The 71,480-nt window shown below is 44.7% G+C and overlaps 3 protein-coding genes across 5 annotated transcripts in view; 2 read left to right on the forward strand and 1 right to left on the reverse strand.

The window, feature by feature from the left end:
• Positions 1-2,635, forward strand: part of LOC102829896 (chromosome unknown open reading frame, human C16orf45) — a 146,002-nt gene extending 143,367 nt beyond the window's left edge. Inside the window, exon 6 of the mRNA XM_006871958.1 lies at positions 2,161-2,635. Within this exon, the coding sequence (XP_006872020.1) occupies positions 2,161-2,273 (113 nt within the window). The 3' untranslated portion in view covers positions 2,274-2,635. The remainder of the gene's footprint in view (positions 1-2,160) is intronic.
• Positions 2,636-10,493: 7,858 nt separating this feature from the next.
• Positions 10,494-59,643, reverse strand: KIAA0430 (KIAA0430 ortholog). Of its 3 annotated transcripts, XM_006871959.1 has the most exons (27): positions 59,490-59,643; positions 50,746-50,942; positions 46,282-46,977; positions 45,459-45,633; positions 44,204-44,430; positions 40,986-41,103; positions 40,251-40,423; positions 37,274-37,702; positions 36,950-37,107; positions 36,701-36,859; positions 34,963-35,152; positions 33,825-34,003; positions 32,032-32,112; positions 28,277-28,513; positions 28,046-28,165; positions 26,454-26,629; positions 26,000-26,220; positions 24,901-25,043; positions 24,597-24,730; positions 22,725-22,927; positions 22,003-22,230; positions 19,262-19,492; positions 17,083-17,295; positions 16,006-16,066; positions 15,802-15,927; positions 12,331-12,501; positions 10,494-10,738 (listed from the first exon to the last, which is right to left on the reverse strand). In XM_006871959.1, exons 2-27 carry the CDS (start codon positions 50,887-50,889, stop codon positions 10,494-10,496), a joined length of 5,238 nt encoding a protein of 1,745 aa, XP_006872021.1. In that variant the 5' UTR covers positions 50,890-50,942; positions 59,490-59,643. The 3 variants fall into 3 exon arrangements, with proteins under 3 accessions (XP_006872021.1, XP_006872023.1, XP_006872022.1); XM_006871961.1 differs by lacking the exon at positions 59,490-59,643 and having other exon boundaries at positions 44,204-44,421; positions 50,746-50,889; XM_006871960.1 differs by lacking the exon at positions 59,490-59,643 and having other exon boundaries at positions 34,963-35,155; positions 37,274-37,699; positions 50,746-50,889.
• Positions 59,644-65,530: 5,887 nt separating this feature from the next.
• The window catches only part of NDE1 (nudE neurodevelopment protein 1), a 48,486-nt gene continuing 42,536 nt past the window's right edge, over positions 65,531-71,480 (forward strand). Inside the window, exon 1 of the mRNA XM_006871962.1 lies at positions 65,531-65,557. The gene's annotated coding sequence lies outside the window, so the exon portion shown is untranslated. The remainder of the gene's footprint in view (positions 65,558-71,480) is intronic.

Raw genomic sequence — 71,480 nt, forward strand, 5'->3', positions numbered from 1 at the left:
TGGAGGATCTGTGTCTTTTTGCCTAATGTAGAGATAATGGGCTGTGCTGTCAAAGAATGAGGCTTGTTTCTATAATGTATCCCTTCTGTATCAGTGAGGTGTCTTCTTTCCCTTTCAAGAAATGGAGGCCTAATACAAACTGACCCAAGTCAAAAAGGGGGTTTGTTGAAAGAACAGTAACACATGCCAGGTCCTCAGGGGCTGAACATTGTTAGACCGCCCTCACTCTCCTTCCACTTCTTATCTCTGGCTTTCTTTGCACATTAGCTTCATTTTCTCCTACTACACAATCCATCTTGAAGCCAGAACCAGAACTGGGCATCTCCAGGACAACAATGCAGCTTCTCTCTCCTGGTATCTAAATACATACATCTCCGAGAAAGGCCCTTATTACCTCTTAGGCCAATCATTGTTACTAAGAGAGTAGAGTATTATGATTGGGCAGGTCAGTGTCACATGACCACCCCTACAGCCACAGAGACACACTCTGTCTCCAGAAGAAGAGGAATTGGTCATCTTGCTGGGTCGACAAAAGCCAAAAGCTGCCACAATCTACTACAACCAGAAACTCAGTTTTCACGGACCACCCATTTAACGTCTCAGGAAAACATGGTTGTAGTACGTGGGTGGGGATGTGAAGAAAGAGAAAGGCTGTGGTCCCTTCTGTTGTTATTAAGTGCCATCAAGTCACTGCCAACCCATAGTGACCCTGTTCCAAGGAGCAGCTGGTGAGCTTGAACCTCCGATCTTGCACATCAAAGCGACTTTACAGTCCAGCTCATTAACCCACAGTGACACACCAGAACTCCCTTCTGCTGATCCCTAAAATCATAAGGCACATGATCTCTGCCTAAAGTCAGTCTCTTCTATGACAGAAAAATGCCTGCATTCCATGTAGGGCTGTGGAGAGGGAAAAAATAAATGATTCTGGCAAGAAATCAAAATGCCAAGCCCATACTTTGCGCCAGAGGCCAAGTGTGGTGGTCCAAATTTACACTACCATCCGGTGTTGGAATCCTAAATTGAAAATTTAATATTAATAACTAATCTAAAAACAGCAAAAGTTCTGGAACCCCAGAAGAAATAAATGCAAAACTGCTTGATCAAGACCCTTCTGAATCCCATGCTCATAGACTCCAACAGATAAGACAACCCCCTTGAAGATGAGCGCTTAATGAGAATTTTTAAACCACATGGAAATAAACGCTCATGAGACAAGTCAGTAGATGCAACAAAGAGAACATCTGCCATCCCAAGAACCAGAAAGAACAATTATTTAAGAGAGTCAATAAATCTTTTTAAAATGATTAAAGGAATAAAGATAAAAAGGAGGATGTTATGGAAAAAGAATAGGTAGATTTGCAAATAATAATGTTGTTGTTGTTGTTAAGTGCCATCGCGTCAGTACCGACTCATAGTGACCCTATGCACAGCAGAATGAAACACTGCCCAATAAGGATGTTGTTGTTGTTAAGTGCCATCGCGTCAGTACCGACTCATAGCGACCCTATGCACAGCAGAATGAAACACTGCCCAATAAGGATAGCCTTCTAAAAATACTCATGAATTGTCACTGAAGTAAAAATTCAATGGTTAGGTTGAAGCGCAGATTAAACAGAAGGACGCAGCTAAAGGAAAGATTCATAAACTGGAAGACAGATCAGAGGAAATCACCGACAATGCAGCACAGAGACAAAGAAATAGAAAATAGAAAAAAGAGGTTATGAGATATGGAGGCTAGAATGAGAAGGTTCAATATATGTAATTTGTTGTTAAAGTGTTGTCAAGTCAGTTCTGACTCATAGCGACCCTATATAGATAGGGTTTCTGAGGGGTGACTGGTGGGCTTGAATAGCTGACCTTGTGGTTACCAATCCAGTGTCTCTCCTCCAGCGCCACACCAGGGCCCCAGAGATCGGAATAGAAGGGCCGGAAGTTGTGGCTGGAAGCTGATGGCTGAAAGTCAGTAGGCCCAGAGGGAGGTGGTAAGAGTCAGCAGGACCATTGCAAACACCTGTCAGCTTCCATGGCCCCACCACCTGGCCTGTGGAGCTGAGCAAAGCCTTGACTAGAGGCTGGGTGGGGCTGGAGCTGCAGATGCTCAGTACCATCCTCACCTCATCTCCCCCTTTCTTCCTGTGTGTGTCTACCTTGCCACAGGCTCCCGGGCAGAGAAGAAAGCAGAGCCCCCACCTAGCAAGCCCACAGTGGCCAAGACGGGGTTGGCACTCATCAAGGATTGCTGTGGGACCACCCAGTGCAACATCATGTAGCTCCCACGGGGGGTGCCCCCGGGGCCACGGAGACCCCATCCCACCCTGTTGTCTTCATAGCCCCCATTTCACCGGGGCCCAAGAGCTCTCCAAGGCAGAAGGGGTTGAAGGCAAGCCCGTGACTGCCGCCAGGGGCCTGGGCTCGGCGGGCAGGCCCAGCCGCCCTGTACAGAGTAGCAATAGGGAGTCCTCACCGTCGCATGGCCCTCCCCAGAGCATGCTGAACCCAGGAGTCTGTCTTACCGTTTATCCAACCACCAGGAAAGGTCCTCCTTCGAAAAAGTATATCTCCACGTATCTAGCTGTACCCACCCTGCCGTGTGAATGGACTGGGAGAGGGGCGTGATCCCCCAGTGCGTACTGTCTCCATCCACCCTCCGCTCTGCTCCCGGACCCGCACAGCTCCATTCCGTCTGTTCCCGCCCTGGGGGCTGTGCCCTGGAGGGCTCCACAGAACCCACGCGCCTCTCAGGCGTCATAATAGGTGTGGCATTCTCGGGGACACGGAGGGCCCATCTGTAAAGATTGTGCGCTTATGTGCTGTCGTGGTTAGGTCCCCCACTTCCCTCCAGCCTGTGTCTGTGCACGGTTCATATTAGGGGTGTCCACTGTGCTCTTGGCTCTTCCTCCCCTGGTAGTATCCACCCCAGGAGTGGGGTGGGGGGACCGAGCGGGAACAGGGAGGCCGGTCTGGAGCAGATGCAGCGGCTCAGAAGAGGCTCCAACCTCCAAGGCAGGGCAGACAGGAAGGGACTCAGAGAGGAGGCTCCCTCCACCCACGAGGAGGCTCCGAGGGAGGGCCAGCAGGAAGTACCCTCACCAGCTTTGCACGTGGACCTGGAGTGGAGAGAGCAGGGACAGGCGGGAGAGGCGCCCTCACTCGGTGGCGTCCACTGTAAGCAACCTAACAGTTCCATCTGTGTCCGTCAACGTGCATTTGCTACCGCCAGCCAGGCACAGCCCGTGTGACCTCTCTGTACCTGTGTGTGTGTCGTGACCGGCCTCAGTAGTTAGCCTAACTCAAGATTTGCTGATGTGCAAAATCAGAGAAAATAAAAATGGAAACCGCGTACACATCATTTTTTAAACTTTTCACTTTTCTTCTCGACTGTAGAAGCAATCCATGTACATATAGACCATTAGGAAAGTTCAGAAAGTATGACGCTATAGAATTCCTCCAATTGGAGCCCACCTAGGACATTTTGGCCTATTTCGTTTTCCGTCTTTGTTTCTATGCGTTGTTTTTTTTGTTTGTTTGTTTTGTTTTGTTTTTTCATGATTGACCTCGTATTTTACCATTTGTAACCATTTTTATTCCCCCACTTAGAATTCAATCACTATCGTTCTACCACGTCACTAAACTTTCTTTGTAAACATTAAACACGCTTCATAAATATTTTCAGTGGCTTCTTATTAATCCATTCCGGTGGGTATATTATGACTGATTTCTCTAATCACTTCCTCACTATTGGACGTTTAGCTGCTTGTGGTTTTTCAGTCTTTTCAATAATATTGTTATTGCTATCCTCAGGAGACTTGGTAGTACAGTGGGTTTAGCGTTGGGCCGCTAACCAAATCGCAGTCCAGTGCTGATCCTACAGCGTCACACCAGGTATCCAGACGTAACGTTTGGGGGCCATTAGGGACTCCTGGGTTCGCCAACTGCAACCTCATGCTCTCAGAGAGATGTTGAGTTCACATTCCCAGCCTGTAATTGATGAGTGGTGACTCGGCCACCCCAGCAGCAGTGGAGCTCCCTATAAACCTTTCTTTTCACTAGCTGGGCAGCCCTGAGCCACAGAGTTCAACATCCCAGCTCATCTGCAGCCTGAGAAGCAGCATTTCCAGGGCCTCAGACACCGGCCACCACAGCACAGTCAGAGGGTGTGGTGGGGTGGAGTAAAGCACTCAGTACAGCTCTCCTGGGGTCCTATGTCAGTTCATTTCCCACTGGTTAATTCCTTCATCAATCTTACTAATCAGTGAGGTAATTGTCAGGTGCTAGGAAGCAGGTAAGAAGTCCTCATGTGGTACAATGGCTGTGCTCAACTGCTAACTGAAAGGTTGGTAGTTTGAACCTTCTAGCTGCTCTGTAAGGATGTCAGGCAGACCTGCACTGTCCGTCCCGTCGGGCCACTGAATTGGAAGGCCTCAGCAGCAACTAGTAGCAGGGAGCAGAGATGGATGGCTGCATCTCACTTACGATCCAGCGAAGGGACTGGGGGCATGAAGAGCAGAGGCCTCCTGGACCGTGTTCATGATTAGCAGAAAGGAAAGCAATCTAGAAAACGATTAAGGGCTTCCATTTGGAGTCAGACTGGGCTACAATCCCAGTTCCCGGTGTGAGCCTGGGCAGTTTTCTTCATGCCTCTACACCTCTGCGATCACCTGAGAAGATGATGTTGCTGTGTGCTGTAGATTCCAACTCACAGCAATCCTGTAAAAGTGAGCCGATCCCACTGCTCCACCAGGTTTCCTTAGAGAGAACAATACTCCATTGCCCTCAGTTCGATTCTGACTCACCAGACAGAGAACTATCCCCTAGGGTTTCTAAGGCAGTAAATCTATGGAGTCCTGGTGTGGTGCTGTGGGTTAATGCGCTGGACTGCAAGGTTGGAGGTTCCTCGGAAACCCTATACAGGGTCACTGTGAGTCAGAACTGACTCGACAGCATTTAATGACAATAAATCTATGGAAGCAGACTGCCACATCTTTCTCCCACAAAGCTGCTCATGGGTTAGAACTGCTAACCTTTCAGTTACCAGCCCAGTGCTTAACCCAAGGCACCACCAGGTCTCCTTTAGAACAAACAGTGGGATTCTAGAATAATACCTTTTGTAACCCCTCCTGAAGTTCTTGAGACCCTGGGGCTGGGGATGGAGATGAAGTGGAGAGAACTTGAACCTGAGGTTCTGCCCTCAGGAAGTTGATGGCGAGTAAGAGAGAGGCAGGAAGGGCATTGCAGTGTAAACAAAGCTGATGGATCCCACGGGTCAGCAGAAAACTTGCATTCTCATGGCTCCTCAAGATTTCTGCACATTCCCTGACCCCAAAGTGGGTGCCATCTAACCATGAATCCGTGCATCCTTGATGCCTCTCTTCGCTCCTCCATTCCATTCTCAGTCCCATAGGGAAGCTGGAGCCTGGTTGTACACTCTTCTCAGCAGTCAACCTGTACAGGGCCCGGAACACGCAGCTGACTTCACAGAAATGCTGTGGAGGGGGGGGGGGGGGGGTTACGTCCCAGATTCAGCCACAAGTCAAGCTAAGTGTTTTGTTTCCCACATCCCTCAGCACCCACTCCCACCCACCATGTTGCTCTTCCCCTGCCCTCTTGCAGTCCCCTTCACTATAAATGTCCTCCTCGCTCCAGGAAACCCAGTAAGTCAGCTCTCAGCCTTTATTCCCATATTCAGCACCAGGCTTTTAGCTGCTACCTCCTGTGCCCCTCTCCCTCCTCAAAATGCCAGAGACAGCAAAGGATGATGAAGTCTCTCTCTGCTGGTAAGAAATGAGTGGCTCCCTGCATCTCCTTCCTTAGGCAGAGAAGCTACGTCAGGTCTGGATTTTAATTAATCATAGCTTGTCCTTCCACCCCATTGGAATCATAGAGGCCCTGGGACAGGAAGGGGCCTGGAAAACATTCAGAAATACTTTTCTATGGAGCCGGGGGCAGCTAGCAGATGGGGTTGGGATGAAGGGGTAGGGGTAGGGGATGGCAGGGGCAACCTCTACATTAGGCCTGTGTGTCAGAAGTGGCTGAAACTGAAGCCAAACTGGAATAAATGAAGTAGGGCTTTTCCAGGCTCCTGGGCTGGGCTGTCCTGAGATGCAGGGATTCAGGTATCATCAGCTGGACTTGGGGATCTCATCGCCTCTAGGCCGTGTCTCCCTCGTTCAAGTCTCTGGTGGAGTCTCCTTGCGTGGTGGCTAACAGCCTGGGCTCAGCCCCAAGTACCTGCCAGGGTGCAACTGTGTAAATGACACCAGAAATGCAGCCTGGCCTGCCTAGGGGGTGTCACTGGGGGCGGCCAAGCTGGGGTCGTAAGGCCAAACACTGGATCCAGGGAAGAGTCGCGCACTTATGCCAGGCATGCTGGGCAAACAGTCTGTTGTCTTCAGACACAGCATTCCAGAGAAGGGCAGAGGCTTCCAGTGAGCTCAGGATGAAGCCAGAAGCTCAGATCCACCCCCTCATCAGTCCTCTGCTCCAGACTTGATTCAACCAGATGCTGTTTGCTCAGGTTCCAACAGTAACAAAGGCCCAGTGCCAACCACAACCTATGTGGTCTGGAGGGGAAGAATGCCCAGTGGATGCATTTCCCTGGCTCTGCAGAGTCCTGGTGTGGCGATGTGGGTTAATGCGCTGGACTGCAAAGTCGGCTTGAACTGCAAGGTCAGTGGTTCAAATTCACCAACTGCTCCTTGGAAACCCTTCACAGGGTCACTATGAGTGGTAACTGACTCAACAGCATTTAACAATGGTCCTGATGGGCACCATCAGAAGCCTGGCCTGCAGACAGCCAGTACGGATCCTACGTGATGATCCAGGCTCAAGTCTGATCTACAGAGCCTGACTTGGTCTCACAGGGAGGACCCAGGCGCCTGAGTGAAGCTTTGCAGGAAATGCCGGGGTTAAATAGCAGTGAGGAGCTGCACTGATCTCCCGGTTGATGGGGCAAGCAGTCAGTGACCTATTGGGCTGGGTAGAACTGCTCCTTAGGGTTCCTGAGAAGGGACATCAGTTTGAGAGCTGGCAGCCTCATCTTTCTCCTGGGGAGTGGCTGGTGGATTTCAACTGCTAACCTTGAGGCTAGCAGCCTAACATACCCTACTACCCACCAGTGCTCCTGGCTAGAAACCAGGGAAGCTGCTGGTAAAGGGAGATCTGGAACTGTGGGCAGTGCTGGACACTTATGTGGAATCAGGCAGCCTCTCAGGCTATGTTGTTGCTGTTCCAGGTCACTGGGTTGCTGCTGATTCATAGTGGCCCTGTAGAGTCTTTCTGAGGAGGGGCTGGAGGGGCTGAACTGCTGATCTTGTCATTACTCCAGTGCTTATCCTACAGCCCCACATAGGGAACTCCAAGCTATGGCAGATTGGAAACGCAGAGGTAAACCTGATGCCACAATTCCCATCCCAACCTAGTCCTACAAAGTCACTTGTACCCACTCTTAGGGGGACTCTATGTCAGATTTTCTGAAAGTATTACCACAGGTTTTGAAGTACTTTAAAATAAACATATTGAACATTCCGCTTCACTTTTGGTTGAGCCTGGGATGTAAACTCCCTTCCTCCACAGCAATTCTGTGAAGTCAGCTGCATGTTCCAGGCCTACGGAGAACGTTCACCCAAACATGTAAGTCTCTTCTAGTTCCTTTCAAGCTCCTGTAAGGGATGTGGTCAAGGGTGGCTTTGGGGAAAGGCTGCACAACTGAATTGCGAAGGTGGCTTTTCCAGAATGCAGCATTCATGGAGCATGCTTAGCAGTGGGTAGCAGGCAAAATGGGGGTCTTTCAGACAGGAAGAAGTCCTAGGAAGGGGGTTCCTGTGGTTCTGTATTTTCCAGCACACAGTTAAAAGCTGAAATTCAGGCTGCGAAACTCAGGTGGTCCTGACCACCAGGCTCCAGCTGCCTGTCCCAAGAGGATGCGGAATTTAAGGGCTCTGGAATGTCAGATCTATTTGCCCTCTCTATCTTTCCTTGACAGTAATTTCCAGAAGGGGTGAGGAGAAGGGTGTGCCCAAAATGAAAGGACGTAAAAGACGGATGTAGGTTGGTTTATACCCATAGACAAACAAAAGCACTCCTCTGGAAAACTCAAATTAGATGCTTGCTTGTAAAGTTTATTGACAACTGCTTGGTCCCAACACACAAAACAGCACTTGAACCACACAAAAAGTGTTCAAACAAAGTAGACAGTTAAGAAAAAACATCTCCTCCCCCAAGCCTAATACAAAACAAACAGTGCAAGGTAGGAAAGAGGGTTTGGGTGAGAACGGCTTCAAGAGAGTGAGGACAATGAAGCTCTTTTCTTTCTGGGCAGGAAGGTGTACCAGACATTTTTTTGCAGCAGACACATCTGATCTGGTACACCTTCCTTCCCACCTAGAAACGAAGAATGTCACTCTTTCTCACACATCATTTTGTCACATCATTTAATTAAGCCTCTGGATAAAAAACCAGCTAGTGATTGGCCTGGCCATTGTGGGTACATTATGAACACAGCGTGCTTCCGCTGTGCTCTGTTTTCAAACTCGATTGGTAGGTGCATGTGTGCCCCAGACTCGCGGGCGACTCGTGAGTGGCGTGACCACCTCTCACAGGGCAGCGCAGAACTTGAGGGTCTTCTTTGTCTGCAACCCAAAGAACCTGCTCTTTCAGACTGCTCCTAGTGACTCGCAACAAGGCCTCTTACGTGGGGAAAACCCACGTTCCTCTACATGCTAGCAGAACTCCAGGACCAGCGTGCAAACTCGTGCCTTATGACATCTCTCCGAATAAGGCAACTGATGTTCTCATCATCACCAGCTTTATCGCATGGTTTAAAAGTGTCTTTAGAAAAAAGAAAGAAACCCCACACATTTGCAGCAGACCTCCTGTAACACTATGTCTGTAGGGGAAATGCCTCCGGTAGGATTCGCAGAGAGCCTTACATGTCCCACCTTGAATGGGGCCAAGTGGTGAGCGCTGGGCATCACCGACTTCACAGATTTGTAGAACAAGAACCTAACTTGTAAAACTCTCTTGATAGCCCTTATTTTATGGCATTTATAAAAATGCTGGCTATGAAATCAGAGCCCATTTTCTGGCTTCCCAACAATTGCAAACTATAAACATTTCCCCAAAAAATATTGTCTAAATAGTGGGAGACTGTGCACACAGGTTCTTTCTGCTCCATGGGTGAATCTGCCTTTTGCCCAACAAATACAACCCATTGTAAATGTCGGGTTTCTCCAGGAGGCCTACAAGGCCACCTGTCACCGGCAACACCTCAGCCAATTCGGGAGCAAGGTCATCCCACAATGCAGTGCTCCCTTGGGGCCAGCGAAGCCATGAGGCACCGCCCAAAACTCAAATATGCTTCCAACAGGGAGAAGTGACGGAGTACAAACACACTATTAAAAGACACTGAGCCAACCACACACACACACACACACACACACACACACACATGCTCACACACAGAGCTTCCCAGCTACCAAAACCAGCTTTAAAATGACAAAAATAAGGTTAAGTCGATCAACCTTGGCCTTCGTCTGCATCGATAGGATTTCTGTCTCCTTCTAGTGGAAATAGTATTGCTACAGCACTCTGGACTCGCCTCCTCGCTCAGCTCGGCTTTGTCATTTATGCACTTGATGCATATGGTAGAAAATCATACTTTTCCCAATACTGCCTCTCGACACAAAATGATGCAGGTTGTCATTCAAATGCCGACTTCAAATTCATGACACCAAGACCATCTCCTTTTCCTTAACCGAATCCATCTCAACCTGGAACTTAACATAAAAGGGAAGCTTAAAACATCCTCAACTTTCTAGAAAGCTCCTCAACGGAACCCCAAAGTGGCAACATTTTAAAAAACACTATCATGAAGTCACATTTGTCAACTACAGACATAGTTAAAATAAAAAAAGGAGGCACGCTACAAGTCACGTGGAAGCCAGGAGCCTTTATCTTCCGACTTGAAAATATATCCTCAGCTCTTCACCTCCCCTTCTTTGATGTGTAAACACGCAGGGTCACGTAATAGGCTTTGATTCAAGGACACATCATGCATTTGATTAATACTGTCTGAAAACACCAGTAAGCAAAGACGCAGAGACTCTATTATGCTACATATCGGATTAGACCACGATTGTGGATTCATGGAAGTAAACCCAACTTCTTTCTAGCTGAGCTCTTACTACTTTCTTTTTGTGGAACACCACTGCATTTCATAATAATTCAGAAAAATTTGGTATGATATATTAAAGATTCTGCAACAAATGCTGGAAGTTTTTTCAAATCATTGGGGGTGAAAAAAAAAAAAAAATCAGCTCAAAGCTGTGTTCAATGTCGAAGAAACAAAAGCATTAAAGAATACACGTAAAGATGAAGAATGTGGCTTCCAGGGGGACTGCAGTAAGACAGAAAAGGACACGTTCTGGAACCCATTTTTGTGTGTAGAATCAGACAGTGTTTTTCCCATTCTAATTCTATATGCAACATGAGAGTCAGAGCTTGGTGACGGGCGCAAAGGAGAAGTTGGCGGCCAATTTTACTCTGGTTTTGGGTTGCTTTTTGGCTGGGCTTTCCACGGGGTCCCTGTTGAGCAGCAACTTGGGGGCTTCTGAGGAGGAGCACAGGGGCGTGGGGGCAGCTGCTGAGACACAAGTTGACCGGGAGTCAGAGGTCAGCTTCTTGTTCTTTATGGGGACTGAAACTTCCGAGTTCTCACCATGGTTTAAAATCATAATTTCTGTAAACACAGAACAGCAAACAAATCAGGCTCCAGGTCTTGTCTTCACAAAAATAACCCAAGAATCACACCGGTCACAGGTTACAATGAGTATCAGTTATGTGACTGAAAGTTTGCCACATCAGTATTTATAAAGCATAGTTCACCTGCTTCCCTGGATCTCAAAGTTCTAGAGATCTTCTGTTTAGGTTAGAAACCAGCGGGCAATGGTTTAAAAAAGGCCTCCCACTTAGTGGATTGTCTGCCTTTTTATTTCCTCTGTCAGGTGGCTAAGCACTCACAGACCACATATGTCATAAAGACTTCCTGATCAGAGGGACCGTGGTGCCAAGAATCTCCTAGCCCATTGTGGTTACAGAGGAACCATTTGTTCTCTGTGAGGACTGATCGCCAGGGAGTGGGGGAAACTGCTAGTCGGTATGGCCCTTGGGCGTCAGGAAGTTTAATAGAGCTATTTTCCCTGCAGTGTTTACAGATTGCAGCTTCTTTAGCTGAATCAAAAGTTCTGTTATTTGAGAAATACTTCTCTTCAAACGTAGACTTCCACAGAGTTATGGCCAGGGGTTCTCACTACAAAAGGCCCAAGAGATGAGACCACCAGGAGGCAGCAAGCCCCAGGGTCCTTCTCTCCTTCTCAGGCTGATATTCACCAAGGGAGAGGCAACCTCTCTGTGCACTCACGGTTACTCCATTATACGAAATGTCCAAAGCCAGAGTTCATCTCCCACTACGTCTAGGTACGCGTTCCAGAGAACCCGAGGCAAACCCACCCTTCACAGGAGCTCTGGTGACATCAGGAGGCAGTTAGGATCCTGCCCCACCTCCTATACTCCAGATCAACAACAGAGCCCTATGCTGCTCCAGAACACTGAGCCTTCAGCTCTCTCTATGGGATTCTGGAAAGCTTCAGCGGAGACGGGAAGAATGAGACCAGGGAAGGATGGCCACAGAGCAGGAGGTCAGGGACACAGCAGAGAGACAATCCTGGCTCTGTCACTTTCTTCCCCTTTTCAATCTACAGCTACAGCTCAGCCCGCTCGCCTGGAGAGCGGATGAAGTCCCCGACTTCAGAGCTGGACAAGGATTACATGAAGACAGTGTATCAGCCCGGAGCCCGGGGACAGCACAAAATGCGAGCCACCATAGTCGAGGTGGGTGCGCAGTGCGTTCTGCTTCTTCTGTTCCCAGAGATCACTGAGCTGCCACCACCAGGGGCTCAGTCACACATGCCTCCCTCCTTCCACTGTTCCCACCCTCACTAGCCCTACTATCCTCTGGGGGTATTCAACTGTAGACCCAGGCCAGGGGGAATATGCACAGGTGTGCCTGAGGGTCAGCTACTGTACCTTTTAAAAGGGTGGGGGGAGAGCAGGAGAACAAGGGGGGGTGGGCAATGAGCATACTCCCCAGACATGGCCAGCATCCCCCTGCCCAATGCTCACCAATTTTGCAGGAACCCAGGTAGTGGGAGAGGGTCCTGACCAGTAAGCACAGATCTTTTTATGTCTGAAAAGGTAGTTTCCCCATCCTCTGATCAAACACTGATGCTTACACCATAAAGAAAGATCTGACAATGACTCAGCATAGCCTACCAGAAGGACACTGAGGGTGCTCCTCAAACTGGATGAGATCGGCAGACTGGAGGACGACAGGGTCTGGTCTCAGCTGAGGGGATGGCAGGCAGGAAGGGACAGGCTCACACAGGAGGTCCACCGGAGAGCTGCTGCTCAGGTGTAGCAGCTCTTGCTCCGTCTGGCCGGGACCTGGGCACAGAAGGTAGCTCACACTCTGCTTGGCACAACACAGTTTCCCACAACGGACAACTGTGCGCTTACACCCGAGGTTTCCTGAGCCTTAATGTGAAAAAACGTCACAACGACCTTGAAAACGTTATGCTGAGTGAAATCAGTTAGTCATAGAAGAACAAACATGCTCTCACTTATATGAATCTCTAGAATAAGCAAATGCAGAGAGACCAAAATTCATGAGTAGCTAGCAGAGATGGGCAAAGAGATTAGTTAAAGGGGGCTCTGATTCTGTTAATGGTGACAGACAAATTTGGAAGCAGGCAGTGGCAATGGCTGCACACAAACACAATGTCCCTAAATTATTACATAAAAAATGTGGAATTGGCAAATGTCTCATTATATATGAGGGGGGGGCTTTGAAAAGTTCATGGAAAAAATACAAATTATCTTTTAATTCCATTTTTCCATGAATTTTTGTAAGTCCCCTTGTATGTTTTTACCACAATTGTAAAAATTGAGTCAGTAGTACTGAAGGTTTTTGGGGAAAAAATACACTAACAGCTAGACTTGGGTAATTCTTTGGAAAATAAGATGCCACAAGCCAGAATTTTCCAGTTTGTGATTCAGAAACAACGGAACCTTCGCGAGGCCCCAACTGAGAGAAAAAGGGTCCCACAGTAGGGAAAGAAGCATCCAGAAGAGGCAAAGAGGACTCCAAACAGCACAGCTCAGAACTGGAAGGTGTGGGTCCTGGCTCCATCACTTTGTAGTAGTGCACTCGTGGGCAGTATGTAGCCTCCAGGAATGCTAGTTCCTCACCTAGAGGCTCTGGTGAGGACTGAGGACTGAGGACTGAGGGCTACAGGAAATGACTCACACAGATGCTTTATGATGTGCAAAGGGCTGAAGACCTGAGCCTCAGCACAGTGAAATCGAGAAATCAACACTTGTCGAATTATACGACAATAAAACGCTCACACGAGAATAAACGCCTAAGTTCTTTGATAGAGTAAAAATAGCTGTAAAATTCAAGAAAGATGATTTGTCTCTAATAAAGAAAAAACTCTACATAAAATCTTAATGACTCGATGCCACTCTGTGGAACATTAACTTATTAAGTCTCTCAGAAGGACAAATACTGCACGATCCAACTTACATAGACTACCCAAAATAGGCAAATGCAGAGAAATCTTAAGTAGAGGATTACAGGGTCGGCAGAGAGGGGACTACAGAGTTGGTGCTTAAAGGGCAGTGATGACAAAGCTTTGGGAACAGCACTTAGTAGGTGTACGCCATGGTGTGTGCTTAATGTCATTGAATTGTATGCCTGAAAGTGATAAAAATGGAAAATTTAGTGCTAGGCATATTTTACCACAGTAAAACTTAAAAAAATTATATGTATGTGTGTATGTATGTGCATATATATATATATATATACACACACACACATATACAAGGAGGCTTCAAAAAGTTCATAGAAAATTCCATTATCTTTATATTCCATTTTTCCATTCTCTGAAGCCCCCTTGCATATGTATACATGCAAACACAAAGTTCACCTCATGTACTCTGGAGAGACCAGTCGCTGGAGAAGGACATCATGCTTGGTAAAGCAGAGGGTCAGTCATGGGCTCAAACATGGCAATGCCATGAGGAAGGTGCAAGACTGGGCAGTATTTTGTTCTGTTGTACATGGGGTCACTACAAGTGGGAACCAACTGAACTGCACTTAACAACAAAAACAACAGTAAAACCTGCAAAAGCCAAAATCTGTGTAAGGCAGAGAAGGAAAGTTCAAATATTTTCCACTAAAATTAACAATACAAGTGGCAAGACTGCAACCTGTCAGAGGTGGAAAACTTGCAAGATCTGGAAAAAACAAGGCGGTTGTGGTGCATTCAAGTTCTCACAGGTTCCACTATGCAGTTAAGTCAAAAAGTATTGCTACTAGGGTTCCAGGTCATATGAACACTGATTTAATTTAAATCTGCCATCAGTGGGGGTTGCAGACAAGTTCTCTCAGTAACAGCCTTACTTGTCTTAGTCTTGCTAAGGTGCTTCAAAACAAAAACCCAATCAAAACAGAGGCTTCCAGAAGGATCTGCTGGGCCAGCTCAACTCATTTCAACCTGAGCTGACCAGCAGGCTTGCGGGGTGATCCGCGGGGTCAGCTCAGGTTATGGTGACTGTTCTCTGGGATCCCTAAGGGGCCATCTTGAGAGATTTTTCTGGAAGGACACAGGATGATCACAAGGTCTTCTTAGGAAGAAGTATTACGGAGATGGAAAACTGCATTTACCGAGAGAAAGGCCAGGGAGTTTCTACCACAACAATGCTTCTGGCTCATTCTTTAAGGGTAACATGGGCTGTCCTAGGAGAATTGCTATCGGAAACCTTGTCCCTTTCATGCTTCTTTTTGTTCCCCAAACTCAATGAACATTGCAAAGGAACACGATTTGAGTCCCTCAGGACTGCTCAAACTACCATTTTGTTGTGGTGTCAGGAGAAGGGCACAGAATTCCTCAGGGAAGGGTGAAAGATGGAAACCGTGCCTTCAGTAGCGTATAGATCTAGATGAGGGGATGCCAACAAACACAGCTTCACATTTTGGTATTTCTGTTCAATAAAAGTTTCTAAAATTTGGTAGCAATACTTTTTTTCCCTTGGAAAAATAAGTTCTAATTTATATACTTAGCACAGCTGTATATGTAAACTTTATTTATCTAATCACCCTAAACAAAAGTCTTGTCGTTCACTTATTTCAGAACACAATTCCTTTCGGGACAGGTAGCAACGCTTTTAGACCTATGTTTATATATGTCTCAGGCCTTTCCCAGGGATGTCCCAAGGCAAGCTGACGTAGGTCCACGATTGGAGGGCCAACATCTGTTAAGGGTTTTTACTAGATGGCCATGACATTTTTTTTTCACGTAGCTATCACATGTAATTTCTTCTGCTACGAACCACATGGCCATGAAATGCTATCACATGTAATTTCTTCATTACTAACCATCAGGTCAGCAATTGGAGCCCATCAGTTGCTCCGCAGGAGAAAGATGAGGCTTTTTGCTCCAGTAATGATTTACAGCCTCAGAAACCCTGTATAGGGTTGCTATGAATCAGCATCTACTCAAAGGCACACCGCTACCGCCACCAACAACAACAACATAAAAGTGTTTGGAAAATGTATGAACACTTCACTTGAATTAATGAAAATGATCATTGCTGTCACATGCCCCTTCCCACAACCCTGTTCTCCAAGCCATTTCCCCTAAGATTCCGTAAGCTTTGCTTTATTTACTTCTCTTCTCTTACCACTGTTGCCCAATGCAAGGCTGAGTTCCGAGGCTGAGAGAGACTCGGGCACCTCCAGGGCACACTCATTCTCCAAGAGGTGGCGCTCCTGGTTGGCAGGGGAAAGCCCAAGGGAACTCAAACGACCTGGAGGACAGAGCACACTGTCAGAATCAGCAGTGAGAAGCATGGCTTTAAGAGGGGTGGGGATGGGTGTGTACTTACTTTTCATGTCATTTTTTAACACTACAATTCTCTTGTGACCATGTCCTTTGATCCAGACCACCTGCACACAAGACAACAACTAGTTACGAAACACAAAAGGTCCTTAAGATTCAGGAAGCAAGTGACCGCCTTCAAGCATACTAGAATTTAGAACTAATGCTGAGAAAAAGGAACAGAAAATGACAGAAACATGCCCTTTAAAAAAAGCTGTGCTGGCTCAAAACCAGGAGACTCCAGTTGAAAACGATTTTTTTCTGACTCAAAAGGCCATCTCCCAACATGACATAGGTCTCAGGTAAGGGCTCTGCCAGTTTTTCTACACACTAAACGGAGACAATGAAGAGATGCCAACCCACCTCCTCGGCTCCTATGCTCAACCCATTATCATGATGGTAAGGCCATCCTCCACTGTCTCCTCAGCCAAGTCGGATGGCAGCACAGGCCCTGGCTCCCAGCTCTCCTGACAGGTAACTCATCCATCCCACAGATCTCAGCTCCACGTGGGTCCCCACTACTTCCTTCAACTACTCTTTTCGCTCTGTCTTCATTCCTTCATAACTCTCGTTGGACTGCAATGACGGGGACCTACCTGTGTTCTCCCTGTGGACAGCAGCAGGCGGCGTGGTCTTCCTGTTCTTGCCACCTGCACATGTGGGCTCCCGCCTGGTTGCTAATGTCCAGACACTAGACCTGCCTCCTCAATGCAACCCTCTCCCCATCTGGACACCTCCCTGACCGCTCGGGGACTGCCCATGTCCTGGCCAACATCAGCCCACTGAGCACAGAAGGCTCCTTGCTGCCCACTGTAGCTGCACTCACTGCTCCCTAGCCTCTTTCTAACAGCAGAGCCTGTGATTTCATCACATGGCACAGAAGAGTTTCACAAAGGTTATCAGAAGGAAGGAGAAAAGTGAAAATCATTTGCTTTATGCCAACAATAGGTTCTGAAATACCAGACCAAAGCCTGCCACTTCAGGACTGCTCATTTAATTGATATTATTCCATGTACTCCTCTGGTTGACTGGGCCGGGGGCTCTTCAGGAAGATGCTCCCCTAGTAGCACACAGAAACACCCACCTGAGGGATTGCTCCCAAGAGCTCCTCCACATTACTGAAGCCATAGGACTTGGGCTGCAGTTCTTCTCCGACATACTTGATATAGGCCGTGGGAAACTCATGAAAGAAAATCTGCTGGTAGTGGTAAGTATGAAGTAGAGACCGCACGTTCTTTGCAAACAAATAAAGATTTGTAAGCTTCACACATTCCTCTGTCTTATCATTAGTGAAAACCTAGTTCAAAAGAAAAAAAAGCATGATAAGAAACTGTGGGTGATTTTCTGTTCCAAGTGAGAGTCCACAGAAGCCATCAGCCCTCATCTCCCAAACTGGTTTCCCACTGTAAGTGGTCCAACCAAAGCAGCAGGGTAATAACAATACCCTGCCATAGAAGCCGTCTCATTCGTAACATATAACAACAGCCAAGTCCACACCCTGGTATTCTCTGCTTTCAGCCAAGAGCCATAGGACGTCAGCAATGATATCCCTCATTCCACACTCTCTTCTGAATCCAGCTTTGACCTCTGGAGGTTCTCTGTCAATGTATGCTTGCAGCCGTTTCTGTATTACTCTTAGTAAAATTTTACTCGCGTGGAATACCAAAGACATTGTCTATTAATCTCCACATTCTACTGGTTCACCTCTCTTTGGAATGGGCACGAATACGGATCTCTTCCAATCAATCAGTTGGCCAGATAGTTGTCTGCAAAATTTCTTGGCATAAATGAGTGCCTCCAGTGCCGCCTCACTTTCTTGAAAGATTTCAATTTTTATTCCATCAATTCCTGGTGCCTTGTTCTTTGCCAACAACTTCAATGCACCTTGGACTTCTTCCTTCAGTCCAAGGCTGACAGCACAGATGACCAGAGAGATGTTTACCTGTGCTTTATTGACTACGCAAAGGCTTTCGATTGTGTGGATCATGACACGCTATGGACATTGTGAAGTATGAGTATTCCTGAACACTTAATTGTGCTCATGAGGAATCTGTACATGGACTAAGAGGCAGTTATCCGAACAGAACATGGGAATACTGAATGGTTTAAACTTAGGAAAGTTGTGCGACGGGTTTGTATTCTTTCACCACACATATTCAACCTGTATGCTGAGCAAATAATCTAAAAAACTAGCTTACATGAACAAAAACATGGCATCAGGATTAGAGGAAGACTCATTAACAACCTGCACCATGCAGATGATATACCCTTGCTTGCTGAAAGTGAAGAGGACTTAAAATACTTACTGATGAAGATAAAAGACCACAGTCTTCAGTATGGATTGCAACGCAATGTAAAGAAAACAAAAATCCTCACCACTGGACAAATAAACAACATTCTTATCAACAGAAAAAAGACTGAAGTTGTCAAGGACTTCTTCTTGGATCAACCATCAATATTCATGGAAGTAGCAGTCAAGAAATCAAATCTGCTGTAAATCTGCTGCACAGACCTCTTTAAAGTGTTGAAGACCAAAGATGTCAGCTTGAGGACTAAGGTGCTCCTGACCCAAGCCATGGTATTTTCAATAACCTCATATGGATGTGAAAGCTGGACAGTGAATAAGGAAAGCTGTACAAGAATTGATGCATTTGAGTTAAGATGTTGGAGGAGAATATTAAAAATACCATGAGCTGCCAAAAGAACCAACAGATCTGTGTTGGAAGAAGTGCAGCCAGAGTGCTCCTTGGAGCCCAGAACGACCAAACTTCGTCTCTCATAGTTCAGACGTATTGTCAGGAGGGACCAGTTGCTGGAGAAGGATATCATGGTTGGTAAGGTGGAGGGTCAGAGAAAAAGAGGAAGACCCCCAGCTAGATGGATTGGCAATGTGGCACCATCAGTGGGCTCAAGTGTGGCAACAATTGTGAGGTTGGCCCAGGATCAGGCAGTGTTTCATTCTGTTGTGCACAGGGTCGCTCGCTCTGAGTCAGTACCGACAGGATGGCACCTAAGAACAGTAAGTCCACCCTGGTGCAGGACAAAGAGCAACCCAGTATATCCGAGAGCAGAGCTTCAGCCATGGTTTTGTCACTCATCTGGGCGGGTTCCTTCACCTCCCTAGGCCTCATCTTATCCATCTTTAAAATGGTCAGCTGGCTTCAATGATCTCTAGGCGCCTTCTAGCTTCACACACTTAAATTTTAGAGACAGCCAAATCAGTGGTCTCCATTAAGGGGTTAGAGAACCACCTGAACGCATACCTCAACTAAGTACGGCAGACTCTTCAGAAGGTCTGTCAAGGTCATAAATCCGTATTCACACGAGTTGAGAGGTGTACTGTGGGTGAGTTCGTAATGTCGCTTGAGCTCATCAACAGAAATAAAGGTCGTTCCTTCCCAAGACATCAACAATACCAGCAATTGGGCAGTGAGAGACCGTAGAGACTTTCGGTTGATGAGTTGAATCTGTTTGCCAGATTCCATATCAGCAACCTGGGGAAGATAAGAATAAACTTTTCAGAACTCAAGAGAAATAGCCTAGTCATACCCAGCTCAGTTATTTCCATTTCGTTTAATGAGGCCAATAAAGGGGAAATCTCTGAAACCAAAGTAGAGTGAGTGGGCTGGTTTTTAGCCTCTTTGGGACATCAGGCCAATACTTCAGGTAAGACTGAAGCAGAAATTGTTCTTCCCTTCTCAGCCCAGAAACTTCCATCAACACATCCCTCTTCTTGGTTGGGGCAGTTAGCGGTGAGAGCTGTGGCTATCATTCTCTTTATTTCTTCTTCTTTCCTCTATCCCACTAAAGGAAGGAGACAGACCAGACAGTTGATCACCACTGGCCTAAGCTCAACGCAGAACTTCAGGGCTGCTGTGTTGAAGGGAGTGGGGGGTGTGCTGTAGGTGGGCACCTTCCATACCGCTCCTCAGTAGACCCACTTTGCCCAAAGTCCAAGCTGAAGTGATGGTGTTGAAGGCCTCCTTGGACTACAAGCAAGCTCTATTTTTCTAGTTCACCAGTACTGGCCAAAAATTGGGATTTTAAACTCTGACTACATGTTTACTCCTCGATTATCAGATTCTCCACGAGACTTGGGGGATTTACATGATTAAGTGCACTGAGAATGAAATCTTACAAAATAGTTGGTGTTGTTTTTTTAGTGAGGGGGCGGGTAAACCCAACAGCATGTGAAGAAACAGGCATCTAGTGACTACGGTGAACAGAGCAGTCACCCAGAGCCCGAGAGGCAGACACGGTCTGGATTTGAGTCTTTTCTGGCACTCAGCAGGTAGAGCTTCAGTACACATGTGGCTCAGCCACTGCAAAGTCATGTTGGTGTCTCTACTCAGCCTGCTGGGACCAAAGGTCTCGAGAACCCCAGGGAGGGCCTAGATAACCACTAACTGGATGCTTACTGGAGGACAAAGATGGGCAGTGCCTGAGGAGCTTACGTAAGTCCACGGCATCTTTATCTGGTTCTGAATTCCACCCAGAGCTGAGACGGAACTGTCGTGGAGGTAGATTCCCACACTACTTGCTCTCCTCTTCCTTCCCCCACCTTCTACTCATCAGGGTATAATTTGTGAAGATTCAGACTATGGGTTACTTCCTCAGAGGTGGGGCTTCATCAACCAACAGACACAAGTCCAAGGGAATGTGAGTCTCCCTTAGCTGCCTAAACCATCACTACTACTCTAGTCTTCTAAGAAACAAAATCAAAATCCTGCTCCTTTGATGCTACTTAGTGATATTTCTTGATTCTCAACCCTGGCTTTAACATTAAAGCCACCAGGGAAATGTTTAAAATTGCTGCTCAGAGAACTAGTGCAGACAGCAGTGAGTTCTGGGCATTACTAGTTCCCTGGAAGGTTCTGGAGAACAGCCACTAACTTCTTGGTCATTTAGCCTCACTCATCCATGTCTGGCCAATTGTCTCCACTAGGATAAGTCAAAGGTCAAGCTGGTCTGTGTATCTCACAAGCCCTCTCAGCGCATGCCACAATGCTGACCAGCTTCCCTCCCTGGTTTCTGGGACACTCTCCTGCCCCTCCTTATGTCTGGCAGTGCCTTCTGTCTCTGGTGACAGCGTCTCCTCCTATGACCAGGATATAACCAGGTGGCCTCCAGACATGACAGGGTGCCACCACTTGATGTGTGCCTGCCAGCTCTTGCTTGTTGTGGTGACATGTCCTGGTCCTATAGAGGTGGCTGGAGGGGAGCTCAAACTTGTCCAGCTCTTCAGTCCGTGAGGGGGAAAGGGAGGAGGCTCCCCTCTCTACTACAGCTTGCTCAGCATGAGGCCCAGTGCGCTCTCAATCTACACCTTCAGTCAGTCAGACTCCCCACCCCCCAATTCAGGGAGCAAGACAAAAGCTGCAGCTGCAGGCCAGCAGTGCTGAGAGTGAAGCAGCACATAGAAGGAGTGGCCTCAGCTGTTCAAAATAAGCTCACTGTGGCAAGGTTGCTAACAAACACACAAAAGCAAGACCCAAACTCGCAAATGCCAACCTTCTTAAGTCAGGCTCCCTTACCTGTTGTTAATAATGGCACGCTAGGCAAGTTGTGAAGCAACCAAGGGCAGTGGTGGTGGTGGGTATGTGCCGTGGAGTCGGTTCTGACTCATAGTGACCCTGTAACAGGGTTTCTGAGGCTCTAAATCTTTACGGGATCAGTAAGCCTCACCTTTCTTCCGATGAACAGCTGGTAGTTTTGAACTGCTGACCTTGCAGTTCGCAGCCTGATACAAGGAGTAGAGACTCTATGGTGGTGGTGATGGTGGTGATGGGCTGTCAAATCGGCTCTGGATCACAGCAGCCCTGTGTAGGCGTTTCTGAGGCTATAAATCTTTATGGGAATAGAAAGTCTCATCTGTTTCCCATGGGGTGACTGGTAGATTCAAACTGTTGACCTGGTGGCTAGCAGCCCAACATGTAACCCACTATAGCATAGCATGGAAAAACAAAATAAACCAAAACAAACAAACACAAAAAACTCTTTTTACCTTGACAACATGGCAGAGCTTCTGCGTTAAAGCCGAAATTGAACTGACATCATAGTCTTGGAGGCGAAAAGTGTAGCCAAAAGTCTTAGCATATTCTGTGAGTATATCTGTCATCATAAGGCAGTTGTCTTTTTGGGACCGAAGGAGTTTAACAAACTGGGCAGCTAGAGCTTTGAACCTTTCGACCTCTGTCAAAGTAAGGATTTTTTCTTCCCCACATTCCAGTACCTTGGAGAAGACACAGGGAGGAGGAAAGGGTGGTTAACTAAGTGACTACTGTTCATGGACTCAAACGGCATGAAAATGTCCACAAATGGAATTCAACCAACGGCTCTTTAAAGACTCAAAGATACTACACTACCACAGTCCACAACAGAAACATGGCTCCACTTAGCAAAAGTGCAATAGTTTAGCATTAGCATTGATATCACCATCAACAACACAAGGGATTTGAAAACTTAAGCAATCTAACTTTAAAAAAAACACCATAATCACCCAAAACCAAATTAGAAGAGTTAAGTTTTGTTTTTCTTTAAGGAAAAAGACACATTTACCTAAAAATAGTGATGAGCCAATAACATGGCTTCTCTAATCAGAATACTTCAAGATTTTCATTCTCTTTCATAACTCCCTAGGAAAAAAGGTCTTGAAAGTGAAAACAATTCCCCTACTGCGGTGTTCAGAAAAATACTTACAGAATTACAATGTCTTAACTCACTTACTTGTAAAATATCAGGTATGGCTTCAAAAAGTTCAAGTAGTTTGGTAAACCCATAGTATGAAAGTTTGCACTGCCGGCCAAAGTGGTGATGGTAACAGGGAATAAATTTGTTAAAAGGCATCCGGAAATGGGGTTGGTGACGAAGCAAATCAATAACATCTTTGGAGAACTGCTTTGTCCTTTCAATTTCATCCTGGGTACGTTCTTTAAAACACAAGCATAAATCACCATCTCTTTCTACATTTGTGTTTAACATCCACCATATACTGAGTTTTAGTCACAGTTTATGAACAAAATCAGCTTTCTGTTTTCTAAACACACAATCTAAAACATATGAGGGGGCTTCAAAAAGCACACAGACAAATTCCATTATCTTTTAACTTCATTTTCCCACAAACTTTGAAAAGCTCCCTTGTGTAACTCTTCTTTCTTTGGTTCTCACGCATATTCAAGGTAGAAGACCAGGAAGCCATGATACTACACGGTGTACTATGAAATACATAACACGAGGGGGCATCAAGTTCATGGAAAACTGTAACTTAAGGATCATGTAACTTGTCCACAATCTTCTTGAAAGCCCCCATATATGTAAACACCTGCTCCCTCACTCCTAAAATTTGAGTGTATGTATACATAGTAAAAGGAGCTCTGGTAGCGTAGTGGTTACGAATCGGGCTGCGAACCTTAAGGTCAGCGGTTCGAAACTACCAGCCGCTCCGTGGGAGAAAGATGAGGCTTTCTACTCCCGTAAAGATTTACACCCTCGGAAACCTTGTACAGGGTCGCTATGGGTCGGACCCGACTCGATGGCACTTAACAACAACAACAATACATAGTAAAACCTGAGAAAGCAGGAACCTGAGTAAGGCAGAAACTTACCAAGAGAACAAAAACTCAAATCTTTTCCACTAAAAACGAGCAACAAAAAAGTGGCTGTACTCTGTTAAAGACGGAAAACTTAGCAAGATCCGCCGAGTTTCAGCACTTACAGGGCGCACTGTATGTGCACGTGTGTGTGTTTACAAACGTGACTACATAAGACAGTAATGATTTCTGCAATATCACACTTATGAATACTCACATGCTTTTTATTGAGTCAAGTCATCTTTAGTTAAAACTCACTGAGCATACAAGTATTATGTATCAAAACTATAACACAAACATAAGGAAGAGAAAGCTTAAACTTAGATTTTCTGTTTCCACTTGAACAGAACTGAGAAAGGATTGACAACGTTCATCTGGGCTGATGGGCAGCAGAGCCTCAGGACAGCATCTCCCTGAAGGAGCGCGGTTTCACAATCATGATCAGTACTGGCGGAACAAGGCAGTAGGCTTTATTTTTCTCTATTCTATCTCTCAGACCACAAATGGAATTACTAAAACTAGAAAGGTAAACAAATATTCATTTGAGTTTTCTTTCCTTCTCAAGGGTGCCTACGACTTAAATAACCACCGATGGGCCCAAGTGAGCATTTCACAAAGCGCTGGTTGAGGCCTGTTTTCTTTCAGATGAACCCTAAAACACAAGCATGCTTTTCTTCTTGACTAAGGGCTTCGCCTACTTGATTAACCCAGGACCCACAGCATAGGAGAGCTGCTGCTGTTTTAGGTGCAGTGAAGTCGATTCCTACTCTTAGAAACCTGTACAGGGTTTCCAAGGAACAGCTGGTGGGTTTGAACTTCTGATCAGTCCAGTGCTGAGCCTACACACACCAGAGTCCATATAGTAGAGCAGTAGTTAACAAATTATGCTTCCCACAGAATCTTTCGGGATCCAATGAGAAATGGCAGGGGAGTATGCCCTTTTTTTGGAATTCATTTTAAGACAACAACTGAGAGACTGAAGTCTTCAGGCACACTGAAGTCCACATACCTTTTTTGGGGATACAAATCACCATTTCATTATCTTGCTGAGACAAGCAGATGGTTGTGTCTGGAAGCTCTGATACGATATCAATCAACTCACATACACCGTACTCAGTGACATCCCAGTCCTTTGAGAAACACCTGGGTTCACAAACGGACATGGACAGAGAATCAGTGGTAGCACTTGGCTAACGTAACTTGTAGGTTTTCCAAAAGAAAGTGAAATAGAGACGTTAAATAATTGTTTAACATTTGAAGGGAAGAAAAATAGTGCTATAAAATAGGGGCTTTTGTTTTCCTTATCAACTCACCAATGATAAGCCTGTGAGAACTCTCTTACAATGACCTGTTTGCTGGCTTGGGACTTGAGAAGTTTCAGTAAATCCTGAGTAAAGCGCTTCACCTGGGCCCTGTGGGTAAGGGTCAGCAAACGTTTGGAGCCCATGCCAAGAATCTGCAAATCAAACACTCTGATCATTTAAACTTGTAAGACCTGTAGTTAGAGCCTGACTTTCTTCTTGACGGTTTTCTCCCTCTCTGGGTACAGCCCTCAGACAACAACTCCCTCTCTGCATGCTACCTGCAATTTGAGACACATATTTTTAAAAAAACATACAAGGACCCACTGCCACTGAGTTGATTCCAATTCCCAGTGACAGAGCAGAACCGCTCCTCTGGGTTTCTGAGGCTGCGAGTCTTTACAGGAGACCACAGCCCCATCTTTCTCCTGTGAGGCAGCTGGTGGGTTTGAGCTGCTTACCCTGTGGCTAGCAGCCAAAAAAATAACCCACTGTACCACTGCATCAATAAAATGTAGGTCAAAATGGACAACTACCTGAGAGCCAAGGCCCTTGTCTTCACTGCATATCTTTTCTCAAACAGTCATAGGTTCAGCAATGAAACACATCATCACGTTAACAGACAGACTTCCTAAGAATCAACGCTAAAGTCTAGCCCGGTAACTAGTCTCCCAGCTCACTTTGGAGTAAAGCTAAGACCTTGATTCTCACATGCTATTACTGTTAAGTACCAATGAGTCAGTTCTGACTCATTGCAACTCTGTGTAGGGTGTCGCAAAGAGCGGTTAGTGGGTTTGAACCACCAACTTTGCAGTTATCAGTCCAGTGCTTATTCTACAGCACCACAACATGACCCTTCACATATGCACCAGTATACAAGAGTACAGACGTTCATGACGTTACCTTGTGATAGTGAAAAATTCGGCTAAGAGAAACATCAGTCTATAGAGATTACAGAAAAATAGTTGGAAGCTTACAGCATTCTGAAAATTTTCTGCACTTTCCAGAAAATGTTTACATGATATTTAGCACTGAATTGATGCTTTTAGGCATTAGGGCAGCGATAAAGCCATAAAGAGACACTCTAGAGAAAAAAATGACCATTCCTTACCTGTAATACGTGAGGCACGGCTTCTAATAATTCAATCAACTTGGAATAGCCATAGTCTGATACTCGGCATTGCTTCGCAAAATGATGGTGATAGGATGGGATGAAATTACTAATTGGTATGATGCAGTACGCCTGATTCTTCAGCAGGTCAATCACTTCCCTACTGAACTGGATCAGCTGGGGGTTCCCCACAGGACTTTTAGAACGCAGAAGCCAAGGGTCTAGATATGTGAGGGGCAAAAGAACATAAGACATAAAAGTATGATCCCACCAGCTGAGACTGCCAATTAAGAGCAAACAGGTGAAACCAAATCACTGCTTTCCTTCCCAACCGCTACACTCACATCCCAGATCGTCACTATGCTAGCCAGAAATGCCACAAGGAGATCTGAGCTGGTATCTGGTGCTGCTCCACCCTGCCTCCCAGTAGAGGGGAGGGGAGGGGGCCCCCTACCTGTGTCTGGAGGTGGGGGCTTGTTGTGAATCCACGTGACTACTTTGATCCCATTCTGTGCCGTGGCAATGTTTACACCTGGAACACAGGCAATGAGGTGTTCTAAAGGAACACCCCCCCTGTTTTCCTGTACCAGCTCTAGTTCACCAAACTCTGCAGCAAAACAATCTGGAAAGCTGAAGGGAAGAGGAGGGGAGCAGGTTAATGAAAATCATGCAAGAGCAAAGTACCAACTAACAGAAGCCTTTATCCAAACGTTTTTATGTAGGAGTACACGTTGAGAAATGATTTGTTCCCATGTCCAGGATATGGGTTTCAATGTTAAAATCAAGGTCCCAAGGAAACAAGCACTATGGTGTTTACCAATCTGGTGCATTCTGATAGTACTGGAAATTCTCAACTGCCCAGTCCAACCGTGGGGTTGGTTCTGCCTCACAGCCAGCTACTCTGTAGAACAGAGCCAAGCTGCTGCTCCACAGGGTTCTGAGGGTGCACATCTATGGTGGCAGACTGCTTCATCTTTCTCCCATGGGACTGCTCGTGGGATCGAACCCTGATAATGTATTTAACAAGCGAATATTTAACTCACTGGGCCTCCAGATAGTGCCTGATTGTCTAATAAACAAAAAACCATTAAAACCCCCAAATCCAGTGGCATCAAGTCAACTCTGCCTCATAGCAACCCTTTGTAGAGTTTTCTGAGGCTGTAAATCTTTATAGAAGTGGAGAGCCTCATCTTTCTCCAAGGAGTGACTGGTGGACTTGAACTGTCAACCTCAGTTAGTAAGTAGTCCAGTGTCACCCTACAACACCCACCAATAGTTGTAAAGTACCACTGAGTTGGTTCTGAGTCATAGCAACCCTGTATAGAATTTCCGAGGCTGGAAATCTTTGTGGGAGTAAAATGCCTCATCTTTCTCCAGTCTACAATGTTGTTGTTAAGTGTCATCTAGTCGGTTCCAACTCATAGTGACCCTGTATAGGGTATCCGAAGTGCAGCTGGTAAGTTTGAACCACAGACCTTGGTTCAAACCAACCTTGTGATCCAGTGCCTTATCCTACTGCCTCACCAGGACTCCATCCACCAATAGAGCAGAGTAAAAATACAGCAATGAGATTCCAAGACGGCAATTTATCCGCTTGAACGTTTCACCGACATTAAAGCAACAGTCTGTCGTAAGCCCACCCTCATGCCTCGTGGTACGGATACATGGACGGTGATGAGTATGACTTCATGGCTAAATGGAGTTTTAAGGAACACTTGTTTCTTTTTAATTTGGGAATTTGCAGGAGAAAGGACCTGAGGGTTCCAGCCTCCTGGCACATGTGCATGCTTCTATCAGAGCACTTCCAAGTCACCTCCCTCTTGGTGGGGAAAAACTATCCTAACACATGTTCAGAGTCCTGGAAGCCAGCACAAACTCAGAGTTTCTTCTTGGATTATTATTGAGTGGATGGACCCCACTTCAGATACACTTCAATTGCCTATAGGTTACAAACACCAGAAAGGCACGTTCGACAACACTTGTGGGGAAATGTGGGTAGGTAGGGTAGTTTCTCAATAGAGGAAAACTATGGCATATGTAGCTCACCTCAATAAAGGCACAGTGCCCTCGTGTGTCTGGAGAAGACTGTGAACTTGGGGCGCAAATGTCTTCAAAGAGAGAATCACAAAAGGAATCTTGTAAGAGTCTGGATCAAATTCATGTTCCCTGCAGAAAAGAAAAGAAAAATTATTGAGTGGATGTTGCCCTGTCCTCTAAACACTTGTAAAGTAATTCTAACAAATACTCCACTACCTTAGGCAGAAGGATTCTCTCTACCTGAACTCCTTATTGGAACAGTGCTGTCGGCAGACAGGCTCATGATATTCTAACTCTTCAAAGATAATTGGGCTGCAATTTGCTGAGGAGCCATCATGTGACTGGGAAGACCCCAAGGGGCTCTGGCGGGCTTGACTACTCGGCAAGAGACACACCAGTCTTCCATTTCCTTGTTCACGGATAGCCACTGTGTCTATTAATTTGTACAAATCTGACACATTCAACTTGTGTCCAAACCTACAGCAGGGAATAAAAGGGAAATGGTGACTTAAAGAGAAGGTTTTCTTTGACTATACAGAAATGCTTCTCCTATAAAGAATAGGCTTACAATCAAGTTATCACCTTCTATGAATGGGTCCTCTGTCCATTCAAACGTCTGTGGAGTTGTTCTACTACAAACTCATCACTGTCAAACCCATGATGCTTGGCACTCTTGAGTCATCTTTGGCTCCTTGCCCATCACAATGATTATATCATTTGGGTTTCATCTAACCCACTGCCCAAGGCCCACCCTGTTGCCATCATACTCCCCCTTTCTACTCTCCCCTCATTTCTGTAAATGATACATTTTCTAAGATCAAAGCTATCTGTTGTGACTACTCAACTTCACTGCCCTCCCTTTACTTCTGAATCTCTCCTTATTACCTCTCACAAGTACTGCTCCCCCACCTCGGAAGAGAATACTCCTTTCCACAGCTTCTTTCTGCCCTCACTGATGTCTGAGCCTAAAACTCAGCCCTACTCTCAGGCTGGACTCCTCCACCATCTGACCTGTCCTTTATGCCATGGTGCTTGAAGACACAGGCTCTGGAGAGAGGCTTAGGTTCACATACTCACTCAACTTTGACCTCAACTCACACTCAACTTCAACCTGTGTCATCTTCATTATTTAACCTTTCTGAGCTTCTATCTGTAAATTGGGGTGATGATAATCCCTACCTTAAAGGGTTACTGTGAAAACAAGACTTAGCCGTCCAGTATGTATCCTATAGGCCAATGGGGCTCAGTAAATGTCAACTGCTCTTACTATTGCCTGTCCAATGCTTCCTTCCCATGGCTCTCTAATGGGAACACAATCACCCAATCACGACCCCTCACATCTTGTACCCTCATGTCTTCCCTTAAAAACAAAGGGTTACTAAGTCCAACCACATTCAGTAGACTCCTGTCAACCAGGATTGAGACCTGGCCAGGAGTATAGCAAGACCTGGGGACTCCTGAGCCCATGGACAGGGACATAGTCACAGAGGACTAGAGTGGAGAGCGAAGCGTCCAACTAATATGAAGTGAGGGGAGATGCACAAGAACACCCATACTTGCAGATAGTACCCATTCGACCTAGCTTCAATGGCTGGAGGATCAGAACTCGACTAGAGTAAGAAATAAGAGGAAAACAAGTATAATCTGCTACACTTCGATGAACTTGACCTATACTTATGGATGTAGTATCGTAAAAGAGGGAGTGAATCTTTACACCAAGGATCATGCCCACCTACTCTGTCTGTACACAGGGTTGACAGGGATGGGCAACTTAGACAGTGGCTACCCAAAATGCGGGGGATAGGGGGCAACAAAGGCATGAAGTGAATGGCTTACAAGCTTTCAAGAGGGAGCTTAGTTTCAGAGGGTGCGGGGGAAGGAAGAATCTCCTCTGAGTTGTTTCCAACTTGTCTAGATGGGGCTGATGAAAGGAGATGGGGATAAGACTCTCGTGGCTCAACAGTGAATAATTGCTATCAGGACTGATTGTGAATGCTGCCAATGTAAAGGTAGACATTTTGTAACAAAAGGAGGGGAGTGGTTGACTCTGAAGTCCAGAAGCAGAGGACCCTGGGGCCATCAAGGGAGGAGAGCGGAGTGTGGGGCCCTACCCAGAGAAGCAGCAATGCCAGAGATGGAGGCAGAGACGATGACATGGAAAGATGGAGTGGCTGGGGACTCTGGACTCAGGGAGGGAGAAGGGCTGTGTGCTGATGGCCAGGGGGCAGGCTTGTGGGCAGGCAAACAACCCTTTGGTTGTTTGAATGGTTATATATTCCTGAGTGCTTCGGTGTACAATCAAAAAAACAAAAAACAAAAACAGGGAATGGAAGCAAATGCTATTGAATGATAATGCATGGAGGGGATTGGAATCATTGCAATGAAACGAAATACAATAGGATGAATGTAAAGCTGATGTTTTACCATGTAAACTATCACTCAATTCACAATAAAAACTTATAAAAAAGGTCATATGTTTGTTTTCGTTTTTTAAAAAAGATCATCTGGTTTTACTGCTTTTTTTGACTAAAACTTCAATAGTTGACGCATCATTAAAAAGATAAACTCATAAGTAAAAAAAACAAAACAAAGGGTTATTCCTTCAAGAATGGCTTCTGCTCTTCCACCACCCTTCCTTCCAGCAACGTAGTCTCACTACTATGGAAAAATGATTCCACAGTCACCAGCGGACTGCTCCTCATCCCCAGCCCTCACACAATTTCTCTCAGTCCCTCAGTGCTGCCACTCGTCCCCACACTCCTGACCTGCTCTCTCCACACATCCTAGTTACAACATACTTACCACCTCTGGATTCTCGTTTGCTTTCCTGTCTCCAGACCAGCCCTTGTTTCTCCTCTCTCTTTCCATCGTATCTGCTCCCAGAATCACTTATAGGCAAGTAACTGCCATCTCTTCAGAGCTGACTTGTCTCCTGAGGGAGCATCCACTTGTGCAGAAGACAACGTGAATCTGAACTCTCTACTTAGATACCCAGTGGCCCCTAAAACTAACCTGTCCAAAACCAAGATTGAAGCCTCCCTGTACCTCATGAACAGGCTTTCTTTCTGCACTTCCCAATTTCTGTTTAACTGCACACCATCCTCCCAGTCAGCGTCCAGGGCAAAAACTGGGAGTCAAATTGACACCACTTTTTGACCTTGTCCAGCACATGAGACTAGTTACCAAGTCCTGTTTCACTAGAAACTTGTATCTTGCTCTTTCTGTTCCAACAGCACCTTGAGAACTTGGACTGGGGCCACAACGCTCCCTTTCCTCTCCTGTTCACTCCACCTGAGACACTACTGTTTCAGAAGGGTCTTCAGAAAGCGTGGCTCTAGTCATATCTTTCTCCTCAAATACCTCAGTGGTTCCCTAGAACATGAGGCAGCTTCTAAACGTTTGTGAGAAGTTCTCTTATCTTTCAGTTCCAGTTTTTCACGAATGTTTTGAAGTCTTCTCATAGTTGTCACATTTCTTGTTCTCTCACTCCTCTGTATCCAGCATTTTCTCTCCCTTAATGAGAGCTGTCTTCATTTTATATTATACTTTGTGAACATCTCCTCGTCTCTTGTAAACAAGAAGCTCCTCCAGGTGAGGGCAGGTCTTGCCTAGCTTTGCATTCTCCACAGTGCCTTCGTCTTGCATTCCACCAGCGCTTGCGGAGCACCTACTACATGTCAGACACTCTGACAGGCAATGCAGATATGGAATTCGGCCAGCCCCAGCCCCAACCGCCCTCAAACGTACAGTCCACAAGATGCTCAAAAATGTTCACTCAACAAATTGGAAAACTCGTCAGTTAATTGGAAAAAACAGAAGTACAGCCAGCGTTGGGAACTAAAATTCTCTTTTCTAAAACTGAAATAAGTTTTTAAAAGGTATCTCAAAATAGAAATTTAAATCCAAACACCCAACTATGTTTGCCTTATTCTGTCTACCAGGCTGGAAGTTCCTTTAGAACCAATGGGATGGATATAGAAATAAGCAGAACTTACTTTTTTTCATAGATATCTATAAATTTGAACAAAGGCAGACAAGAGGCAGGAGCATCCTGAAGTATAGACATGGTTTCAGCACTGTAAGACAACATTTGAATGGATTAGCAAACAGACTGTTCCTCTCCTGTATCACAAGCTCGATTTTAAAGAGTTCTTAAAACTGATAAATGTAACATGTATGCAAAATAAGTTCACCCATTTCTATATGTCAGGGTTTATTTTCCAGAGCAAAATTTAAAGAAAAGGGAGATAAGCCGATTAAAGAAAACTAAGTCACCCATAAGGATCTTTAGTCCCCAACTCAAATCCCAGACTTTTCCACACCTGCGTGCCAGAAAGACACTGTCTACTCACTGGGGAAAGAAAACCTCGGTGCTATCGGAGCATAAGCAGAGAGAGCCAGCCTGCAGGCCACCTGCCATGCCTAGAGTTAAGGAGATAACACAGCAGGATCTCAACTATGATTTGTAAAAACAAAAAGGCACCAAAAAACATCAAAAGGGGGTGAAGAAAGGACCCCCATCAAACTGAAAGCTGGCTGGCATTGAGCCACAGGATTGGGTTGGTGTTTCTGATTCTTTTATATTTCTGAGCTTTCCAGATTTTCTTCAGTGAATATTATTTTTATTCTTGGGGGGGGGGGATTTAAATATTTTTCTGCAGTTTTAATTTAAAAAAAAAAAAAAATCACAAAGCATCAATAGTGAACTACAAATCAAAGCAAGAATCCTTAATCATCCAAACAGGCAGTGTGGAGGAGTCTATTAGTTCTCCTCAAACACAGCACAGAACCACCAGAGCTTACTGACAGCACCGTAATAGGTACATTTATGGGTCTAGGAGTCGGGATGACATTATGAGTGAAGCCACACACACCGCTATCAATTGCTCTGAAAAAGGTCACATTAGAAGGTCCTGGATAGAGTGGGAAAAAATGTGGAACAGAATTCAAAATCATAAAAAGACCAGGCTTACCGATCAGACAGAAACTGTAAAACCCCGAAACTATGGCCCTTGGTCACCCTTTAAGTCTGGAATTGAACTCATGCCTGTGGCTCAAATCTCAACTAAGCAATAGACAGGGGACAGTAACACTAGTGAGGTATGCACACTGCAGACAGTCAATCATTCGAGATCAAAGGGGCAGGACTTGCTTCAGGACAAAGTTCTGGCAAGTTAGGAAAGGAGGAGGAATTGAAATAGGAAGCACAGGGAGGAAGTGGGACAGTGATGTGACCCTGAAGGGACTGCAATCACTGAGATGAAATGAAGTGTACGTTTGCTGGATGTAAAACTGATGATCTGTTCTGTAAGCTTTCACTTAATTCACTATTAAAAGTTGAAACAAAACAAAAAAACTGGACCCACAAGTGGAGAGTGTGCAGTGATGTAAAACAGACCTTTGATAGCAGATTCATCTTCTTTTGAGATGTAAGGCAATGTTCTGGACGTTTCAAGCTTATGAACCTTTACTACAGAACTCTGCTCTTTACTCTGCAGCCTGTTCTGATACACCATGTATTCTTTGACTGCTAAGCTCCTGCCAACTTGACGCTATACTGCACCTTTGCTTAATGACTGAAACAAGGATGACACAGCGTATTTCCAACTCTTATCACTGAAAATAAACATTACTGCACATAAAATTATTACAAAAAGGATCAGAATGTGATAAAATCTGCTTTTATTATTGACAAAATGGTTTCTGGATCAAAATATTATTTTCAAATAAATGGCTTAGCTTAAAAAAATTGTGTTTGTTTTGTTGTTTTGTTTTTAAACTTTCTTACCTCAGTAAAGAGAGTGATTTAGTAGTAGCTCCTGTGGCAAGTGAGACCAGGATCTTCTTGCTGCCGATTTTGTACCTGTGGAGGCTGTTCACCGCATTAATGGCTTCTTGTAAGGTCTCCATCTGGACCACAGCCTTGAGCTGATAATCTGTATGGGGGCTGAGCTCCACACTCCTCACCTACCAAGGAACAAACAGACCTTCACATCTCAACACCAAGGGGGATCACTAAGGCGCATGTGCGCCCATTAATGGCTTTGAGAGAAGGGAAAACTCCAGTAGCCTGGCCTGCCTGGGCCCTGCTGGCACACACAGCTCTCTCTCCAAGGCAGACTTGGAAACCAATACATGTGAGGAATCTTTCGGGTCTTCTCCAGACCCTGCAAAAACCCAAGGTATAAGCATTTTACAGATTTATTCAAAGTGTATTTTTAGCAAACTTCACCTAAAAATTGAATTGGATACAATAAGCAAAACCAGCCCACATTATTTTAGAATGTATTTCAGCAGTCAGAGCTAACTAAAAACCTATCAGTGTTTTATTTCCCTAAGTGACATTGAAATCCTTGACCCAAATCATCAGCACTTGTCACTCACAGGTTTCTCGCTCTCTGGGGCTGTGTTCACAAAACTCAAACTACGGACCACAGGAAGAAGGGAAGAACTCAGACATGTTTACTACACTTACAGCCTGACTGTCAGAAGGCTGGAATGGAGCTGCAGGATAAGCACTGGACTGCTAACCACAAGAATGGCGGTTCATACCCTGCTGTTCCTTGGAAATCCTATACAAGGTCACTATGAGTTGGAGATGAGTTCACAGTACGTACGAACAACATATCCTGACTGTCAGGAGCCCTGGTGGCACAGTGATTAAGTGCTTGGCTGTTAACCAAAAAGGCGGTGGTTTGAACCCAACACCCGCTCCACAGGACAAAGACATGACAGCCTGTTTCCATAAGATTTCAGCCTTGGAAAGCTAATGGGGCCATTTTACTCTGTCCTACACACAGTCGCTGAGTCAGAATCAACTTGACAGCCACCAGGCTGGGGTGAGTTATGCATGGTGAATGAAGTTCTCTAGACTGGAAATTACATAGAAGCATGAAACACAAGCAAGATGAGGAGTGTGAGGTTACCTTGCCATGCCTAGAAAAGGCTTCTTGCATGAGTTGCTGCAGCTCCTTCCGGGATAACCTGTAGTCTATGTTGCTGATCTGGACATCAGCACCACTTGCAAATGGGCCTGGGCAGTCTGTACCACTGCTTGAACTTGCAACGGGGAAAGCAAGTGGGGATGCTCTGTTGGAAAGGTTTGGAGACATACTCCTGCTTAAAAAGTACACACAGATTATTTTTCACAAAATTGTTAGTTATCTTTCTGGTTCTATCATTAAGGCTTTTTTTATAGCTCTAGAGAGAGATCGTTTTTCCACAACACAACCACATGAACATTTGGTTTGCAAATGTGTTTTAGTCTTAAATACACATCAATTTACAGTCTAGTAGCAGTGGATGGATTCCTAGTGTGGCGCTGTAAGTGAATGCGCTGGACTGCAAAGTCAGTTTGAACTGCAAGGTCAGCAGTTCAAGATCACAAGTCACTCCTCAGAAAACCCAAACAGGGTTATTAAGGGTCAGAACCAAATCGACGGCACTTAACAACAAGAAAAGTGTAGTGGATTATGAGCTGGACTGCCAACCACAAGGTCAGCTGTTCAAATCTACCAGCTACTCCTCAAGAGAAAGATGAGGCTTTCTGCTCCCATAAAGATTAACAGCCTTGGAAACCCTATACAGGGTGGCTATGAGTCAGAATTGGCTCCTCAGCACTTCACCACCACCACCTTTTGTTAACAAGCAGTAAATTGTCTGGTGTCAACTATTCTTTCGCTAGATTATTTAAAGCTAAAGGCAGGTCTGATGGTTTAGATTTCCACTTTCAAGTATTTACTGTGAAGAAATTAACTTTTTATTGTGATTAGAGTGAAAGTTTATAGAGCAAATTGGTTTTCCATTCAAACATTTTGCTTTGTGACATTAACCCACAATGCAACAAGGCTCCTACTACTTGCCCGTGTCTCCCCTTTCCCATCTGTCCATCTGAGCTGGACCCGTGGACACCTGCTGCCCTCTGACCTGGTATGGCTGATTATCCTGGAGCTTTTGTTCACTTTAATGTCTGACTGTTTGGCTCAATGTTGAGCTATGCGGCAAGTTCAGTTCTAGGCCTGAAGGGAAATTAGCTTTTACTACCAATTTAATTCATTCTAACCGCCCCTTTGGCTCTGAAAAACGAAACAATCTTGCTCTTCTGAAATCGTTCTCCATATAGCAAACAATTTTATGTGAATTTTTAGATGAAATTTAACAGGTCCCACACATCACCAACACAGCAGAACACACACTACCACAAGAGGCTCACGTGACTGGAATTCGGCCTGTGGTGCCTTCTGTGTTCCCAGCCTTATATGAGTTACTTGGAATACGTTTAGAAAGCTTAGATAATAAATGCTAAGTAGATAATAACAGTGATTCATAGAGACTTGATTTTTCCAGCAGCTTCCTATAATTACCCTATTAGTAAGAATAACCAATATAGGCCTGCCTACTTGGGGCTTTGGTAAGGACATCTAGGTGCCTTCTTTACTTGGATTCTGGCTTTTTTCTCTGACTCCACCTCCAAAGATTTCTGCATGGGGTAATAATAATGACCACAGTGTGGATGATGAGAACCTGAGGAAACAGGGACTAGCGGAAGAGGGGTAGAAGACTCATCCTTCCCTTTATGTGCTTCTCTAGGGCTTGAATCCTTTTAAACAAGCAATCCTTTCTCACAGCACACAAGTCCCCCACAAGCTGAGAAGCTGGACTCACCGAGAAGACCAAGTCTGAGATGTGAGCAGAGGTCCGACTTGCCTCGATACAATCAACTTGCTAAAAGCAGAGGGGTAACTGACTTGGAACACAGACTCCACTTTCTCTTTTCTTTCTATAGGAGAACTGGTAACACTCCGGGCACTGAGATTTTCTTTTCTAAGATAGGGGAGAACCCAAGGGGGAAAAGGTCATTTGTTTTCCTTGACATTACATAAGCAACTGTGAAAAAAGAGTCACTCAACATACTTCTGATTGCCTTTGTAAGCAGACTCCGCCACCCCAGAGTTTTTAGCTGTCGGCACCGCAGCACTTGAGTTGCTGTGAGGAGGGACGGCCAGCCTCACAGGACCTTGCTGGGACTCAGTGTTTCGATTACCAGTCTTGGATTCCATGCGGCACAGCTCCTTGGAAGAGACAACTGCAGTGGGTTACAAATGTTAATGATTCCACTGGACTTTTGTGAAACAAAATGAACAAAGGACACACCAAAAGCAAGGCAGAGCATAAAACACAGAAACAAAGAAACTCAACCAATCACAGACTCCAGAAAGCAAGACGCAGCAGAATTACCTGTAAACTTTTAACATTTGCATTTTTGGTAGTGGATCCAGAGTTTGCCTGTGACCCTTTTCCAGACGAGGCTTTGGCACTGGAAGATTGCTCACTTGCATCTTTGATGAGGCACAGTTTGAGATTCTTTAGTTTTTTGGGAGACTTCACTTTATCGGCAATTGCACTTGAACTCTTTGTTTCACAGAGTTCTCTGTTTATTGGAGTAAAGGACACAATGATCCTGTTACCAAAGACATCTTCATTTTCCATGCGCTTCTGAGCCCGTTCTGCACTGTCTTGGTTTATAAAGCGGAGAACTGCACTGCAGCCTGTGATACTCAACACTTTCCCACCACAATTATCGGACAGGCGTCTGAGCCTGTTGCTGATGCTCTTGCCATCTTTATTCGCTGGCAGGTTATAAACATAGAGCAGAGTATGGCCCTGCTAATACAGAGGAGAAAAAAGTAGATTACACCAGGTTAACTTGGGCACACGATCAGTTACAAATAAGAACAAGTGATCTCCGAATCTTAAACTCACAACCTTTGAGAAGACAGCCAGTACTCTGATTTAGTGTGAACAAGGGAATTCAATGTTTTTCAAAAAAATACACGCTAGGTGCCCAAGTCGTAAAATTGTGTAAGTCCATTTCTACGAACCACCCAGAAAAGGCCAACCTAAGGAGACTGAAAGGTAAGTGGCTGTGAGGAGAAGGACATGAGGCATTTTACTGAGGTAAATTTACATTGTAAAACTAGCTGGCGACGGGCCACAGTATATGTTACTCCGAGACCACGACTCAGTTGTCCCAACTGTGATGGTTTTTAGCCAGAGTCTGGGCTCGTGTGCTTTCTGGGAATTTGAGACCTCTGCTTTGCTTCAGTCAGCTCTGTGACCTCTGACTTATTTTCTCAAAGCACTGACTTCCTTTCCTCCCCCAAATGAAGCCCTCTGATGAGGTCATTTCTAATGCTTTTGCAAATCTGAAGTTATTTAATTCTATCATAAAACTGTGCCCTCTCCTGGGTCATCCTGTCATTATTACTGTTACCATCTCTGAAGTTACATACACATCTAAAAGCTTAAACGCAGATCAGCACAGCAGTAGGCATTCTCATCTCAAATCTAGTCTATCAGGAAAGCTGCTCCGGCTGGGAAGAGGCTCACATTCTCTTGGTCATTCGGCTTCAATATGCTACAGGTGCAGGAATAACCCCTCCCCCTAATTAAGGGTGTACGTGCCCACAACACGGGGCGGGACCCCAGAACACAGCGGTTCAGAGGCCTGCTAGAGCTGGCAGCCCAGATGCTCAACCAGGTATACAATCAACCTGTTTCCTTTACTAAAGTCACACTCATCAAGGCATCCCCGTGTTTGTTAGCCATCATTCTTGGGCGCAGAAAATGTAATTTTTATTCCATTTATTGGACACAAAACATTGACAGCTCTGGAGACACTGGCAAATGGCCGTGGATAAGGTCAAATCTAAATGTCAATTCCCCAGAGTATTTTGAAGGGAAAAAAGAGCAAAAGTAGTATCTGAGGGGGGCGTCAAAAAGTTTGTGGGGAAAAAAAAAAAAGTTTGTGAAAAAATTCCATTTAACTTTTTACTGTGAGTTAAATGACAGTTTAGTTCACAGTAAAAAGTTAACTAAATGACAGTTTAGGGAGCTCTGGTAGTGCAGTGGTTACGAAGTGGGCTGCAAACCTCAAGGTTAGCAGTTTTAAACTACCAGCTGTTCTGTGGGAGAAAGATGAGGCTTTCTGCTCCCGTAAAGATTTTTACAGCCTTGGAACCAACTCCACGGCACATAATAACAAATAACAGTTTACAGAGATGATCTACATCCAACTAATTACACAACTCGGTTCATCTCTCTGACTGCTATCTCCTCAATGTAACATCTCTAATTCCACTTTCTCCCAGAGTATGTTTCCAGTCCTCCTTCCAGCCCCCACTTGTGAACTTTTGTCCTTGGATAAACACTGCCCTTTTGATTATTGTGATGTGTGTACCTCACCAGTGGTGTCCTCCTACAGACGGATCTGTTGATTGGCTGAACAATGAGCCACGGGGCGAGTTCAGTTCTAGGCTGAAAGGTAACCAAGAGTCACAGTCTCGGGGCTCCACCAGTCTCGATCTGACCAGGAAGCTTGGTTTTTATGATTGTAAGTTTTGCTCCACATTTTCTCACACTTTATCCAGGGCCTTCTAATGTGATCCCAGTTAGAGCAGTTGGTAATGGTAGCTGGGTACCATCTAGTTCTTCTGGCAGAGACTAATATTCACATAATCCATTAATCCACTGGACTGTTTCCAAGCGTCTTTAATTTTCCTCTGGTCAAGAAAAGACAAGTTGCTACTCGCCAGCTTTTAAAATTCTTGTAGCTACTCCCCAAAGTAGGATGTATAACGTTGTCTTTATATGTTATGCCAATTGACTGTGGTGTCCCCGAGACTATGATCCTGAGCCCCAGGATCCAGTGACACACTTCCTTAAGGTGTTTGGTAATGTCTGATTCATTTTCAAAACTTGGCTCTCTGTGTTCTCCACCATTCACAGACATGTTTGCAGCAAAGGTTAATACTCATAAATCTCCTGTCAAACCTATGTACAATTATAAAATTGTGGAAAATCCCACTCTCCCTCTCATATGCATTCACCCTCAGTGTCTCTCCATGCACCTACCTGAAGATCATCATTATTGTAGGACATATATGTAACAGTATTCACTTTAGCTCTTTAACCTTCACTCCTGCCCACCATTTATCTTTGAAGTCCATTTTTCCATGAACTTTCTGAAGCTCTCTCGTACATATCAACTCTATCTTTGTGAGAGAAGAACCGGAAGGTTCTCAGCCTTCTTTCAAAATCTGGTCAGCCTCCTAAAAAGGATAGCCTTACCGGAGTTTGGTAAGCCCCTTGGTAAGGCTGCCAGTCTCCAGAGCCTAACTTTGGAAGACAGCAAAAACAACGCAAACCAACTTACTGGCATTTTTAGTGGTAACCTGGGAGGCAGGTCGGAAATGAACTCTTCAAATCTGATGAGCTCGTTCGCATGATGCAGCAGCGCTTCTGAGGCCTGGTTCTTATGGACCAAAATGATGTGGAAACCATGCCTGTGTCTCAGGTCACTAAGTTCCAATGCAAAATTGACATCCGCTGAAAGAAAAGGTATAGCCCACCCCATCCCCAAACATTAGACACGGAACAGAGGTAGCTAACTACTGACACCCACTGAACACCAGAATGCTCAGGAAACCACACAACTGTTCCTTAGTTCCAAGTGGCCTTTCCTCACTGTTTAGAAACTCACTTCCTAGCAAAGAACTACATGGTAAAGATGACTGCTAAGACATATGGTTATCTTTGATGCAACAACAATAAAAAAAACACAAAAAAACCACATTGGTGAGGGGGACCTCAAATTTGAAAACTATTCACCTTGGATTTTTGTTGTTGTTGTTAATTAGCAATATTGGACCATTAGTTTAAAAAAAATTCACAAAATGTTCTCTTATAAACCTGGCCCCATGAGAATCCTTACTTACTTTGCAACAAATCTGCGTATCCCGTTTTCAGTTTAAATAGTATTAAGAAATAAATAGAAATACCTCCTATGTAGTGAGTCTCTAGGGCAAATTTTACTTGAATTTTGTTTGGCTTCTCTGACAATTCCTACACAGGGAATTTGATTTCAGCGAGCAGACATATCTAGACTTACTTGATATGAGGACCACCGTGGCAGGAGCAGTGTGTGTGTTTGCGAACCTCCGGAGACTCTGCCGGAGTTTATCATCAGCAGCATTCTTTGCAGTGGCCTGGATGTGGGCCACAGTTACCTGCATTCATTTATAATAAGGGTAAATGAGCAACAGCTGAGGTCAGAAAACCCCAACATAGTCTGCTGTTAATTTCTAAATGGATAACCTCATAGAATAATAGAAAATATTTACCACAATCCTCAAGGCTGCTGCCTATACCAAACCAAACCAAACTCAAGTTGATTCTGACTTATAGTGGCCCTTATATAGGGTTTCTGAGATTGTATCTTTACAGAAACAGACAGCCTTATCTTTCCTCTGTGGAGCAGCTGATGAGTTTGAACCACCAACCTAGGGGCTATCCTACCGTGCCATGTGCCAGTGGTTGTTAAGTGCTGTGTCAGTTCCAACTCATAGTGACCAAGTATAGCAGGGGTGGGAGACATCCAGCTCATGGTCACTGAAATTATTTGGTCTGGCCCTGCCAAGGCAACTGCAGTTCCAGCAATTACATTGGTTGGTTAGTTATGTGCCATGGAGTGGGTTCCAACTCATAGTGACACTGTACAGAGTTTCTGAGGCTGTAAATCTTTACAGGAGCAGAAAGCCTCAACTTTCTCCCGCGGAACGACTGGTAGTTTCGAACTGCTGACCTTGCGGTTCACAGCCTGATTCGTAGCCTCTACTCGCGGAAGCAGCGGTCAAGAGATCAGACGACGTATTGCATTGGACAAATTTGCTGCACAGGAACTTTTTAAAGTATTGAAGAGCAGAGATGTCAGCTTGAGGACTAAGGTGCGCCTGACCCAAGCCATGGTATTTTCAATAACCTCATATGGATGCGAAAGCTGGACAGTGAATAAGGAAGACCGTAGAAGAATTGATGCCTTTGAGTTGTGGTGTTGGAGGAGAATACTGAAAGTGCCGTGGACTGCCAAAAGAACCAACAGATCTGTTTTGGAAGAAGTGAAGCCAGAGTGCTCCTTGGAGGCCAGGATGGCTAAGCTTTGTCAATCATACTTTGGACACATTGTCCGGAGAGAACAGTCGCTGGAGAAGGATGTCATGCTGGGTAAGGTGGAGGGTCAGAGAAAAAGAGGAAGACCCCCAACGAGATGGATCAGCCAGGTGGCAGCATTGATGGTGTCAAGTGTGGCAGCGGTAGTGAGGTTGGCCCAGGATTGGCCATTGTTTCGTTCTGCTGTGCATGGAGTCACTATGAGTCGGTTCCGACTCGATGGCACCTGACAACAACAACAACACTACCAGAGCTCCTTAGCCATTACATTGTTGTTGTTATGTTCCGTGGAGTCGGTTCCGACTCAGCGACCCTGTACAGGGTTTCCGAGGCTATAAATCTTTATAGGAGCAGAAAGCCTCATCTTTCTCCCGCGGAATGGCTGGTAGTTTCGAACTGCTGACCGTGAGATTAGCAGCCCAATTCGTAAACACTACATTGTTCTTGCTGTTAAGTGCCGTCGAGTCGGTTCCGACCCATAGTAACCCTGTATGGGGTTTCCAAGGAGTGGCGATGAGCTTGAACACTACATTAGGAGTGAGTTAATTACATGATTAATTTTGTAAGACCCACGAACGACGTTATAAATTTTGGCAGAAAAATGATTCCCTACCACTTCTGTATGGAATCCTGATGTGGCACTGCAGGATAATGCACTGAACTGCAAGGTCAGTTTGAACCACAAGGTCAGCAGATCAAATCCACCAGCCACTCCTTAGAAAACCCTATGCTAGGTCGCTAAAATGGCATTTTCACCCCCAAACCAAACCCACTGCTATCAAGTCGATTCCGACTACAAGCAACCTCATAGGGCAGCATAGAAGTGTCCCTACAGTTTCCAAGGCTGGCGCTCTTTATAAAAGCACATTGCCTTTAGATCCAGACAGGGAGAGCGACTGTGTGCTGAAGACCTGGGGGGTCCGGGGGGGAGGATTGCAGGGTATACCCTTTGGTTGGTTGATGATACATGAGGGGATTGTAACCATGGCAATGAGACGATATACAATAGACTGAATCTAAAATTATTGTTCTTCCATGTAAACTATCACATAATTCACAATAAAACATTTAAGAAAAAAAAAAAGAAAACAAAAAAAGCACATTGCCACATCTTCCTCCTACAGAAATTGTGGCTAGTGGGTTCCCAGCCCAAGCTTTAGGTCAGCAGGTGAGCTCTAAGCAGTATGTCACCCGAGCTCCTTATAGACGGCATTTACTCCTATCACCGTTCAGGCTCCCCTACAGAAGTCTCCAAAGCCAGGGAAGGTTTATTCCAATGGGAGCCACAGTCACAGGCACTAGACAACAGGACTGACTGGGTTCTGTAAAGAACCTAAGTTCAGACTTTTAAATAGCAATATGGCATATCAATGGTATTACTCCTCTAAAAGTCAAAATAACTGAATTCTAGTTACAGTTTAAAAGAACATGCTTTAGAGATTAAATCCTGAATCTTCCACCTACTGGCTATATGACCTTAAAAAAGGGTGATTAAAACTCAGGAGCTGGATCCCTGGTGCGGCACTGAGGGTCAATGCACTGGACTGCAAAGTTGGTCTGAACTGCAACATCGGCAGTTCAAGGTCATCAGCTGCTCACTGGACACCTTATACAGAGTTGCTATGGGTCGGAACCGACTTGATGGCACTTTAGCAACCACCACCACCACCACCACCTCAGGAGTCCTGGTTGTGCCACTGTGGGTTAATGGGCTGGACTGCAAAATCGGTTTGAACTGTAAGGCAGACAGTTCAAGCTCACCAGCTGCTCCTTAGAAACCCTACACAGGGTCGCTATGGGTCAGAACCAATTCAATGACACTTAACCACGAACAACCAACACCTCAGGTTCATCTGTAAATTGCAGAGAACTTCTTTGTGCCTTGTTCAATATAGCAGTGATGACGCTCAGAGGAAATACATGCTCACAGTGCTAGGAAAGCACTCATTCAGTACAATCAGCATTCCCCTCAAGGATACAGTATGATTTCCAATGCTTTAGACATGATCTTCATGTGTGTCCTCATTTTATGTGCACAGAGCACAAACCCCGTATCATGAGATAAATTTTGAACCGGAACTCTTAAAAGAAAACCCTCTGTGTGCCTGTTCTTTGGACCCCATTCAGATCCCCCTACCCCCACCCCCACCGCTTTCTCACCTGGCAGTTATTCAGCTCTTGAATAACTTCTTTGTTTTCTTTACTGATGTCACACACGCAGATGAATTCTGCTTCTCTATGGCCTTTAAAAAACTTCTCACGAATTCTTTGTACAACAGCGGTAGCTGACCGGCCAGAGGGAACCGAGCAGTTTTCAATATCCCAAAACACTCCAATGGGGGGTAGGTTTTCTAGCATCTGTCCAGCCACTGCAACTTCTGATGATCCTTAGGAAATGCCAACATTTGCAATTACACATATAGAATGGAAATGGCAGGGAAAAAGCAGCCAATAAGTACTAGCTACTGATTGATGTCAAGTCTATGGGTACCAAGCCTACTTGTGGTTGTGTGCCGTTGAGTCGGTTCTTACTCAAAGTGACCCTATACAGGGTTTCCGAGGCTGCAAATCTCTATGGGAACAGAAAGTCTCATCTTCCTCCAGCAGAGCAGCTGATGGATTTGAACCACTGACCTTGCTGTTAACAACCCAAAGTATAACCCATTACGCCACTAGGTCTCCCTACTAGATGACCTAATAAAACAAACAGCTCTCAGGCGCCAAAGTATCATTCTAAGAGGTTATTCCTAATTTTACAGGAGAACAAATGGAAAGGTCAAGTCACTTGAAACCCACAATTAATCACTCTCAAACCCAAGCCACTCAGGCTGGCCAGCTGCGCAGTTGTGAGCACGGGCGATCACGTAACCGTGTGAGGATCAGCCCACACTTGTCTCCCTGCTCTCAACAGAAGAACTCTCAACAGATGACCAACTCCTGTTGATTTCCAACTTTTTTTTAACTACCACACTAAATGTAAATACACATTAACTACCTTTTAGCTTACTGTTTTTCAAATACTTTTGAAAACTACTTAAGTTTTCAAATAAGGTTTTTCATCAAGCATAGCTAAATCTTGATTCCTTCTAGGCAGTGTAGTGTACAGATGCAATTATGAATGGAAGTCTAAGGCACGTTTTCTCTGGTACGTACTTCTTCTAATATGCTCCCCCACTGTTCCAGCAACAGCTAGACTTTCTTGCTCTCAAGTAGTCTTGACCCACTATAAGGGGCAAATGGCTTGCTGGTTTACGATAAAACTTTTTGTCAGGAAACAGAAATGGAGACTTGCCTGTTTATATACATAGTAGTTTTAGGAACACAAGGCATCTCTGAAAGTCAATTCAATGCAGTATTAGTGTAAGATATCAAACACTATTGAAATATGTACATTTTATACCATACTATCATTTACCAAATTTCGAAGCAGCTTTGCCTAGACTGGTCGCCAGTAACAACGTGGTCTCCTTTCCTGTTCCTTTGGTTCCACAGCCATTACACAGAGGGATAGCGACAGGTGCAGTCTGAGTATTTGGAGGTGGAATATTTGGCCAGACTTTAGCAGCATCAGTTATACTATTTCTTGCCGGCTGTTTTGAAATTTGTTTAAGAAAGGGGAGGTTTCAGATAACATCACTTTAGAACCTAAAGTTATATACAACTGAAAACACATTCTAAGTGTTTTCCCTTTCTATCTGCTAACCCTCTGAAAAAACGTATTCTCTCATATCCCTTTCCCAAAACCATTAGCTATCGGTTCATAAACTCATTCCAAGAACCGACTTGAAGTGACTTGAGACAGGCACAGGATTGGAACCTGTACATTCTGGGGCTTGTGTCTTCTACAATGGAGACCTCACATACACTGCACACTGTACATAAAGGGGATTCAAATCTTCACTTGAACAGAGATTGCAGCCATGTTTTGAGCTCTCTGTGTTCTTACAAAAGGACAACATGCAGGAACCTACATGACAAGTTATAAGCAACCAGGGTTATGGTCTAGCCTTGAAGGACCAAACAGAACACCGAGGCTTTGCCAACCTTGGTTCACATGGAGGAAGCAGAGTCATTGTAGCAAAAGACTCGAGAGTATCAACTACAATAATGATTGGTCAGCACTCATTTGAACTATGCGTCTTTTACCCTGACTCCTTCAGCACCAGCTGAAGTGAGGCTGATGGTGAGAAAGCTAAACCTCAGCTGTACCCAGTATAAAGAAAGGAAAAAATACAAACCTTGTTTAAACAGTCTTCGCAGTAAAGTGAGCCCTTTAAACAAACCGGTGGTACCACATTTAGGTGCAAAGAGTTGGTGCACAAGTGAGGCGTGAGTTCTGACTGTGAAATGTGCTCTTCCAAATGCCCTGGAGCCCCACTTGTGAGATCGGAACAAGGGAAATAGGCAGCCGTAGAGGGGCAGCCCTGGAGAGCTGGAAACGGGTGCAGCTTGTGCACGTTACCACGACATGACTGAAAATGGAATTTTCCACAACAGGGCAGGTGTTTGCAGGAAGAGAGGTTACTGTCTAGACACATGCTGGGGAAGTCGCTGGCAATGCCCGCCAAACTGTTCCTAGCTGAGGCATTCTGGAGTGAACTTGCAGACTGGAAAGCCAACCCTGACCCTACTTGACACGTGATTGTCCTGGTGCGTTGCGAGTCTAAGAGTGCGCCCGTGTGAATCAAGCTACTGGTACTTCTGCTACCGCCGCCACCGCCACCGCCACCAAAATGCATTGGCGATGTGGAGGGTTCATTAGTGCAATAGGCACAGCAGCTTACTTTGGGGACAGTTGAAAGCTGTATGTTAGGTTGTTGAAGAGAATTAATATCTGGAAGTAGGGCTGCTGGGAAAAGTTTAGAGCCAGCACGAAGGGGAGATGGTACATCCTTTAAATCCACAGCAACTTTCTTGTTCTCCATGTACTCTTTCTGAGAAAAGAAAATCAGAATGCAAGTTAATTTTATGAGGCCAGTGATTTTCAATGACTCACATCATACATGCTGTGTTAAAAAGCGAAAACAGTGTTCAGTTCCATTGTGAACACTTGGTCATCACCAAACAAAAAGCAGCAGCAGCTAACTAAACTTGGGGTAGGGAGCCCTGGTGGGGTAGTGCTTAAGCACATGGCTGCTAACCAAAAGGTTGGCAGTTCAAACCCACCAACTGCTCTATAGAAGGTTGTGGCAGTCTACTTCTGTGAAGATTTATAGTCTTGGAAACATTATGGGGCAGTTCTACATTCATTGATATAGTCGCTATGAGTCAGAATCAACTAGATGGCATGGAATCAACTCAATGGCATGTTGTTGTTAAGTGCCATCGAGTCAATTCCGACCCATAGCGACCCTGTGTAGGGTTTCCGAGGAGCAGCTGGTGAGCTTGAACTGCCAACCTTGTAGTTCAACCGGCTTTGCAATCTGGCACATTAACCCACAGCACCACCCCAGGACTTCACTCAATGGCATAGGGACTGTTAAATGTGGGGCATTCTTCACAAGTCTACGGGAACAAATCAGAGAAACAGACAAAATTAAAGCGGTGTTCTTCCCAAGTCTTAAGATGGTGGTGGAAAGAGTAGGGTGGCTGGTGTTTCTACATCTTCAGCAAGCCAGGTTACCCATCTGTCTCAGGGGCGTCCCTTTGATAACTAATTTTTGCCTCACAGAATCTTTTGAAGACAAAAACAACAAAGTCACAAGCAGCACTCAATAAAGAAGGCTTCTTAAGGTCAGTGGTTCGAAACTACCAGCCGCTCCGTGGGAGAAAGATGAGGCTTTCTACTCCCGTAAAGATTTATACCCTCGGAAACCCTGTACAGGGTCGCTATGGGTCGGAACCGACTCGACGGCACTTAACAACAACAACAACATAAGCCAAGTAAGGACTCCTGGTGTGGCACTGTAAGATCAGCACTGGACTGCAAACAACAAAGTCAGCAGTTCAAACCCACCAGCTGCTCCTCGGAAAACCTATGCAGGGTCGCTATAAGTCGGAACAGACTCGACAGTACTTAACAACAGCAACGTAAGCCAAGTACTTAACAGTTCTTGCCGTCAGTCCAAAAGGGATTTTACTATTGTCCCATCAAATTTAAGAGTTAGGTTCCAATGTTATAAATGGTATCGGCCATCTGCCCATCCACAGAATGGCCTGTAAAGCTGTTGCTGGTGATATTTAGCAAACCCTAGAATGTTGTTGTTGTTGTCAAAAGTCATCAAGTTGGTTCTGACACTTAGCCACCTTGTATAGGGTTTCCAAGGCTGTAAATCTTTGCAGGAGCAGAAAGCCTCACCTTTCTCCTGATGAGTGACTGGTTTATAGTCTAGTGCTTATCCTATGGAGTCACTGTGCTCCCCACCCCTACAATAGCGTAACCTAAAGCCATGATGCCAATAAGTGTACTGTTATCATTTAAATGCTGTAGAGTCAGTTCTGACTCATAGTGACCCTGTATAGGGTTTCCAAGGAGCAGCTGGTGAGTTTAAACCACTGACCTTGTGGTTCAAACCGACCTTGTGATCCAGTGCTTTATCCTACAGCACCACAGGGTAAAAAAATGAGAGTAATTAAAAAACTATCTGGGTTCTGAAAAAGGTACAAGAGAAACTTTGCTCTAAGCCTCCAACATAGACACAGGAGGCCAGTATATCACAAAGGTACCAAACACGACCATTAATTAGCACATTAGAGAGACCTGGATTTCAATCGGACACTCATATGATGCTGGGTAAGTGACCTAACCGTCCTACATTTTGGTTTCCTCATCCAAAAAATGGGGATCAATGTTAGAAGGGAAAAATGAGATAGTGCACAGAAAACACTGAAAAGGACACTTACTAATCAGTAGCACGTAGGGACTGACTAGTGTGGTGCTATAGATTAAGCACGGGACTGCTAACCACAAAGTCAAAGTCAACAGTTCAAACCCACCAGTCACTCCTTAGAAATGCTTTACAGGGTCACTTTAAGTCAGAACCTACACAATGCCACTTAATAGGGGGCTAGCTAAGGGGTCATGGTGGTGCAGTGGTTAAAGCATGTGGCTGTAAACCCAAAAGTTGGCAGCTGGAACTTGCCAACCACTCCACAAGAGAAAGATGGGGCAGTCTCTGCTTCCATAAAGATCTGTAGCCTCAGAAGCCCGATGAGGCACTTCTACCCCATCCTATTGGATTGCTAAGAGTCTGAATCAACTTGGCGGCAGTAGGTATGATTTTCTGGACTGAGGAACTATTAAACAGAAAAAGAGTGCCCTAAAAAAAAAAAAAACTTTTTGAAAGGAGCAAGAAAAAAAAGAAAATGTCCTGATACCGTATCATCCCTCCTCACACAGAAGGGGCCGTCTGACTGCCAAGGTTCACTCTTTTGCTCATCTGGAAGAAATCTGAATTTTCAGCTCGACTTTCCCTAAAAGGGATGTGGTGTTGTTAAGTGCTGTGGAGTTGATGCCAACTTATAGCGACGCTGGTACAGTTTCTAAGGAGCAGCCAGGCTGGTGGATTTGAACCACAGGCGTTATGGTTAGCAATCTAGTGCTTATCCTCCAGCACCACACCAGGACCCTGTAAAAGGGAGGTAAGTAATAGCTTATGGTGAAGTGTACTCTGCCCTCTTATTTACAGTTTAGTTTGAAAGAGAGCACACTGGCACTACGATTTATGTAAGTCAGGCTATTATGGGTAGGGCCACTGTGAGTTGGTATCCCTGAATCTACTTAATTCTAGGGACCAATGACAAAAGGGCTGTAAGTCGAGAGGGCAATTCTGAATTGTGTAACTCCACAAGGATCAGACTTACTGGTCCTTGAGCTGCCAACTATCCTCACTATCAACAGTCCCTAAAGTACAACACTTCTGAAATGACCAAATTACTTGGTGCCATGCAATAAGGAGAACACAAACTTGAAGACAGAATTGAATTGATTTTACAAAACATAAAAAAAAAATCCTTGTGCAGTGTAAAAAGTCTCATGTGATCCCCACTCATAAAACCATGGCCATGAAATTGACTCCAGCTTAGAGCAACCCTGTAGGGCAGGAGAACTGCGCCTTAGGGTTTTTGAGAGTATAAATCTTTATGAGAACAGATAGCCTATCGTTCTCCTGCAGAGCAGCTGGTGGGTTTGAACCTCTGACCTTGTAGCTAGCAGCCCAATGCTTAGCCCACTGTGTGACCCAAGTATAACAGAAAAAAATAGAAAGGTGGCGACCATGAGGGTCATATGTGAAATCAGAAAACATCATTACCATGAAAAGCAAAGAAAAGCACAAAGTCACAGACCTATTTTACATCTTTAAGGTATCGGGGACAGAAAAGACTGCCACCAAGATCTACTACTCTTTCCTAGATTTCAAGTCTGAAAAGGCAGGTGGCTATAGCAAAATAAAATTCCATGCGCACTTTCCTCTGGGTTTACTAGACAATGTGGATTTGATCTCTGGAATCTGTGACCAGGAGGAGGAGCAAATCTTCCTAAGATTTTAACATTAAATATTTAAAGCAGTGGCTACTCAGAGGTTAAAACTGCATGCTCTCGTCAAGTCAGAAATGATATTCTATTCTAGAAGACACAAGACAAGCAGGAGACACAGAAAACTTGAAAAAGACGGCAGGGAGACACTGTGTCCGAGACCAAATGGACCTCTTGTCTATTCCAAATAGGAATGTCTTAGGTCCTTAATCTTACACATAGTTACCGTTTGGGGACTAAGTGGCAACGTTTGCTCAGGACGAGAAAAGCAATTAGAGAATTTCCAAAGCCATGGCTTAGCATTCTTGTCTTGTTGAAGCCATCCAAGTGTTCTGCTGCAGGGGCTCTCAGTTCCGTCTCCTTCCATCATACAGTCATGTGGAGCCGTTCAACATGCCTTCATCCTTCTTTCATTCTTCCCCCCTGTTGGGAGCAAATGAAATGACAAGGATATGCCTTTGCACAAGTACAGAATGTGAGAATACAACAGTATGATGGTAAGCCAAAAAGTATTGCTACTAGGTTTATTCATACATGCATGGATTTATTCCAAACCATGTCTAAATATGTCTCTGGGATCCGTGGATGACTGCAGACAAGTTCTCTCTGCAGTATACCTGTTTTGGTTTCCTTAGGGAGCCTATAAAACAGTAGCTTCTGAGGGGATCTGCTGGGTCCATTCAAGACAGAGGGGTCAACTCAGAAAGTTACAGTAATGTGTTTTGGGGATCTCAAAGGGAGTAATCTTGATAGATTTTCTCAAAGGACACAGGATGATTATGAGAGCTTGTTCAAAAGAAGTTAAGAAATCGACTGGAATACCTAAAAGAGGTTCTAGAACTTGCCCAGTGAAACAGGCTTCTTGCGGAGCCTATGTAGTATATAGGACCTTAGCTGGAATCCTGAGCCCCATCCAGAACCTTCTGAAAGGATAAGCAGATTACCACTTGAAAGGATAAGCAGATCAGCCTCGAGCACCTAGAGGAACAGAAGACACTTCTCAAAAGAAAGACCAGCAGGAAAAATCCAAAACAAAATGGCAGTCTGATTGGCTACTGCAAGAACAAGCAAGTTGTTCGCTGGGGAGCCATCAAGGCAAGAAACCCCCCCCTCCAAGACTGAAACTCAAAGGGAACACATGAGCAGGCATGTAAGCTTTCTGGCGACCACGTTGGTCTACTGGTGAGTGGCAGTGGGGGAAAGACAGCGATGAAGATATGGGCTGAGTTCGACCACGTTCCATAGACTCCCATCAACCCAGTAATGAGAGAAAGAAGAGGAATGGCAGGTTGGTCTAAAGTATGGTGAGACCTGGGGACTCCTGAGACCATGGACAAGGACATAGCCATGGAGGACTAGAGCTGAGAGCAAAGCGTCCAGCTGATATGAAGTAAGGAGAGTCACCGAATAACACTCAAAGTTATAGATAGTATCCATTCAGCCTAGCTTTGACGGCTTAATGATGAGGACTCAACTAGAGGAAGATAAAAAAATTTTTTTGATAAAGCAAACAAGTGTACATTGATACAATTTGATGAACTTGACCTATACTTATGAATGTAACAGCTGAAAATACCAACTGAGATGGAAGGAGTCTTCACTTCAAGTATCAATCCTATCCCCTCTGTATACAAGGTTGATAGGGATGGGCAACTTAGACATTGGCTACCTAAAATGGAGGTGATATAAAGGCACAAAGTGACTGGCTTACAAGTTCTCAAGAGGGAGTTTAATTTCAGAGTGTGTGGGGGAAGGTAGGAATCCCTATTGAATAGTTCTCATCTTGTCTAGACAGGTCTGATGAAAGGAGATGGGGATAAGATTCTTATGATTCAATAGTGTGTACATGTTATCACGACTAATTGCAACTGTCACAACTACAAAGGTAGTTTTGTAACAAAAAGGGGGGAGTAGTTAATCTTACAGTCAGGAATAGAGGACCCTAGGACCATCTAGGGAGAAGCGCACGAGAGAAACGTAGGACCCTATTCAGAGAAGCAGTGACACCATAGATGGAGGCAGAGATGAGGATATGGAGAGAGAGAGAGCAGCTGAGGACTCTAGACTCATGAAAAGTGAAAGGCTGTGTGCTGGTGGCCAGGAGGCAGGCTTGTAAAACATGCCTTTTGGTTGTTTTAAATTATTATATATTCCTGAGTGCTTTTGTGTACATTCCTCCGAAAAAAGAACAACAACAGAGGGAACAGAAGCAAATACTGTTGAATGATGATGCACAGAGGAGATTGTAATCATTGCAATGAAACAATGAGAGTAAAACTGATATTCTCCCATGTAAACTATCACTCAATTCACAATAAAAACTTTTAAAACAGAAGAAACCTGAAAACTGAACCAGTGAGAAAGTTACACCAAGGACTTTCCCCCATCATAACAATGCACCTGTTCATTCTTCAAGAATTTCACTGAGAAACCTTTCCTCCCATCCACCCTTCAGCCCTGATTTTGTCCCTTCAGATTCTTTTTGTTCCCCCAAATTCAAACAACATTGAAAAGGAACATGATTTGAGTCCCTCGAGGATACCAAAACTGCCTGCTCTCATCCAGTCAGGAATTATAAGGATATACTCAAGGGTCAAAGGCACAGAAAAACTGCCGTTTGGACATGGTATAAATCAAAGAGTGCAAAATTCTTCAGTGAAGGGTTTTGTTGTTGTTTAGTGCTTTTGAGTCAGTTTTGACTCACAGGGACCCTCTATAGGGTATCTGAGGAGCAGCTGTTGAGTTTGAACAAACCTTGTGGTTCAAACCAACCTTGCAGTACAGTGCTTATCCTCCAGCGCCACACACCAGGATGGAAGCACTAGCTTCAGAAGTGTACCAACCGAGATGGAGAATATACTGAGAAACAATAGCTTCAATTGATGCTTTTGTTTAATAAACATTTTGATATTTTTGCTTAATAAAATTTTCTATGATTTTATAGCAGGACTTTTGGACTCACCTTTGTACTTACAATGTAATAACCCAAACTAAACTTACTACAGTCAAGTCAATTCCAACCCATAGCAATCCTGTAAGACAGAGTAGCACTCACTGCCCCTCACGGTTTCCGAGACTGTCAGCATCTATGGGAGCAGACAGCCTCATGTTCCTCCTGAAACATGGCTGGTGGGTTTGAACTGCCAAGCTTGCAGGTAACAACTGCAACTTATCCACTGTGCCACTATATAATCCAAACAATTCAAATCTTAACGAACAAAAGTAGAATGTATATCAAAACAGACTGCAGAGTACTAAAAGTTGGTAAAGTTTGTAGACTGTTTATACTTGAACAGTAATGGTAGTCATTACGTTTTTTAAAAATCTGTAACTTTTATTATTTACGTTTTACTGCTTTTCAAATAAAAATCAACTCTAGCTGAGTCCCAGTTCTTTTCTACAGTTAGCTATGTTGAGGAAAGCAGGCAAAGCCTGGCAGCCTACAGGCATCCCTGAGTGATCTCCTTGGCTGGAGGCAACCTCTTTAGATCCTGTACAGATGTTTTCTGTAACTTTTCTTAATTCTTTTCAGCAATTTCTCCCTACTTATGATAGTCACAGAAAAGAGTCCTAATTTTAGTAAATGACCCACTACCAAATACTGCCTACTAATTACATATAATTTAAAAATCAACCTTCAAGCAACCTATCCCACTGCGCCTTTGATATGAGAGTGGGCGTCCAAGCTGAGTGATTTGGGTGGACTTTGAATTTGATTGTGCTACAGAGCTAATGGAATCAAAGTTTTTGTTTACTTATCACCAAAAATTGAACAAGTAGAGAAATCTCAAGGCACACGTGTGCACTATCTAGGTTTCCAACAGTTCAATAAAAGATCAAATTCACTCTCTCAATGGGGTGTGGAGGCAGTCTGCCAATGGTAAGGAAAGCTGAACCTCACTGCCAAGTAACTCCACAGCCTCATGCCTATTGGCAGTTCAAACCCACCGGCTGCTCCTCAGAAAGCCTAAACAGGGCCACTATAAGTCGGAACTAACTCGATGGCACTTTAACAACAATGTAGTTGGCCAAGCTAAGTCCCATTTTCTCTTGGAAATGTCATCATCTCTAATAAGGACTTTAACACACCTACAGGGTGAAGGGAGAGAACAGACAGCCATACAGACACTGTAACTAAGGTACAGATAGGAGAACCAACTACATAATAAATCGCATGGGTTGGCAAACCACACTCTGTGAGTTAAAACTGGCCTGCTGTCTTGTTTTTAAAGGGACTGAGAATTAAGAATATATTTACATAACATTTTTAACTGGTTGAAAATCAAAAGAATAACATTTCATGGAAAATCAGAAGAATACATCCTCACAGGAAACTCATATTTCAATGTCCATAAATAAAGTCTTATGGGGCCACAGATTGCCTATGGTGACTTGGGCATTACAACTGCAGAGTTGAATCAATGCAAAAGAGCATCTATCTGGTCCACAAAGTCCAGCATACTGGCTCCTGGCCCTTTACAGTACACATGTGTCAAGGTTACAAAGATTCATTAAGCTTCTACTTCCTCCTGCATAAAACATAGCTAATTTCTTTCTTACAACATTGCTGAGGTAAACAAGAATTACAGACTCCATCGTGTTTTTTCCCCTACCCCCACCACTGAAGTCCCTGGACCAAGCACGGTCTGCTACATAGATAGTGATAAGTGAATGTTGGAAGGGGGATGAATAAGCATGGCACCTACCTACCACATACTGCTAGAGATGAAATGGAAGGTAACTGGGACACAGTGGTGGTAAATCAGGTACTTGTTTTTCCAAAGGTCTTATAGTCTCCAGTAAGTGCCTCTCTTGACCAAATGACTTGTGTTGTTCACGAGATATGCTACTTCAATATGTACTCTCAAACCCAGTTATTTCTTTTTTTCAAGGCAAAATCTGAAATATTTTATAGTATGTTTCCATTTAATATTATTCATTCACCTCTTTTAAAATACTTATTTAGTATACTGTATTTTGGGACACCTGGTGGTGCACTGTAGGATCAGCACTGGACTATGAAGCACAAGGTCAGCAGTTTAAGCCCACCAGCTGTTCCTTGGCAACCCTACACAGGGTGGCTATGAGTTGGCACTGACTCAGCACCTACTCATCGCCACTTAACAACAACAGCAAATACTGTATAACAGCCCTGGTGGCGCTGTGAGTTAGGTATTTGGGTTGCTAATCCCGAGGTCAGTGGTTCACACCCACCTACTACTCCTTGGGAGAAAAATGAACCTGTCTGCTTCCATAAAGATTTACAGTCTCAGGTACCTTATTTAGGGTCGTTATAAGTTAGAATCGATACAACGGCAGTGGGTTTTTAGGACTGGGTGTCTGGCACAAGATGTACAATGAGGCAAAGGGAAAAAGGACAATGGGCTCCATCTGTCTAAGTTTCTCTTCACATAATGCTGCTGTAAGGTAGGCAGGAGAGAAATTAATGACATTTTACCAAGAACAAACAAAATTTTAAGAAGTTTCTAACTGCACTAAAACTCACACAATTAGAAAGATGGAAGAACCAGGCTCGTCCATCTCTTCTCACCACACCAAGGTGCTTGTATGAGGGGGCTTCAACAAGTTCATGGAAAGATTCCATTCTCTTTTGACTCTACTTTACAGGAGCTTTTTGAGTTCCCAATACATTACAGAATACAAGCAACCGAAAACAACTTATTAACCAGCAACTTTGTAGCGGTCTGAACTTTTAGTCCTGGGAACACCACTGAGTAACCAGAGCAAGTGTGACTGAAGGAGAGTCCTGGTACGGTGCTGTAGAAGCACTGGACTGCTAACCACAAGGTTGGCAGTTCAAACCCACCTTGAAAACCCTACACAGGGTCACTATGAGTCAGAACCAACTAGACGGGACTTAACAATTCCTGCTCTGCTGCTATCTCCCGAATCTCGAGGTCTTTGAGCAATTCAGACTGGTTGGGAGAATAGGCTGACTGCTAAATTGGGAGAACTCACTGCTTCTGAGCCCCCAATCTCAGCACTTCCTATCTGTACAGTTTTGGGCAACTCATCACCTCTCTGAACCTTAGACGCATCTGTAAAATGAACCTAAAAATAATCCTTACCCCACAGGGCTGTTGTTTGGAGTAAATGACCTAATTCACGGCAAACATTTAGTAAGTTGCCTGCCTTTACTAGTCAACCTATTCCTTCACTCAGCTCGCTCCATACCATTAGCCTGTTTTAGTTTTTTCATTACCCTTGTATCTGAAAGTACCTTGTTTATTTGCTTTTGGTTTGTTTTAGAGCTCAAAGTGACCAAATTTAAATTCTGAGAAATAAACCATAAAAGCAGTTTAAGTCCTAAGTAACTGTAAGTGAAGGAGCTCTGGTAGCGTAATGGTTACGAATAGGGCTGCTAACCTCAGGGTCAGCAGTTCAAAACTACCAGCTGTTCCGCAGAAAAAAAAGGAGGCTTTCAGCTTCTGTAAAGATGTACAGCCTCCAAAAGCCTCTACAGGGTCGCTATGAGTCGGAACCAACTTCATGGCACATAACAACAACTGTGAGTGAGTGAGGATAATGATCTTTGCTATCAGCATGTAGAAACAATCACTCATCTGTACTTCAGGAAGACACGTTTATGCAGAGGGTTTACAGTTAAATATCTCAAGCAAACGTTCATAGAATTTCACATCTCTGTTGGCATTTCACTCAAAGAGAACTATACTTCAGCTTTCTTCAATTTGCTCCTCATTAACAACTATGTGACAACTCAATTTTTGAAGGATATCGCACAAAATTTCTTAAAAAATTAAGATAAACTTTTCAAAATAAGCTTTTTTTCCTCATCAGCTAACAATATCAATGGTGGTTGTTCAGTGCTGCAACGGCACTGGACTCACAGAATCCCTGTAAAGGGTTTCTGAGGCTGCACATCTTTGCGGGAGCAGAAAAAGCCTCATCTGTCTTCCTAGGAGCAGTTGGTGGGCTCGAACCATTAACCTTGTGGTTCGTGGTCCAGTGCTTATTCTACAGAGCTAACAATATCAATAGAGAAGAAATGGATTTGTTTGTCTGGGTTTCTTTCTTGCCCAAACTTTTGTGTAAGAGAGAAGAGAGTAATGCCTTTCTCATTCTACAGTTCACAAGGTACTTTCACATTAAATGTGGTGGTACAAAAAGGAAGTGAATAAAAGAAAGAATGATTCGAAGGAATTTCAAAATTAAGATGCTTCTAGTGGCTGTTTTGCAATTTACCTTAATTTTTTTCTAAGAGAATCACTTAGAGATAAGTTAACACAAACTGGTTAAGTTTTTTTCCCAAGTTAAAATAAACAGTTTCCAACTAGTTTACCAGTCCTTATCTTCATGACCAAAGTCCAGACAAATCTAGTGGTTTTATCTTCGTGAACAGACTGGACATACTTGGAAATGAAATAGCTCAAATTAGGAAACAAAAGTACTGTGTCTTAGCTAAAATGAGTTTAAATAAAGCTTTAAATAAAAAATGCTAACTGGTGAGATTATGTGCTGGCTCACAAGGTCGGTTTGAACCACAAGCTTAGCGGTTTGAACTCACCAGCCGCCCCTCGGAAACTCTACAGGATCGCTATGAGTTGGAACCAACTTAATGGTACTTAACAACAACAACCAACAGCTACAAAATATTAACAACCAGGGAGCAACAGAACAAATCTATGTGGCAAGAAATACAGCCAAAATGCTTCTTAGAAGCCAGGATGACACAACTCCGTCTCTCACACTTCAGACGGTATCAGGAGGGACCAGTCCCTGAAGGCCATCCTGCTTGGTAAATTGGGGGAGGGGGGGTGTCAACAAAAAACGAAGACCCCCCCCCCCAGGGCAACGGGATGGATTGGCACGGTGGCTACAACAATGAGCTCAAACACAGTAATTGTGAGGATGGCCCAGGACCTGGCAATGCTTCGTTTTGTTGCACACAGGCTCTCTCTGACTTGCAGCCAACTTTCCTGCATGTAACAACAACTACAGCATCTATTTGGAGGCGTTACGGTTTTAAATGAATTGGTACAATAGGCTCAAAGATAATAATTGAGAGATGGCACAGGACTGGGCAGGGTTTTTATTCTGTTGTGTTCAGAGTCACTATGCATTGGAACTGACTTGACAACACCTAACAACAACATGACTTAAAATGCGATTTACTTTTAGGTTTCACAAATAAACATAGTTGTATGTTTCTGAAAAGCAGTGAGATGCTTGTGTGTGGTTGATTTTATTACTATCTGTCCCTACACCAGAATAAACTCCGTATATTCTTATTCCCCATAGTATCGTCTGCACCTAGCATAGTGTAGAAACATTATCAAGTAGCTGGTACAAGAATGAAGTTCTCAATAAAGGTTTAGAAATAACCACTTATATCTCAATTTCCCTATAAGCAAATCGGAAGACTACAGACCAATCAGAGACGTTGGTTAGTTCAAAAAATCCAAATGTAACTGAACAGTTCCTGGGAAGACCAAAAAGGTGCTTGGGAAACTCGAAAATGTGTATATCACGTTAGGTTACAAGAACAACTTAACACTTGTCAAACCAAAGTCTGTACACCCTAGGGGTTGCTGCAAGACCAGGGGAACGCAAAATACGCAAAGGCTTTGCAAAAACCATCCGTTTTCTCCCTCTGAACCTCCAGCTGTGCACACCTCCTGGAAGGGTTGCTCCTCACACCTGATGGGCCTCATAAGAAGCAGAGAGACAGGTGCGGGCGGGGAGCCAAATCCCAACAAAAGGGGACAGCTGGGCAGCGGTGACAGTCGCGAATGGACCTGAAAGGGAGACAAGCCACCCTTCTTGTTGGATCCGACTTGGCAAGTCTCAGTCTTTCCCCAAGGACTAAAACCTCCCCACACCCAACAATAGGTGGGGTGTGGGGGGTGAATACAGTCTCCCTCCAGTTTTGGTAGCCCCAGAGCAGAGGGGCCGTGAGGGTCTAGTTTCCAAAGCTGACAGCAAACTCACCTCTGCCGCCAGCTCCACCTCCGCTCACATTCCGGCCCCGCCGCCTTCCCCACCCCCCCGCCCTCCCAGGCCCTTTATTTTGATTCCCGACTCCACAGCTCCCGCCGCCGCCGCCAAGCGCACCCTCCACTTCCGCTTCCGCACCGTACCGCCCCTGTCGCAAAATAAACGCCCTTTTCACCCTCTCGCTCCGCCCCTTCTTCCACCCTTCCCCCGCCGGCGTAACCTCCCCGCGCAGGGTGTGCTGGGAACGCCGGGGGGGGGCGGGGCCTTGCGGCCTTGCAGCTTCGTCAGGCTCAGTCCCCTCCGCATAAAACCCTCTAATAGGGACCTTCCCTGTGGGTTGATACTGACCTTTTAGGCGGAAAACACTAGTTTAAGGAGGACTTCTCGCTGCCTCAACTTTATGTAGCCGAAAGGAACGGAGAATTAAGGAGCTGGGGGCGGGAAGAACCGGGGAAAAAAACCTGCCTAGGAGAATTTCACACAATTAAGCTCTTTTGGTGTTTTTAAGGCAGGCCATTTAAAAGGAATTTCTGTGAAAAACTCGATCATCTGGACTTTTTTCTGTCTCTTTACGTGATGGCAGCACTTATTTTTTAATGGCACGAGGCTTTCTGCTCCCGTAAAGATTTACAACCTCGGAAACCCTGTACAGGGTCGCTATGAGTCGGAACCGACTCCAAGGCACATAACAACAACAAAGCCACTAGATTGTTTCCTTATATAGTGCGACCTAGTGGCCAGTGAAGAGACAAATAATTGTGAGCTCGATTTTCTGTGAGGTCCTGTGGGCGGGCGGGCGGGGAAGCAAAAGTGTGTGCAAAACAGTACTGTCACCAACGGAAGTCTTCGGTAACTCTTAGTAAAACAAAACAAAAAAACCCACGTGATTTTTGGAAGTCCCGGTCTAGTGATTAGAAATTAATACAAATTTTCGTAGAGCATGCTTTTTTTTTTTTCCTATCGTCTGAGTCCTCATTTTTATCTGAAAAAGTTTTTTTAGGACTCAGCGAAACGGTAATTTCTGAAAGTGTCAGCTGCTCACTATTTCCTGTTGCAAATTAGGAAAACAAAGCACCTATAATTGAGACAGTTTTAGAACGTGAGAGCTATTATTTACAAGTTTACTTCTGAAATTTGCCAAGAGACAAGTTTACTTTGCAAGACTAGTAGAAATTGCCAAAAGAGAAAACATTTTCCCTCAATTCTCCGATATGAGGCAACTTCATTGTTCATTGTTGTTTTTGTGAAGTGTCGAGTAGGTTCCGATCCATAGCGACCCTGTTTAGGGTTTCCGAGCAGCTACTGGTGAGCTTGCGAGCTAGTTCAAACGGCTTTGCAGCCTAGGGCATTAACCCACTGCACCACATCAGGACTAATCAGTAGTGGTGGTGTGCAGTGGGGTCGGTTCCGATTCATAGCGACCCTGCATAGGATTTCCGAAGCTGTAAATCTTTTCGGAAGCAGAAAGGCTCATCTTTCTCCGGTAGAAATGCTGGATAATTTCGAACTACTTGACCTTGAGTTTAGCAGCCCAATTCGTAACCAATACGCCACCAGAGCTCCTTTAATACGCATTGTTGTTGTTGTTAAGTGCCGAGTCAATTCCAACCCATAGCGACCCTGTATAGGGTTTCCAAGGAGCAGCTGGTGAGCTTGAACCGCCGACCTTGCAGTTCAACCGGTTTTGCAGTCTGGCGCATTAGCCCACAGCGCCACACCAGGACTCCTTAATCTGCATTAGGTGGGGGATATTTCTGGGGAAGCTAAAGCCCATGTAACTGAACAATCGTTCCTGTTTGTATTTCATTTTCTAGAAGGCATGTTAAGTATACACATCATCAGCCTGCTTAGATACTAATTGTTGATGTTAAGTCGCATCGAGTAGGTTCCAACTCATGTTGTTGTGAAGTGCCTTCGAATTGGTTTCAACCCATAGAGACCCTGTATAGGGTTTCCAAGGAGCAACTGGTGAGCTTGAGCCACCCGCCTTGCAATTGTAGTCCAGTGCCTTAACCCATAGGGCCACACCAGGAGCAGCTAGTGGGCTTGAACTGCCAATCTTGTGGTTTAACAATCCCTGACTGATCCTACAGCGCCACAACAGGAGTCCCCATTGCTACCAAGTAAATCTTCATTGTGTATGTATGTGGGTGATATTATCTAAATAGGAATTAGAGCAGATGAAAAAACAACCCTGTTACTTGTGTTTTGTCTTTTTCAAAGTAAGGAACATGCTTCTTCTTTACAGGAACTTTACTTCCTTTTTTAAAAATTCCATTTGATGGTCTATGAACACAGAAGACCATAATAACTAAAAATATAAAAAAGGAAGCAAGAGATCCTAGGGTGACGCAAACAGCTGACATGCCTGGTTGATAACCCAAAGGTTGGTAATTCCAATCCATCCAGAGGCATCTTGGAAGGAATACCTGGTGATACACTTCTTAAAAAACAAATCAGTTATTGGAGGGGAAGAAGGAAATAGCAATTGCCAATTATTTTTGCACCTCCCTTTGGTTTATTAAGTTTTTTACCCACAAAATATACTAGAGAGCAGACTACATTTTGTTTTGATTTTGCGAACCTTTCTTCCAAATGTGTAGCTGTGGCTGGTCTCAACAAGTACATGCAGTAAATAGAAATGAACCAACCAACTAATTTGAAGGTTGATGAAAAGTCAGATGTACAAGTAAAATTATTGTCTTTGTTAGCAAAGCAGCCTCATGAGAGACAGCCTTTAGAAACAGACCATTACAGAGAGAAATGCAATCTGGTATTTGTACAGAGTGATTTCAATTCGTTCTTAAGATAAATTTTCTTAAGTATAACCCAAGGTAGTCCTATTTCTTGGATAGGCAAATTTATCAGCATAAAGATTAACCTTTTTCTTACTTATTCCTTGTCCAAATTATTTTAACCTTCACATTTATGGAACTAGCATGAAGAGTTATTTTTGTGTTGTGGCTGCTTTAATCAAATGCATTCTATTTAGCTCCTGAATTAAACAAGCTAGTACTAAGAGTCCCGCCACCCGCAAGCAATGTTAGATTTAGCGTGCATTGATAAATTAGGATGGGAGGACCCAAGGAAACACAATCAAGCTTGCTCTCTGCTCATTCTTTATAAATCCAAAGCCACAAAGAACACAAATTGAATTAAAATAAGAAGAGAAAAGTTTTAAAAGTATTTCAACTTTTCTTTTTTAAGGTTTTACCTAAGGACAAATAGATTTTCCTGACTCTTGTTCCCAAATAGGACTTCAGGGATAATTTTTGTAATCCCCTCACCTTTTTTCTTTATGGAAAAACAAAAAGAAATTTGCGAACTAAATAGTATAAATGACTCGACCAATGCAAGTTTTTGGTCAGGACTGACACCTCACTAATTTGAATTTCCTATTCTGTAAATTGGGTGATTACTTCCTACCCAGAAACCTTACAGAGTGACAAGAGTCAAATAAAATCCTAAGGGCAAAAGTATCAGAACAAGTCAAGTGTCAAGCAGATGTTTAGTAATGTTGGGGACCAGAGGGAAAGTTTTCTGAGTGACATTTTGGAACTATCATTAATCCTGTTGATATAAGTGATGGTGAGTTCTCTCCTGTCAGATTATAGGAGAGTCTTGAGAAACTAACAAGTAGTCAAAGTAAAATTAGAGACAGGTCATTCTTAACCATGGTAGGGAAGCAAAAGGGATTCTCTGAGTGTGGTAGGAACTCTGATTAGCTAAAATCTCTTTGTAGGATAAGACCGGATCACAAGGTCGGTGGTTCAAACTCACCAGCTGCTTCTGCGAAACCCTACACAGGGTTGCTATGAGTCAGAATTGACTGGATGGCACTTAAGACCTTTGTCTCTAGCTTAGTGGTGAAGAACATGGATGTAGAAGTGAAACAGATGGAGTTTGAAGCCTGATTCTGCTATGTAGGAGTTGTGAGCCCTTAAATAATTTCCTGCACCTTTGTTTTCACATCTTTAAAATGGGGAGGGGGGAATGCTTTCCTGGGGTTCTTCTCATCATCCGGGTCTCAACTATATAGTTACCCTCTCTGACCTTTCTATCTGAAATGATCTCTACTGCCCCTTTCTATCACATGACCTTGCTTTAATCACACACTTACTAACATCTGAAACTACTTTTTATGTTTGCTGGTTTCATGGCTTTCTCTTTTAACAACATAAACCTGTGAAAGGTAAGCCTGTCTGAACTATTATTTCCTGTGCCTTGTCTATACCCAAAACCCAACCTACTGCCGATGATGAGTCAATTCCAATTCATAGCCACCCTGTATAGGGTTTCCTAGAGTGGTGCTGTAGACTCAGCCCTGGACTGCTAACCACATGGTTGATGGTTCAAACCCATCAGCCGCTCCTTGAAAACCTTTTTGTTGTTGTTGTTAAATGCCACAGACTCTTGGTCAGAACTGACCTGACAACACTAAATCAACAGACAGGTTTTCTGAGGCTGTCAATCTTTCCAGGAGCAGAAAGCCTTATCTTTCTCACTCAAGAGTAGCTGGGTGGGTTGGAACTGGCAACCTTGTGGCTAGCAGTCCAGGGCTTATCCTAAGCACTACCAAGGCTTCTTGCCTTGTATACGTTGTTGTTGTTAAGTGCCGTCGAATCGGTTCCAACCCATAGCGAGCCTGAACAGGGTTTCCAAGGCTATAAATCTTTACCGGAACAAAAAGCGTCCTCTTTCTCCCACGGAACAGCTGGTAGTTTTGAACTGCTGACATTGAGGTTCGCAGACCAACTCGTAACCACTACGCTACCAGAGCTTTCTATAGTTACTGGATAAATAAATAATGTTATTTGTTAACCGAAGAAAACATGCAGCAAGAACTAAAGGAGAAAACCAAAGTTAAATTAGTATTGTACCTGGCTTACTGTGTTAGGTGCTGTCCTGCTGAACCCCGTATAGGGTTTCCAAGAGCAGCTGGTGGTTTTGAACTGCCGACTTTGTGGTTAGTCCAGTGCTGATCCTACAGCGCCACTAAATAGGTTCAAACTGCTAACATTTCAGTTAGCAGCCAAGCGCTTAACCATTGTGGTACCAGGACTTCTTTATGATGGGAATTCATTCCATAGGTTTGTGCAAAGGACTAAATGAGATAATTTAGCATTTGTAAAATGCTTTAAGAAGGTGACTGGCATGTAATGGTGGTAATGGTGGTGTGCCCTGGAGTCGGTTATACCCTGTATAGGGTTTCTGAGTCTAAATCTTTATGGGTGCAGAAAGCCTCCTCTTTCTTCAGGCATGTAGTACAATATATGTATTTGTTAAAAAACGAGGTAAAAAAAAAAATTCCATCATGAACCCATTTTATAGATGAGTAAAGTAAGGAGGTCTGGTACCAGCTGCTCCGCGGGAGAGAGATGAGACTTTCTACTCCTGTAAAGATTTACAGCCTCGGAAATCCTGTACAGGGTCGCTATGAGTCGGAACTGACTCCACTGCACATAACAACAACAAAGTGAGTCACATATTAAGTAATTCGAAGCCAGAAGAAAAACTCCAAAACAAGTTTGCTGACTCTGATGAAGATAATAATGTTGACTATTTTCTTCTGAGTGGAAAGAGGTGGGAGGGACTAGGGCTTTGCTAGTCTAAGATGCCCGAGTTCTTCATTCCTACAGCAGCCGGTTCCCCAAAAGGAAAATGCAGCTGGTGTCTGGGAGAAGAAGCCTGGAAGTGCCTGGACCTGCGTGGCCGCCTCCTCGAGCCTCGGCCGGCCCGGACGTGCACAAAACAACCTGTAGCACCTCCAAAAGCGCCCGATCTTTCCAGGGCCTCTCCCGCCCAGGATCGCCGCGTGGCCACGCAGCGCCCTGAGAGCTGAGAAAAAGTTTCCAAACAGCGCTTCTCGGCGCTGATTGGCTGAGGCGGACGCGGTTCCATGGCGCCGCAGCCAATGGACAACGCCGGCCGCGAGCGCCGGGGCGGGGGTGGGGGTGGGGTGGCCGGAGCCCGAGCCGTACCGCCCTTCGCCGCCGCCGCCGCTGCCGCCGCAGCAGCAGCAGTGACCACCGCCGCCGCGGAGTTCTAGCCGCCCGAGCCGGGTAAGTGCGAAGCTGGCCGCGTGACGCGTGATGATTTTCCGAGGACCGTCACCCGCCGCCGGGAAACCCCTCCGCGCCGCCCCTGCGTCCTCCTGCCTCCTTGGCACCCCTGACCGCCGCCTGGACTCCACTGGTCCGGGTGCTTCCCCGGTTCCTCCCGTCCTAACTTTGTGGCTTCCCACTCTCCGGTCCTTCGCTCCCGTCTCCCCTGCCTTGGCCAACTTTGTCTCCCGACCCTACCGCCCCCAGCTTCCCTCCTGCACTACTTCCGTCTTTTAACCTCCTTGCGCTCAAACCCACAGTCCGGCCCCTTCGCTCCTCTACTCGGTCTGATCGCTCCCCGGCCCCTTGACGCCCTCGTCTCTTTACTTGCCCCATTTGCTGCCCTTCACTCTCCTCTAGCCCTTCTTTTCTGCTCCCCTTTCACTTGCTGACCCCCAGGCCCCACGGTATCGAGTGGATTTCCGTTTTTAGGGACCCTGTATTAGAACTAACTGACTGCCTCCTTATGTGGCGCTGTAGGATAAGTACTGGACCGCTAACCGCAAGGTCGGCAGTTCAAACCCACCAGCTGCTCGTCAGAAACCCTATACAGGGTCTTTGTGAGTCGGAATCGACTCGGCCGCGCTTAACAACAATAGCAGTGTTATTAGGGTTTCTGAGGCTGTAAACCTTCGGGTTCGCATCCCAACGCTTAGCCCACAGTGCCAAGAGGGCTTCTCTACTGTCCCTAGATTAACCCCCACCCATTACTTCACGTCCCCCGCTGCCCACCTCCGCACCCACTTCCCAGCCTGCTCCACCCTCCGAGCGGGCTTCTTTCCAAACACCTTCCCCTCCTCTGCGCCTCCTTTGGAGGCGCGTTAGAGCTGGCTCTTCCCGCCGCTTGTCCCCTCTGCTGCAGGACGGTTCAGATTGCCCTGACTGCACTGGGGTAGGATTGGATAAAGGATGCAAAAGTTTGTTTTACAGCTCAGTTCGCTGGCTGGGCTTCCCTGCTGCTCTGAGGGTCCAGGGAAAACTCGCTGTCACCTTGACCTGGCCTTTTCGGAAGCCACACTCTCTTTTCCCCGGTTTCTTTGTTCAGGGTTTATAACGTGGTGTGTGTGCCTGGCTGGTCCTTCTCTTATTTTAGCCTGCGGCTTCTTTGAACTTTCTTTCAAACTCAAGTTCTAGGCGGAGTTTTATCGGTTATGATTGTAGTTTTTGTTTGAGGGCGTATTCTTGGATTGGTTTTTGTTAAGTGCTGGCGAGTCGGTTCCGACTCCTTGGGACCCTGTATAGGATTTCCCAGGAGCAGCTGATGGATTTGAACTGCCATCTTTGCAATTAGCAGTCCAGGAATCTATTCTTGGATGGTGATGGTGTGCCAAGGAGTCGATTTCTACTCATAGCAGCCCTGCTTAGTGTTTCCAAGGCTTAAAATCATTATAAAAACAGAAATCCTCATATTTCTCCCGAGGAAAGACTGGTAGTTCGAACTGCTGACCTTGAGGTTAGCAACCTAACTTGTAACCACTATACTACCAAAGACAGGGATAAGGTGCATTAAGGAGTCCAAAACAAAACAGTGGCTTCAGTGGCATCCAACGGGATCTGCTGGGCCAGTTAAATTCAAGACAAAAAGGTCAACTCAGAAGATTTGCAATTATTTTGGGGGGGTTCCCAAATGGATAATCTTGATAGATTTTTTCAAAGGATATGGGACCAGTCACAGGGATTTATTAGGAGGAACTTTTAAGAGAATAGGAAACTTCATTGGTGAGTAAAAGGCCAGAAAAGTTGCACCAAGAATTTTTTGTTTCCATCACAATAATGCTCCTGCCCATTCTTGAAGGGTAGCAAGGACTGTCCTTTGAGAATTTCTTTGGGAAACCTCACTCAGTCTACCTGCAAGTCCTGATCTTGCCCTTTCAGAGTTTTTTGTTTTTTTTTTGTTCCCCAAATCAGAACATTTCAAAGGAACACAGTTTGAGTCCCTCAAGGATGCTAAAACTGGCATTTTGATGTGGTATAAATAAATCAAAGAGCACAGAATTCTTTGGGGAAGGAATTTTGTTGTTAAGTGCAGACTAGTAGGATCCAACTCATAGAAAGTCTATGCACAACAGAAGGAAACACTGAAATACTGCCAGGTCCTGCGCCATCTTCACAATCACTGTCACATTTGAGCCCACTGCTGCTGCCACTGTGCCAGTGCATCTCGTTGGGGTCTTCCTTTTTATTTATTTATTTATTTATTTTTGCTGACCCTCCACTTTACCAAGCATGATGTCCTACTCCTGGAACTGGTCCCTCCTGGTAATGTGTCCAAAGTATAAGAGATGAAGTTTCATGTTCTGACTTCTAAGGAGCATTCTGGTTGTACTTCTTCCAACACAGATTTGTTTATTCTGGCAGATCATGGTACTTTTAATATTCTTCTCCAGCACCATTGACTGCATCAATTCTGGAGAAGGGAGATGGTGGTGATGTGTCGTGGTTCCCACCCATAGCGACCCTGTCTGTACAGGGTTTTCCGAGGCTCTAAGTCTTTACGGGAGCAGAAAGCATCCTCTTTCTCTGGCTGAACAGCTGGTAGTTGTGAGCTTAGCAACCCAGTTAGTTACCACCACACTACCAGAGTTCCTGGAGAAGGGCTAGAGAGATGGAAACACTCCTTCAGAAGTGTTGTTGAAAGTTTTGTTGAGAAACAACAGATTCAAGTTTTGGTATTTTTGTTTAACAAAGGTTTCTTTGATTTTTTTTTAGCAATACTTTTGGACATTGGATCCCAGTTACTCCCGAGAGTCTCTGGTTATCTTTCCATTTCCCAGCCACTTTAGTACCTAACCAGTTTTTTTGTTTGTTTGTTTGTTTTGATGAATCAATAGGTGATTTAATGAATGAATCCAACCCTTGAGGCAAACCTGAATTATGTTCCAACTACCACAGAAAGTTCTCTATGCATATTTTTGCTTAAGAAATAAACATGACTTAGCAGCTCACTGAGAATCTTGCAAATCACTTAAAACTAGAGTTTCTAGGAAAGTTTGGGAACCAGGAATTGGCTGGTTGGGAAACAGCAACCACAAAAGGTATGGTTAAGGTTTCTCACCTAACCAAACGGATGCACCACTCTTAGCACTAACTGGAAAGCTATGTATGAATCAAATTACTTTGTCAACTCACATATGTAGTATATTCTTCTGAAGAGAGGAGTGAAGGAATCTGTTGGGATTTACAAACAATTGCATTCAAACATATCTGTTTTGTAAATGTAGGGACAGGATCGAAGAGGAACAGATGTTTTTTTTACATGCCCTTCAAGGCTCTCTGGTTCTCTAACACGAACTGGCTGAAGCCTTTGACTTTGGGGTTTAGTCGGTGTGTGAACTTGACATTGCCTTCTGGTTTCATTTGACAGAAACGACACATGTTGGCGATTTCCTCTGCTGCAGGGAATCCCAGCTTCTCATAAGCTTCTGGAGTGATCTTTGCATCTCCAACTTCTTTCCCCAAGATCTTGGACAAAACATCTGCATGTTGCTGTGTGGTTAGAGCTTCTGCACTGAGACCCACAGCCTTGCCTAAAATTCCTCTGGAGAATTAAAAATGTTCAAGACGACTGTTCCAATTGTCAGCAACAGAGATGCCATCCTTTGGTACATCCCCCATGGGCAGTGCTACCAAGGAATAGTAATCTCCATCCGTGGCTTTCACTGACTTCCACATAGAGAAAAAGTTTTCTAAGTAAGCTGCCATGCAGACACTGGTCATGGGAACGCCGATGGACCAGAAGTAGCCCTCCACTTTTCCCTTGCCATCGAAGTGCGGCACCTTGAGTTTGCCTCCACTCAGCTGCTTGACATTCTCCAAGCCGCTGTACACCATGTGCTGCACACCCAGGCGTTTAGCGGCATCCGCCACCATTTTTCCCTGACACACTTCCTTCTCTTTGCTGAGGTGGTCTCAGAAGTTGGTCACCACAAAGGCGCCATAGGCACCTTCTAAAACAGCCTCCACTGATGCTTCATCATTCAGGTCACCCTTTACCACCTCTGCACCAAGGTCCTGGAGTTCAAGGGCCTTTGGTCGAGTCACGTCCTGGTCACTGCTCTCACAGCAAACTTTTTGCTTTTCAAAATGGCCGTGGCCACAGAGCTCCCCTGAGCTCCTGTTGCTCCAGAGACTGACTGTAATTACTTTCTTGCTGGCCATGTACTGGAGTGAGCAGTGAAAACTTTTCTCAGAACACTTTCTCTTTTCCAGCAAGAACTTACCTCAGAGCAGTAGTAGCTAAAATGGAGTTTCTCTTTTCCAACAGGAATTATCCTAACCATTTTTTTTTTTAACCTAACTGGTTTTGAAATGCAAGGGTCTTCTCTTAATGTGCCTTCTGTATAGAATGAGCTGTCCATGGTCTATAACCCTGAACTCTATAAGCCTTGGAATTGCATGTATATTTGATCCCAGTTTTGTGTAATAGTCCTTCATTTGCCTTATTCCCTTGTTAAGTGCCATCAAGTTGGTTCCAACTCCTAGTGATCCTGTATAGGGTTTCTGAGAAGCAGTGGGTGAGTTTAAACCATCGACCTTGTGGTTCAAACCGACTTTATGGTCAGGTACTTGTTCTACAGCACCACACCAGGACTCTTTATTTCTTTGTTGTTGTTGTTAAGTGCTTTTGAGTCAGTTCCAATTCATAGCAGCACCCTGTACAGGGTTTCCGAGGAGCAGCTGGTGAATTTGAACTGCAGACTGTGGTTCAAACCAATCTTGTGGTCCACTGTATTATCCCACAGAGCCACACCAGGACTCCCCTTTATCCCCTAAGTATGGAATTTTTTTTCTTTTTTCTGAAGTGTGTTCCTTTGCCTTAAAGGTGTGAGCCAGAGAGATAGTACATTTTGCCCTCAGAGGATAATTTCCTAAAATGACCATCACTCTTGTTTTCAGAGCCTTTGTGTCTGTACTTTACCAAGTACTATGATGCAAATACCTGTTTTTCTCTACCTTTTTCAAACCTTTGCAAAGGGATGAAGGAAGGAGGGTAATCCTGGGAAGCCTTTACCCTGGCATTTTGGTTTCAGTGGAATAAAACTTCTGGAACAGTAGTTACTCCCCACACCCCCCATGTTTAATTAAACTTTTTAAAATTTCAAAAGCAATATATGCTTTGTTGAAGAAAACAGTTGGTGCAAGTACATGTTCTCATCTGAATGTTTGCTTAACCCCATCCCAGTGTGACCTTCCAGACCCTTTCCTATCTCTGTGCACAGCCAGGGAGATGAATGTGTTTGTAAACAACAAATGGGATATAATACCCTGCCTACCTATTAGGAATTTTCTTCTGTATTCCAAGCCAAACCCGCTGCCAGCAAGTCTATTGTGATTCTGGAGGACAGAGTAGAACTGCTCTTGGACGTTCTGAGATTGTAAATCTTTTCAGGAGCAAACTGCCTTATCTTTCTCCCATAGAACAACTGGTAGATTTGAATCACTGACCTTGTAGTTAGCAATCCAGTGCTTAATGCACTGCATACCCAGGGCTCCTTCCCTGTTAACACACTGCCATCAAGTTGATTCCGACTCATATCAACACTATATGAGGTTTCTGAGGCTGTAAATCTGTAAGGAAGCAGAAAGCCTCATCTTTCTTCCATAGAACAACTAGTGGATACGAACCGCTTGCCCAGTGTGTAACCCTCTATGCCAACAGTACTCTTCCTTTCCATTGTTGTTGCGTGCCTTGGAGTTGGTTCCAACTCATAGTGACCCTGATTTATGGGTTCCATGATCTTTATGGGAGCCTTATCTTTCTCCTATGGGGCTGCTATTGGATTCAAACTGTGGACCTTGACGTCAGCAGCCCAGTGCATAACCCAGTACACTGCCAGAGTTCCTCCTTTCTATACTGTTGTTGTTGTTAAGTGCCGTTGAG

This window comes from Chrysochloris asiatica, unplaced genomic scaffold (assembly GCF_000296735.1).
Source record: "Chrysochloris asiatica unplaced genomic scaffold, ChrAsi1.0 scaffold00178, whole genome shotgun sequence".
Taxonomy (NCBI): Eukaryota; Metazoa; Chordata; class Mammalia; order Afrosoricida; family Chrysochloridae; genus Chrysochloris; species Chrysochloris asiatica.

Excerpts from the sequence above, each read along its gene's own strand:
- KIAA0430 (XM_006871959.1), bottom strand. The coding sequence starts at position 50,889 with ATGATGGAAGGAGACGGAACTGAGAGCCCCTGCAGCAGAACACTTGGA. Across the intron at positions 25,044-25,999 it reads CCGTGCCTCACGTATTACAG|ATTCTTGGCATGGGCTCCAA; the intron begins GTAAGGAATGGT and ends TTTGATTTGCAG. Across the intron at positions 19,493-22,002 it reads AGCTCTGCCATGTTGTCAAG|GTTGCTGATATGGAATCTGG; the intron begins GTAAAAAGAGTT and ends TATCTTCCCCAG.